The sequence below is a fragment of the Lygodium microphyllum genome, chromosome 3 (assembly GCF_053477565.2).
Source record: "Lygodium microphyllum isolate KBCC chromosome 3, Lygodium_microphyllum_v1.1.10, whole genome shotgun sequence".
NCBI classification, from domain to species: Eukaryota; Viridiplantae; Streptophyta; class Polypodiopsida; order Schizaeales; family Lygodiaceae; genus Lygodium; species Lygodium microphyllum.
In genome coordinates this window covers 39857900-39929988 of record NC_141137.1, presented here as the reverse complement: position 1 = coordinate 39929988, position 72089 = coordinate 39857900, and positions in this window count along the sequence as shown.

Sequence of the window (72089 nt, the reverse complement as noted above, 5' to 3'; positions counted from 1 at the left end):
TGTAAGTTCAAAATATTTTTTGTAAATAAAATCAAAGCAAGTAATTTTCTTTCAACATACATTCGTGCTTGGCCATGAACACCGCTGAGAGAGTTCATAAAGATAATTTCTCTAGTAAGACAATTAATATAGATGAGACTCCAATGCCCTCTAAAAATTCAAAATAGAGGTGAGCAGAAGGGTGAAAGCAATGAATATAAATTTTCCTCTACAGAAAAGAAAAATACATTTCTACATAAGGGGAAAAGATGTGGTAATTTGTCACACTATCGAAAGTATGAAAGAATGGTGAAATATTAGACCCAGATCTTGCAAATAGTTCCACAGAGAGAAGTGGATCAACAATATATATGGTTCTACAGATATCGAGAGTGAGAGAGGAGATCAATGCCCTACAGTCAATAGCAAAAGCTATTCAATAGAAATTACATCTAAAATATACTTGAACCTATAAGCCTTACCTTACGCAAATATATATATATATATATAAGCCTTACCTTATGCAACAAAAAACAACGAAGTCAGATAGTTGGGCATCCCTTTTCTCCAACATGGGCTTGTCCTTGGGAGATATACTAAGGTATTCCTCCTCAGGTTCCGTAGAAACATTCACAAGTATCTGGCCATACACTTTGCCCATCCTCTCCTTGTTGACGGGAGTAAGTGATGTGGCTTTCCTCTTGTAAACTTCATCTTCAGTTTCCAACACCTCTTGATTTTTTTCACTCAAGAAAGACTCCTGCTGGGTGGCACCCCTTGTAAAGTAAAGGTGAGTTACATCCTCAACCTTTAGCTTTTTCCCTTTCCTGGACAATTTCGGGGGAATGTTAAGGATTTCAAGGGCTTTTTGATCGTTGGAAGGCAAGGGCCTCAACACTTTATCGAACCTATACCTGATTCTGCTGATGATACTGAAATCCTTATTCATAAGGGTAATTCTATGAGCATGGGCAACAGCAATATAAGCATCGTTCATGAAATCAATAACAAAATCCTCTACGGCCTCTTATAGAGCAAGAATGGCTGAGAGTTGCCACTTCTTATTTAGACCAGAGACAGTTGCTACTTGAGACAATCTATCAGAGATCTCTTTAACGACTCTTATAAAAGTAGCCTTTTGAATGACATGCTTTGTAGCTCTCTGGGCTTTTCTAATCTCACTCAAACACCTATGCATATAGAAGAACCGGGACTTCCTCTTTCGCTTTTGTGGCTTGGGAGGTTCAGTGGCTTTAGCAGATGTAGGCTCAGGTGCAATTGGAGGGGATGAATCCTTCACAGGGCAAGTCTCACCCTTTGCTTCTTCAACTTCAAGAGAAGAAACATTCACTCCACTGAAATTCTTTAACTCCATGGAAGATGTTAGGCCAACACCTGGTGTAGGGGGGATTTCTATGGTAAAATGCTCTGGGGCCTCTGATGGCCTAGCTTCAGCAATATTTGAAGAGGGCTCCTCCTCAGATTCATCAAATTGTAACTTTCTTCTACCCCCACTGTCCTTCCTATCCACATACACTCTTCTTGCAGTTTGCTTTTTCCTTGCCATACAAAGAAGCAAATAGAAGAACCAGAAGGAGAAAAAGTAATATAGTAAATTTCTCAAAATGCAACAGGCCTTATACGGCGCAAGAAGGGATGAGAAGAGAAATGCCGATATGGCGCGATATGAAGAATACAAAGAGTATGCAAGCGCGCCCTCGCTCCGTATTGGAGAGGACAAGAAGAGAAATGCCAATATGGTGTGATATGAGGAATACGAAGACTATGGAAGCACACCCTTGCTCCGTATTGGAGAGGACAATCACGTCGTATCGAAGACGAGAGGAGAAATGCCGATATGGCACGATATGAAGAACACGAAGACTATGGAAACACGACCTCGCTCCGTATTGGAGAGGACAGACGGCCGATATGGCGCGAGAGGGAGGTTACAAAAACTACGGAAGGACATCCTCGCTCCGTATCGGCACACCGACACCGACGCAAAGAAATCAGCAAAGAGGCACACTCATTCTGAAGTAAGGACGATAACCGATACGACGCAAGAGAATAGAAATGCAGTAGATGCAACACTTGGATCACACCGTATCGGCAAGCAAGGCGGCAGAGCTCGAGAAATGTAAAGTGTACACGTAGGCAAAATAACCCCTTATATACCCTCGTCAATCATGACACGTGTTAGACACGTGTCTGACAATGATTGTGCCACGTGTTCGCGCATATCATGCATATGCTACGTGTCCACTACCGTCCACGTGTTTGCCATGTGTTTGTCTACCACGTGTTGGCCAACGGCTACTGCCACGTATCGAAGCCCAACGCATAGTACCAGGTGGCATTATTGTGTACCTACATAAGCGGGTGTCCCTAATCTATACGGCTTTTTTCGGTTTCTTTGTGGACCTCTATCTCTTCTCCTGATATGGCGTGAGAGCGAGTGTTTGTCTTCCGCACTTTCATCTGTTCGCGTCGTTTTGGGTGTTCTGAAGAGTCTTCCTTCGGCGTGCCTCCTAAGCTGATAGTGCCCGAGGTCATGTGATCACTGATTCTGGCTCTCTCTTCTCGCGTCGTTACGGTTGCGGTCCTTTGGTAAAGTTGCTTGTTCAAATCACCGATACGGTGTGAGGAGGAATATCCGTGTCAAGCATTTGAGTCTTATCACGCCATATCAGCACAAGTTGGAAACATGTCTAAACCCACAGAATTTCTAGGCTCCAAGGTTTTGCCAGGAACTGGTAAAAGAAGAAGGCTTTCAAAAGGCTCAAGGGCATCAACATGTAATGAGCCTGTGCATTTTGTTTCTTCTCCATGCTCTGCCACCAGTGTGAGAATGCCAAGCACATCTCCAGGGAAGCGAAAGTCGGTAATCAGAGGTCTAGGAGTATTAGAGCTTACTGATATCACTCCATCAGAGAGGCTTCTTGATTTTATCCTTCAGAATGGAATAGATCTCTCTTTCTATGGAGTTGTGAAGAATGTCTTTAATCTTGATTGGGACCTTGAGAGTGTTTTGAAATCTTGCAAAAAATATATTTTGGAGGACTTTTTGGAGTTTGAAAATCTTGCAGGTCCTTCTATTGAAGTTGGCACAAATGAATATGTCCATGTTCCCATTGGGTCAACACGAAATGAAAAGTCAGTGTTTATTAAGAAGTGTAGTGCCCACTCTCTGGACAGGTTTTATGCAAGAGACATATTGTGCTCCACTCATTCCAAAAACTGCAAGATGATGAGAAAATCTGCTGCTTTTATTGTTTTCACCCTTGTCAAATATCCTGTGAAAGCTGATGAGCAACAGTTGGAAGGAGCAAAGTCTGCCAGCTTTTGCATGTTAGATGATCTGGCAAATGAAAAGGAAACAGAGGAGGTTGTAGATGCATATTTTGAGGCTTCTATTGCTGAGAATTTGGATGTTGCTCACTTCAAAGCTGAGACTATCGTTGAGGAGAGCCAAGGAGATACAAACCCTCCAACTGATGAGAGTTCTCACCATACTATTCCTTCTCTACCATCTATACCTTTCAAGGACAAGGAGTACATTTTACTGTCAGATATTCAAAAACTTTTCAATCTCAGGGAAGATTATTGTCTAGCAATTATTGCAGAGGCTTCTGATGCTACAAATGGGATAATTGACACAAAGAATGAATCAAAGGAAGAGATACTCAAACTTGATAAAGAAACTCTAGACGATAAGTTTATTGATGCTGGTGAGGCCCTCTCTCTTTGTTTTGAAAATGCCAAAGAAGCTGAGAAAGAGTTGAGTATTACTGATGAGGACTTCGATCGCATTCAAAGCCAACTTGGGATTTCCAATTTTGGAAGAGAGGAGTCTGAATATGTTAAAGAATTGATTAACACCAATGAGACATCATCATCAATAAATTTATGGAATCCAGTTAAATTGGAGTACGATGAAAATCAAGTGGTAAGATAATTTTGAATTTGCTTTTACACATTGGTAGGTTTGCATTTCACACTCATTCAGTATGGGTTTTATTTGCAGTTGGAGATTGCTGATACAGATAACTTCTTGGGACGCGGCAAAGGATCGAGACCTGGTGGTAGTACATTGAAAGACATTGCACTCGGCCACTACTTGGCTAGGATTGACCTTGGTTCCTTTTTAGTACTTCATAGTAGTTTCTCAGAGGATGCAGCATGGCCCATACTTTGTATTAAAGCTCTTACAAGGCTTCTAGGTTTCTCAAGATTACAATATAATGCCCACAAAGTAATGCTTTTGGAAAAGACTGCAGCAATTAGGATTTTTGGCTACGGTCCAAGTTACTCTGCTTCTAGAGCAGGATACTTTTTGGCGTTCACATCCTATGCCTTGGCTGCAAACCGAACTGATGTAAAATCTATAGCTGGCTACAAGAGAAAAAAAATTCTATGTTATAGAGGAAAGATTCCTGAGGAGGAAGAGAATGTGAGAGTTTTGGAAAACTAGCTTTCTATATATTCTTTCTTATATATAAAAGTGCGATTGCTCATGTGTCATTGCTGTCTTTTATCTGCATTCTTTGAAGTTGTCGTCGAAAAAACCAATTGAATAGCTCCTCCAAAGCATTGCTTTTTGTAACTCCTCCCCCATGCCTTGTGCTTCGAAAATAACTTATGTGTGCTTGATAGTGGGATTTTTCCATGCCTTGGTTACTATAAGTTGCTAAGGGGCCATGCTCCTCCACAAAGTAAGATCCATGAATATGAAGAATATGCTGCAATACAAAGTAACACTAATTTTATACCAATTGAAAAACCTGTCAAAATAAGCCCATATTAAAGAATTGTTACTTTACCAGATAAGAAGTGATATCTTTTTCTCCCCATGCCTCTTTTATCGCATGAACAAGATTTGTGATTGATCTTTTGAACTCTTCCGCATATGTATATGTTGTCTTATGTTGCCTGAGGAGTTTCAGAAAAACATCAAGGTGTATCCAGACCTCCATTCTAAGAAACGCAAGCCTCGGCATGCTTGCAACATTTGTTGTGATCTCACATAGCTCTCTCCAACACTCCCAAGCCACATTCACCTGCTTTCCTGAATGGTTTCCTAAGAATCGTCTAGCTTTTGAGCCTCCCATAGAGACATCGGCCAAGATATCTCTTGTTTTTCCTAAAAATATTGGATCCTTTCTCAAGTGAACTTGGCCCCCATGAAATCCCATTTTCGATAGTAATGCCTCGCATTCATCAATACACTCATCTGATAAAGATAATGGCTTAATGGAATATGCGTAGTCAAGATGCAACCTGAGAAGCTTATCGATTATTCTAATCTCTGCATGCAAAGTACAATTATGAACATTCTTAAGAGAGATTGAAAGAATGGGATCCCAGATGTCTTCTATGTTTTTAAATTTACTCAAATCTATAGAGTCTCTATTTGGGGCTCTTCTTACTGGTCGCAAACTACTCCAATCTTTGGATCCAATACTTTCCATGCAATAAATGCAAGGATATTTTGCATTTGCACCATTACATATTCCAAGCATACATTTGATAGTTTTTAAATCAGCACTCATATGCCATTCCACATTAAATTTACCAACCCCATCAACAACCAACATTTCGCCTTCACTTTGAGACTTAATGATATTTGGAATACCTGTATGGTTGAACAACCATTTCAACATTTGATGATTTTCAATTGGTACCTGGGCTGCACCAATCCACCAAATCTCCATCTCGGATTGGATCTTATGCAATGGAGCTTGGCCCTCACCATTGCTATGGTCCAATGCCATGTTCATGAGGCAAATGCTAATTCTTTCCATCTTCTGTCCCTTTTGACTCTGTGCTTCATCCAACTTCAAGGCAAACTTTAGAACACCATAACTTTCTTCTACTGTGATTTTATACATGTGAACCATTGCAATTTGCACCTTTTTTAGATCAACCCATATATTGTTAAATGCATTGTAATAAAAAATTGCATTTTTTTTTGTTTTTCATAGGACATAGAACTTTTGATGTGAATGTAATCTCCAAAAACGTGTAATCTTGCGATTCATGGCAATTCTTGCAGTCAAAACTGCAAGGGCTCGAGGCAATCCAAATATAGTTACCCTATTGTGTTTAAGATTTTTAAATCATAATCGAGAGATAGCACGATAACCTTTTCGACTTATACCCACAGTATCACATGTCTCTACAATTTCATTTGCTTTCACCGTGCCTTTTAAGTCCTTCACTAACTCTTTGAGAGTTGGACCTCTCAAATCCGCATTTTCGGGTGACTTAAGAATCCTCAAAATATCTTTCTTATTCATGGTTTCCTTCAAAAGTTTGATTCTTTCCTCATTCTCTCGGATATTGATGCCTAATATGTTAGAGACATATTTCTTTGTAAGATTTAGTCTCCTTTTCTTTGCTCTCTCACACAAGTTGGTTATATTTTTTAATGGTCTCTTCCTCTCTCTAAATCCTACTGGAGTTTCTCTCAAGCATGTTAGCTTATCCTGCAATGACTTGTTAACATTTTTCAAAATATCAATCTGACTTGTCAACTCTTAAATATTTGTTTGTGTAGTTTCTAGTGCTTTTTTCATTTCGTGCATTTGAGCTATATATGTGTAAGATGCAGAGTATAACCTCATACAGTAGCCAAGCATCCCATTGTAACCTTCTCCAGTATATCTTATATAGTCATGGACATTGAAAAAAGGAGGTGGTTTACCTGTAGAAGGATCCCTAGGATAAATATTTCCGTCCACCCACAAATCTATATGCTTCATTCCTTATGTTCGCAACCTATTGGCTTCAATCTCATCTATCAATACTCGATGATGTATACTTCTCCAAGATGTGTAAATCCGATCTAGCTAAATAGTTAGCTTGTATTTACATGTGCTTGTGCCTGTGTTATTTGAAGTAGTATTGCTAAACATTCTAGCAAATGAACCGAGTAAGAATCTCACAGCGATAGGAAGCAAGTGCAACAAAAAGAATGGCAAAAGAGAATAGTGTGTAGAAAGAAAACGCAGGAGCAAACAAATGCGAAGTTCGTACGAAAATCTCGAAAATACAAAATCTATTGAGTTCCAAGTCAAAAACGGCCGAAAAGGTGACCCCTGACCTGGATTAAAAGATGAGGGCAATTAATGACCGACCTCTTCAATGAACCAAATATTCTCTCATTAATCACATCTAGACAACCAAATTTAGAGGTTTTATTCTTCCTAAACCTCAACTAATTAGCAACTTAATCATTTTCTTACAAGTGCCATTTTTGAAGCATTTTTGGCCCTAATGCATTTGATGTATTCCTTGCCAGATTGAGTTCGTGGGAGTGGCCCTATTGCATCAATCCCCCATTTCTCAAATGGGCCATATGTAGTTATGGGATTTTGTTCCTCATGCACTAGCTTCCTTGGTCCGGCCTTTTGGCAACAGCCTTTTGGCAAGCATCACAAGTGCGGCACCAATGTTGTACATCTCGATGCACACTAGGCCACACAAAACCGGCTTCGAGAATCTTCCTGTTGGTTATTTCTTGAGCAAAATGTCTCCACAAACCCCCTCATAGCAACTCTTTATCACATCCATAATCTCCTTTGCTGTTGGCACCCTTCTAAGCACTGCATCCTTTCCTTTGCAATACAACACATCATTTATCAAGTGGTATTTAGTGGCCTTAGTAGCCAACCACCTTTTCTTACTCTTACTCATATGTGTAGGTGTCTCACCATGCTCAAGAAAATAAAGCATATATTGTAGTTGAAACTTACCCTAAAATAAGGGAAGCTTTACTGCAATGATGCCCACCATTACTTATTTCAAATTTTCAGCTCTGCTAGAGCATCTATGTCGCCATTTGTGTGCCTTGGCACAAAATAGATTTGGGATTTCTGTAGCTTCCTCGTGAGAGTTTTAGCTTCTCTCATTTTTACTGCTAAGTTATCATTTTTACAAGCCGAGATTCCTTTCATTTGCTTAACAATTAGCATAGAATCCCCAAAAACATTAAGTCGAGTGACACCATGTGAGAGACATCACCTCAAACCTAAAAGAAAGGCTTGATATTCTACCTCATTATTAGAATGGGCATCCTCCAAGCTGATACCTTCTCCATAAAGTTTGTCACCTTGGGACTAAGCACCACTATTCATGCTGCCGCTCTGTCTTTAATATGCTTGTAGGCCTCATCGAAGTAGAGGGCATGGGCAGTCTCCACCCGCGGTGGGTCCTCAAGAGGAGGTGTCTCCTCTTTTACCTTTCCCTTCTCTTTTTCCTTCTTTTGATGACATCTATGGGTCAACAAATTAGCTAGGCAGGCCTAAGTAGAGTCCTTTACCTTGAAAGTGTAGTCAAACTCTTAGAGTTGTATCACCCACTTAGCGATTCTGGTTGAAACATCCATGTATTATAAGGCATAGGGAAAATGCTCTTCTATCATGATCATTGTGAACGACCTAGGGAGAAGATAAGGACAAAACTTTCTTATAGAAAACATTAGAGACAAAACCATCACCTCCACCATCTTGTACCCTCATTCTGATGTTGTCATTACTCTGCTAGAAAAGTAAACCGGCCTCATCATGCCAGTTTTAGCATCCTTTTGTATTAGTGTTGCCCGTAGAGCATCTTTTCCAAAACTTGGGTTGACAAAAAACTCTTAATCCCAGCAAGGCTGTAAAATTATGGGAAGGATGCTGAGAGCCTTTTTCACCTCCTAAAAGCAACTTTTTCTTTTGCCACTCCACAAGAGCTCCTTAGAGTGGGTCAACTGTTGCAATGGAAATACTACTTGGGAGAGGAGATGAATAAACCGCTCCATATATCACACCTTCTTAATGAAAGAGATTAGTTGCTTCACAGAAGATGGTGACGGCACTACCAATAGGAACTTAATTTTGTTTGGATCCACTCTTACAACATGCCCTAGCAAAGTTACACTGCTTTTGCCAATGCAACACTTCTCATGGTTTAACTGCCCCCCCATTTGTGCGAGGCGGTTGAAAGCTTCATCCACCTTTCCTAGATGTAGAGCCTAAGAGCTATAAATACAAAAATCATCAATAAAGACCCTAATGGACTTACCAAAATATGGTTGGAAGACATAATTCATGAATCGTTGGAAGGTAGTTGGGGCATTTGTTAATCCAAATGGCATTACTTTGTAAGCAAAACACCCCCAAGGCATGATGAAGGTGGTCTTCTGTTGATCCTCCTCAGTTATTCGGATCTGGAAATAACCTGAATACCCATCACAAACAGTGTATCTCTCATGGCCGGCCACCTCGTTGAGTATTTCATCTTGAAAGGGAAGAGGAAAGTGATCTCTCTTTGTTGTAGCATTTAGCAGCTTGTAGTATACACAAATCCTCCATTTGCCATTCTTCTTGGGTGTTACAACTATAGGTGAAACCCACTCTGAGTCCCCTATGAAACCTACCTTCAAAAGTTGTTACACCTCACTAAGTAGAGCGTTTTTTTTAAACTACTCCCAACCGTCGTAGTCGCTGCACCACTAGCCTTTCTCCCTCTTTTAGATTAATGTGATGTTGCAATGTTGTCAAACCTATGATGTATTCATAATTAGAAATAAAAAGTGCAAAGTGTTTTATCACCACTTCCATGTAGACTGCCCTCTCCTCAGCTGATAGATCCTTAGCCAACATTCTTTCTAGCCCCTTCTTCTCGACCTTTGGAAGCTACTGTGGAATTTTACTACTAGAAGGCCCTTTTAATGTAATCCCCATCACTTCTAGAGAGCTTTCTTCCTCCTCATTAGAAGACTCTCCCTCTACGTAGATGACCAATAACTCCATTCATCAGCGGTGGTCTCTAATACAAGATCCTCCTGTCGATCGTCCTTCATGTTGTAGATAGTGCTCTTCCATTTTTTCTACAGCCCCTTCTATGGCCTTAGCTCTAAAGCCCCTGTCTCCCAATCTTGCCTGGATTTCATTCCCAATAGCCATGGTCGCTCGAGAATGAGTGGATAGCCATCTCCCTTCACTGGCATCACATACATGTCCAACTCCAATTGCACTCCACACACCTTTAGCTTGACTTTTTTTATAACTCCCAAATAATTTACTACTACATTGTTAGCCATTTTGGCCCCAAATTTAGTAGTTTCATTTACCTCTAATCCCAAAAAAATGCATCAACTTTTTCGTCATGACACAAATCTCTGCATCTCCATCCACATATGTCTTTGATACTCTCTACCCATTGATTTCAGCTTCCACTAGAGGCACAATATATTTTGTCTTTCTAGCCTGGATTGCATTCATATGTCTATTCTTCATGGGTCTAATGCTTACCATCTTTGACCATTGTCGTCGCACTGTTGGAGATAGATGTAGTAATTGTGGCCATGAAAGTTTTAGCCCTTAATCCCTCACATCAGCAAGCAAATCATAAGCTCTAGTACCTTTACCCATGGAAAAATCATATGGCTCAATGTGTCGGCGTGAGCGAGCCCTTCTCTTTTTACTACCATGTGTCTTTGCAGCCTTTCAAGACTCTACCTTCTCTTCTATATTTTCAACTTCCTTTGGTGGTGTAGGCTCCATCCTCTCAATACTACGGGCTTTCTTCACCATCATTGCTTCAACCTCTGCTACTTTGGCCTTCCCTTTGACATCACTCTCATCCAAACTAATCATCCTAACATCACGATTCTCTAGTGGCTAGACAGGCAAGGGCGGCATCTCTGTAAGTGGTCGAGGATGCTGGAGAACTTGAATTGGTGGTGGAGGACCTGGATTCGATGGAACAAGCCTCTCCCTAGGTGGTGTCACTTGTTGTCCCCTCCTTCTTGGTTGGAACCCCTTTCTTGGTTGGAATCCATTTCCTGGCAAGCGTCTCGAGTGAGGGCAAAAGTACATACCATGGCCAGTCTCCCCACAATTATTGCAAACATACTCTCTTTCTTGTCTCCTTGGACCTTGATTGCCTTCATTTGCGAGGGGAGGGGGCCGTACTCCTTGCACCAAATTCAATGAAAGTCTTTCAAGTTAATTAGTAATGCACTGTAGGAGCTCTTGATGTGGCATCTCTGGTTCGAGTGGGGCCTCTGCTATTTCTCTAGGCCTTGGCATGGTTGGTAAAACATGCATGGGCTCAACTCCCCCCTTCAACTGGGCTTGATACTTCAATTTCCTATATTTCTCCCTAGCATAAGTGACTGATTCTTCATAGGATGTGGGAAACTTGCCTTTGATCTTCTCCCTTAGTAAAGGGTGGAGTCCGGCTAGAAAACAATCTTTCTTAAGGAAATCAGGTACTCTCTCTCCCTCTGCTAAGGAGGCTCTCCATTTATCCCACAATTTTATAAACATGCCTTCATATGCTTGGTACTCCCTTGGTAAGGTTTGGTGAAGATCTAGGAGTTGTCTCCAAATATCTTTAGAAGGCTCTGTATCTTGGTACTCATGCATGAATGCAGTCTTGAGATGCTCCTAGTTATCCCTTGTAGCCTTCAGGAGAGCTTAATACTACACTCGAGCATCACCCTTTAGAACTAAAGAGAAGGCCCATACTTTGGTTGCTTGATTGTCCCGACTTGTGACTAGGAATGCCATTTCTAATTCATCTAGAAAGTCTAGATCTTTCTCCCCTTTGTGCCCAAAAAAACTTGGAAAAGTCATGATAGGAATATGTTGATCTAGATCAATACAAAATAAAGATGAATATGTCTAGGCCCAAGTCACATCTTATTCAGGGTAGAATAAATGGATTCATAGATGCATTAATCTTAGAAAGACGACGAGGGCCCAATAAGCCCCTTATGATATTTTGAAACTTGAGCTTTGTGCTAACTATTATATACACGGTTTGCCTAGCAAGTGGACGGATAGGTCCATACAAATCCCTATGGTTCATGGGATACAGTTAGAGTAGAATGAATATGTGCATATTAAAGGAGATGTTATAATCCAAAATAGGAAATATTATGGGATTAGGGGACAAGAAGATCTCTCTCAATCTCTCAGCTCCAAAATAGAAGACCAATCTTTGCTAAAAATGTATATTTCTACTAATGCACATATCCACCCGAATGTTTTGAATCAATCGAAGGTCATAGAAAGTAGGAGTATGCATTTATGCATTAACTATAAATTTCCACTATAAGCTTTCATGAAGTGTGTTGTTGAAGCTCTAGCCTCTTAGATCCCACCATTTGAGAGATGTGAAGGATTTTCTCACCACTGATTAGTGTAGCTTTGGTGTGACCATCATCAGTCTTGTAAAGTTTATATGCTTTGATAGCTATCTTCTCAATTACTTTGAGTCTTCTTGCTAGTAGTAGTTGAAGCACATCACCATATGTAGCCTCTCACCAATACCGCACACCATTGATGTGTAACTCCCCCTCCAAAAACTTGTTAATTCTGAATTTGAAAGTGCCTTCGCCACTTGAAGACGAGGCTAGTCAGGGAGTGTCTTTACACTAGATACCAAGCACTCAACACAATGCATTGACCTAGAGACTTGATGAGATTAAGATTTCTCTTGAAGCAAAGAAGGGTGTGTATAATTAACTTGCTTTACCCGCATACGTGTTGTTTGCCAATAAAGATTCTTCTTCTCTTGAGCTTATTTTGAAGACCATAGTGGTACTCTTGAGCAATGAATCCCTTGAATAGGGTTTGATGAAGATTCCTCCTTAATGATCCCTTGACAAACACTTGTTGAAAAAGATGACAACTCCTTAGATGTTTCTTCCTTCATAGAAATTGTAGAGCGTAGCTTGAGAACTCTTCAATGGGGGCACAAAAAATGAGGGCTGAAATGAAGAATGGGTTACCTCTTACCCATCCAACCTTCAATCCTCACTAAGAGAATTAAAGAGGAGCACCACTTATCCAAAGGGAGGATAGGCTAGGACATCCCTCAGAGAGATAGACTAGCATGAGGGTATTCTAGAGTGCTCTCATGTGTTTGTCATTATCTTTATCCTTCTCTACATCTCCATGGGCTCCTTATATAGCCTCCATGAGGGATTAGATTAAGCTAATATTCTTGATTAACATAATCCTAGATTATGTATGGCATCTTTGAAAATATGAAGAATAGTAGATGGAACAAGTTCTCACCTTGGTCATCATGCAAGAAGCCAAGGGTGGTGGTAGAAAAAATAGAGAAAGGGAGCTAGATTACAAGAGGTGGGTGTCCAAAGCACATTATTATAATATATTTACAAGAAGGATAGAATGCAAAGTTGATGTGGTGAAAGAGAGAAGAAAATTGCATGTAGCCAGTACTCTGCACCTTCGTAACTTCAAATTGGTGAAGAATCTGAAAAAAGTTTATTCTCCAACTTTGTAGAGACCAAGTTGAAACCAATCGGGCCACGTGAAAATTTTCTAGAAATTCCCTTTCCCTTGGGAGTTATTGAGATTATAAAAAAAGGCTTCCAAAAGTTGCTTTAACTTTAGTTCCTTATATATATATAAATACATATAAGCATGTGAAAGAAGGGGTCCATGCTTGTAAGCTTTTATGTAAGATCCAAATGACACCATTATGTGGATATTGACTTGTGTAATAGGGTGAGGTGTCCTCTAATGATGGTGATAGATTCCAAATCTTAGTGATACAGGCGGAACCCACATGTCATTGGAGGCTAGTCCTTTGAAAAATCTATGCACTCACTCAGCTCCTAGGTGTAATCCATTTCCATCTTCACTAAGATAACCATCCCTTTTACCCTTTACATTCACATCCCTCCTAAGAACTTGTTCCCCCCATTTGCTAGAGTTATCATAATCGAGAAGAAATGTAGCATACCTAGTGCTTGAAGAGTAAATCCAAAGTGATATGGTAAGGCTCTTGATAGGGGTTTTGGCCGAATTTTGTGGTAGAAATCTAGTTTGTAAAAAACCCGGATCAACTGCCATATCCTCTAATCCAATCTCCTTTCCATAAGGAATGATCTAACTACTAAGCTCGTCTATCCATATTGATCTAATCATTCAAGGTCAAGGAATAAAAAAGAATTTGTGGATCCTATGGGCTAGCAACTCATGTTAAATTATTATGTGCCCAAGTGATGCTGCTAAACATAAACAAGCATAGCATCAGTAACTTACTAGGAGCCATGTCAAGAAACTCTCACAGTTTATCTCACAACACTATTCTCCATAGATGATGATTAGAAGAATAGGTAACATGATTTGAAAGGCCTCTCGTTATCTTTCTCGAGATCCACTCTTACAAGACAATTCCTTGAACATATTATTAAAAATGTTAATACTTGCCCTTCGGTGACCCTAAAATACCCTGGAAACTTTGTGATAAGTATGCAAACACATGAGCCTACTAAATTAGGATACTAATTCAATCCTCACTTAACTGTACTGCAAAAATATTGGACCGTATTGTTTAACTTTGTGGAACCATAGCTTTGGCTTAGCAATACCTTGGCAACCTAAAAGTAGGAGATTATCATATTCACACCCTCGCTACCATGTTGCTCCTTGGCAAACTTCTCTAGCTCCACTTTCTATTTCTTCTTAACCACCCCAAAGTAGTTGCATCCCCCTCCCTCTATTCTATGCACTGCATGATCCCTAAGAGCCTGCACTTGCCAGGATCACAAAAATAGCACTCCAATAATAACATAAGCACCACAATTTATTGTTTCACTAGAGTAAGAACCAAGAGAAAGGTCAATTCAACTTGTGATGATCCCATGAACACTTTAGACCTCTAATAAACCATGCATAAGATATGCTCAGGACATCCAAATGCAGCAAACGGGAGCATACATCATCACTTCCTACTTCCTCTTTCACTTATTGGTACTGCGAATCATCATAACTTTTTGGACATGTATTGTCCCCTTTAAAACCACTTGCTGCTCTGATATCCTTAAAAATGCCATTGTCCACACAAGTATCTTCATCCTGGCAACTTGAAGGCCATCCTTTGCCGCAAGCCATGGCTGATATGCTTCAATAGGACCATTAAGAAGTAATCATGATGCAGAAAGATAAAGAACCATCAATCGTCATAGTGATTCATGTTTCCTGCCAAGACTCTCTTGCCGCCAAAGTGGACTTGCATGAAAATGCTTTTTTGAAACAATTATTATTGCTCCTCCCAAGTGGGTTTCCATTGGGAGGTGACTAGGATCATATATATCTATGTCATTCAATTCGAGATCCATCATTGCAAATAATTTTTCAAAGGTGCCAAACATGGAATTCAACCCTACTAGAAAAAGTACTTTTAGATAAGTTTTGAGTTAAATCAAATGGCATTGACATGGTTTTTTCAGCGTAGCTAGTGATGAAGAGGGTTAATATTCACACATTCAATATGGGCGGACTTGGTACAATTTAGGAATAATATCATCCTATGGAGGTAAGTTAGTGACAGAAGAGCTTGTGCCAATAATAGTTGTAGCTAGTTTAGAGGATTGAGATGTTGAGATGCCTAGGGAACGGTGGAGATGACGTGGTAAGTAGACTAGAACATATAGGTGAACCCTTTTTCTAATTAGAGGTGGTACATGAAGGCTCTATGGGGGTCTAGATAGTAAACATAGTGTAGGAAACTGGTTTGATTGGTCCATGTTATGTTGTTGGAATTGTTGCTATTAATAGTTGGTGTGAGGATGTGATGATGCATGTAGCCATGGAAAAATTTGGTGATGATATTTTGAGATGGTCTTCATAATACCATTGTGCTTCTAGAAGGGCCTTTGGAACATGCTGAGTTGTTATGCATGCATTACTACAGTGTTGGCATCATCATAAACAAGTGTGTTTTTGTTTTCATTTCTTAGCATACAGCGTGTAGAGGTGTCCAAGGAAGTTTTGGATTTCCACTTCCACTATGTGGTGGAGTTGACATGTGAATTTTTATGGGCTTGATTGTTCAAGAGTTGCACTAAGAGCATGATGGTTTAAGATTATTAGTTGGGCTATAATGTAGGGGTGATCTGAGTAGGCTTAGATTGTGCCTCTTTGGAACTAAAGATTGCAATTACTCATGTATCTAGTAACTATAGATGAATGTGATTATCAACATAGTTAACATTGCAATAAGTTAAAATCTTGCACAATTGTCCCAAAATAATCTTAATGCCATTCTCCTTGGAGTTTGGAAGAACCTAGAAAAGGAGTAGGAGGTTCTTAGTCTCAATGATGACTATTGATTTACAACCACCTAATAAGCAGTAATGCCATTCATGGTTGCAACTGCAACTAGCCTAGGTTTTTTCAATAGTAGGAAGTGTGTTATATTCCAACCCCTCATCAATGATTTTATTAGCCATGAAATCTATAAGGCATATGAAAAGGTAAGTTGCTAGAATAAGAGACTCATGTTCCATTTCTAAGCTGCTAATAGTAACAAATCAAACATTTATAACTAGAGTTGATGGATTCGATCAAGAGTATAATATAAGATTGTGTTGTTGTTATTGCTCAAAATCTTCATAAAAGGTTTATTCTATATGTAGCAAAGGACTATCATCATTCACCATGGACGGTTCACGTGAAGGATGTCCATGTGGATAGTATTTATTTATTCTATTGCCATTAAAATGGTTGATGTGGACTAGCCATCTAGGATTTCTAACTCAATATTCCCTACCTTGCTGATTACAAATATGCGGAAAGGTGTGAGGCCTCAAAGTTTCAACTCTAGCCCAAAATCAGTGGAACTTCTCTCAATCCATGAAGTTGGACTAAAAATGGAGACTGCATTTGCTATGCAACTTCATTGCCATGTAGCTAAAAAGCGGTACTACAAGCTTATGTGTCAGAATCGAGGAGCGAGAGAGAGGAAGAGACCTTGTTTCCTGCACGTGTTGCATAAGATTAGATTTATTGCATTGGGTTTATTTCCAACACCCTTGACTTGAGCCAATACTCTTGTTACCTTGGGGTAGTTCCCACTTAAATCTTGATTGCTTCTAGTAATCCAAGTCACATGCCTCTATCTTACAAAAATTTTTAGGGACTTAGACCCTAAGAGCCTGAATATAGTTTCCTTACTTTAGTGTTGTTATACCTCAATAATAATCAAGAACCATACATAATGACTAACCCAGGATACAAAGTGACTAGCCCACAATACATAGTGACTGACCAAGCATTTTTTAACTCAATCTTGCCCTCCAACATCCGCAATCTAACAATCTCATTATGAGTTTTTAAACCCTTGTCACCTACTCCTATGGCAGCACATGCTTCCAAAAGGCATAGCTAATTGTGACAATGGCCTCTTCACCATGCCCATGGTCAACATATCCACCCATGAATGCCTTCCAGGAGAATGCATTTGCAACTACCAGCTTATCAATTAGTTGTTCTTCTTCTGCAAAAAAGTTGCATCTGCCATACATACCAACCATCACACTACTCATAGATAGCTCCTTATCAAACCCACTCTAAAAAACTTCACCATGCACACATCATCCTTTATCTAGGCATGTGAAATGCCACAAGACTTCAAGTAAAGGACAAAAGATACATCATCCACAAACACATCTTGCTCTTGCATCTCCTCAAAACATTATAAAGCATTTTCATCCTCATGATTATCACAATATGCCTTCATCAGATCAATCCGTGATACAACATCTCCTGTCAGCATGTTGTTGAAAACACATGACCTTTTGCAACAGAACCATACCTCCCATACATGTCTAGCAACACATTTCCTATTGTAGGATCATTTCCTAAGCCTGAGTTCTTGATCTCAGTATGTATTTCCTAGCCTACTCTCTTAATGTCCCCAAGGTCCCAGAAGCTTTGAAATACATGACAAATGTGATAGCATCTGTAGCTATGCTTTGCAACTACATCATTTTGTAACATCTCAATGCTTCTTCACAAGGCCCATGTTCTACATACCCAGTGAGCATGGCATTCCATGTGACCACATTTGGAACTCGTAAATTGTCAAACATCAACTGTGCTTCTACAAGGGAGTATCATTTGTACTATATGTCCATAGAATTACTAGCCACATAGAAATCCCCTTCCAAGCCCCTCAAAATAATATTCTCATAGTGAGAAGCCTTTGAAGGATTAAACAGTGATGGTATATAGCCTGGGTGTGCTACAATTGTCATTATAATCAAAATGATAGAAACATCGTAGCCAATTTTCAGAGTGATTTGCTATTTATACTACAATAGAAAAGCTTATCAATGAAGGCATATAGTCCAAGTTTGTTGAAATCTTACCTTGCTTGGTATAATCAGTGAAGGTATTCAATGCTAGATGTGGGGGCACAATGTTCAATGCAGGACATGGGGGCACATTGGGTGGATGGGGCATGCTGGAGGTTGACGAGGCATGTCATTCACATAGGCTTTATTGTAGAGTAGCTGAGGAAGACCACATATAGGACTACACATAGTAGGGAGGGCATCAGAAAATGATCCAAATATGATTTATTGGAAGGCCTTAAGAAAATGACATGGTGAATACCGAGTCAGTGTAAAGACCACCATTGCAACACATCAAATGTAATGCATGATTAGGTTGGAGACAAAGACTTTATGAAAAAAGAAAAAAATAAAGAAAGAAGAGAGGTGTGTGTGTGTGTGTGTGTGTGTGTGTGATTTTAATTCATGTTTATTAATTTTGAGAGAGGGAGTGTATGGGTTGATTATTGTTATAGAGAGAGGGGGTATTTGTTATGAATCATGATGAAGCAAGATGATATTATGGCACCCATGTAGTGGGTTGTGGATAAATACACGCATGGGCCCCCCTATGAATGCCGTTGTTTACAGGCCCATGTTGACTTTGAGATGGAAAAAGGTAATGACACATCTTATTAAAGCATTGTAGAGCTTCATCACCGTGACCATTTTGCACATTTCCTGCAATCAGTGTAGTCCAAGAGAATCCATCAAGAACAACATGTTTGTCAAGCACTTGTTGTGCTTTTGCAAGAGCACCGCATTTAGCATACATAGTTATTAAAGTGCTTGCAACATAGGGGCTTCTTTCAAGTAACCCCCATTTGCAAACATCCTCATGTTGCCTTGTGCCCTTGAATAGATCCTTTTTCTTTGCACAAGCCTTCATCAGTCCCACAACATGAGCAATCTCCTTTGGAAAGACAACTCCTTCTCCTCTTGAGGCTCCCCTTAGCTCAATTTAAGTGTGGTCATTGATTTAATTTTTTAGACCTCTTCAAAAACCCAGGTTGGATTGTACACCGGCAATCCAACCACAAGGCGTCTACTGTCACTTTGTGATTAGAAATTATAGACCTTGCACTGGCCGGTGGTTAAAGTGGGGCGAAAGAAAAAGCCATGTCTCTATGAGAGGTCACAAGATTTCATGTTTTGCACATGTGGAATAGGTCATGACTCATAATAAAATGTATTGGGGAAAATTAACATTGCCGTTGTGATTGTCCCACCATTTTGAGAGGGATCTTTGAGCTCGATGTTGTCAACTTTGGGCTGGTGTTGTTGGAGCTTATCATTGGGTAGTGGCTTATCGATGAATCTTTGTTAAGATTCCTCCAAACATTGGAGAAGTGCAGATGAGCACCTAATTTTCATGTTGCATGCTATCTTGGTTTTTCATGCTCAATATAGCCTTAGGGCAACCATCGCAACTTGCAAGGATTGGTAGCTCACTTCTCCACCTTTGTCGAGATTTAAAATTTTCCTCACACACACACACGCACACACATCCTCTGTGTGTGTGTGTGTGTGTGTGTGTGTGTGTGTGTGTGTGTGTGTGTGCGTGCACACACGTGCAAGTTTAATATACACACTTTCTTAGATCTATCTTTCTCTTTCTCTTTCTTCCCTTGCATTTTTTGCACTACCTAAACATTAATTTAGAAAACATGTATTTATATTCCTTGATTCCTAGAATTATCTCTCATATCTATCTATCTATCTATCTATCTATATCTCTCCCCTTGCATTTCCTACTTTTGAGCACTAATTTAGACAAAGTGTGTTTATGTTCGTTGACTCATAAACCTAGACATATGTAAGTGCATAAACTTGCATAAGAACATTTAGAGAGAGACCTTCATCTTGGATGTGTCTAGAGCATCTTGCTACTGGAGCTCGGTCTTGGCTTGACCTTAGATTCTTGAAGCTTACTTGAGCTATTTATTGGCTTGCCAAAGTTGTATCTTGGGATGTACTTGATGTCTTACATGCTTATGGATGCTACATATACGGATGCTCTACTGCCTACATGTTCGGGATGTACTATTGATGTATTGTCTTGGACTTATGTCATTGGCACTGTGTCTTGCCTTGGCTTGAGCTCTTGAGCTCGTACATACGGCTTTTGTGCCAGTAGGAGTATTCTTGAATGCTTATTAGACATTGAGCAGGTGGTACTTTTATAAATTGAGCCGTTACATGCTATTGAGCAGTTACAGACACTTGAGACTTTGGGACTTCTTACCTTTTGGGATCATACATCATATGTCTTGGTTCACTGTATGCTTATGAGCTAAGTCTTAGTTTTGGATCCGTATCTTTGTGAACTAACACCTACTTGTGTCAAGTTTTGGTAATGGCAGGAACACTTTGCCCCGTTGCCTAGGGGGTGTGCCTACCCACTGGCAAATGTTTGTATGACATACTTGGGTGTTGGATTCATGCTTATCGACCATCATATGCTTATGCTATGCCCGCATGATGCCGGCTTTGGTCTTGGCAGTATTTGATCGCCTTGGGATCCGATTTTGGCATTGTTAGCTCTCTTTTACTGAAATCTGAAATTTATTACAGCAAGCATATATGTATGGAGGACTGACATGGATTTTTCATTCTGAAACACTCTAAAATGATGTACTGGACAACAACTTTGTTCCACTTTCTTCGCCATTTTTCCTCGATTTTGGTGATTTTTTTGTTATTTTCTGTAGTAAACAGCAAGCAGTTTTGAACTGTCTACAGTCTTCCAGCCTGCATTATGGTGAGTTCATCCGCTGATCATGCTATTTTCAACATCATTAAGCTTGATGGTACAAATTACTCTTATTAAAAGAGCCAGATTTGGCAGGTGTTGGTGCAGAAATCACATATCAAACCTTTGAGGTTAAGTGGGCATTTGCCTACAACTATGCCAGATGAGAAATGGCTTGAGCTTGATGAGTTATGCAAGTCCACTATTGTATTTGCTCTCACAAAACAGGTTCATTATAATGTCTTTGAGGAAGAACAGAGTGCATGGTAGTTGTGGGAAAAGATCAAAAACCTCTATGACAAGAGAAGTCCAGAGAGTCAGATGTATTGGCTGAAGCAGCTTATGGATTTGCGCATGAAGGAGAATGTGACTATGTCTACTCACTTGAGCCAGTTTCATGCTATACTCAAGAACTTGACTTCGCAGGACATCACTTTTGCAGAGAATGTCACTCCTCTTTTCTTGCTTGGTACTCTTAATGAGTCATGGGATGTATTCCGCATTATGTGCCTCTACTGCTATCTTGAAATTATCTGATGTTGAGAGTGCTCTTCTTGTAGGAAGAGGTTAATTGTAAGAATTTGGATGCCTCTCGTGTGTCTCATGCTATGACAGTTAGAGGTAGAAATGATGGATATGGAAAGCATGCCAATGGTAGTGGCCGTGGACGGGATTCTCAGAAATCTCGGTCCAAGTCTCGTGGGAAGTCACATAGCAAATCCCGTGGCAGGAATGCAGATGTTACTTGTCACCATTGTGGGAAAAAGGGCCATATTAGGCCACAATGCCATGAATTGCGCAATGAAAGGCACAAAGATAAGGGGAAAGACAAAGTGCAGGATAAGTCTTCTAATCACAACATAGTACCTGCAAAGTCTAGTGTTAAAATTGAAGCGATCAATGTTATGCAGCCTGAGAATGTTGATGATGATGATTATATCCTAGCAGCTTCTTCTAGTGCTTCGCAGATGACAGAGATACACTCTATGTATGCATGGTGTTGGCTCTTGGACTCAGGTGTGTCCTTTCATGTGACACCTTGCCAAGAGTGGTTTCATTCATACAGTACTGTTTCAGGTTCTCTGTGCTTGGGTGATGACAGCTCTCTTGATATTGTGGGCATTAGTGATGTTAGGATGCAGTTTCCTTCTGGAAGCAGTTTTGTTATGCAGGATGTACGTCATGTACCTTCTTTGACACACAGTCTCATGTCAGCTGGACAGCTTGATGATGCAGGATATCATGTATGTTTTGGAGACTCTGCATGGAAGATCACTCGTGGTAGACTTGTGATTGCGAGAGGTGTCAAGGCTAGCAGTCTCTACCCCTTGATTGTATCAGCTTCTTCCCTTGATCATGTTTTGTATGTGGGTTCTATCCCACATGTATCTGTTTGGCATGCTCGTTTGGGCCATATGTCTTTGAAGGGAATGAAAATGCTTTCTGGTTTGCAGTAATTACTGTCCCTTGATTATGCATGTTTTGATTCATGTGAGCATTGTCTTTATGGCAGACAGACTAGGTCTACGCATAAGAAGTCTGGTAGGCCACGCATGAGTGAGCCCTTGGCATTGGTACATTCGAATGTCTGTGGGCCCATGCCTTGTCAGTCTATGGGTGGTGCAAAGTATTTTGTTACGTTCATAGATGATTTTTCACGGAAAGTTTGGGCTTATCCCATTATACTGAAATCTGATGTCTTGGCTGTGTTTCAGAGATGGCTTGCATTGGTTGAGAACCAGTCTAGGTATAGGCTAAAATGCCTAAGGACAGATAATGGGGGTGAGTATGTCTTACGTGCTTTTGAGCAGTTATGTGATGAGAGGGATATTAAGCATCAATTGACCGCCCCCTACACCCCCCCCCAGAATGGTTTGGCTGAGCAGATGAATAGAACCATCTAGGAGCGTGTACGCAGTATGCTTAGCCATGCAGGCCTACCACAGAGCTTTTGGGCTCAGGCATTTAGTGCATTTGTGCATGTCATAAACAAATCACCGTCTAGTGGTTTGGATTTCTAGGTTGTAGAGGAGGTATGGACTAGAAAACCTCCCTCTTATGCGCATCTCCGTGTCTTTAGATGTGAGGCATTTTGCCATGTGACCAAGGACAAGAGAAGTAAGCTGGATCCCAAGAGTGTTAAATGCATTTTCCTTGGTTATGGGGATGTAGATGAGATGCATTACCGTCTCTGGGATCCGCAAGAGCGGAAAGTCATCCGCAGTCATGACGCAATATTCCATGAAGACAAAATGCATAGGCAACCTAAGAGAATTTTTGAGATCCACATGGTCATATTTCAACAGGAGTTGAGAGCTCCCGCATAGCCAGTCGGACAGCCTACAGCTACAGCAGATGCTCATGGTCAGGGTATTAGACAGGCAGCTGGGCAGGCAGCAGAGCCTGCCGTGAGATAGTCTACTAGAGACAGACGTCCACTTGATAGGTTTCAGCTCTCGATGCATTATGTCTTGGTTACAGATACAGGAGAGCCTTTCACCTATGATGAGGCTATGCGCAGGGGTGACAATCACTCTTGGGAGAGGGCTATGCAGTTTGAGATAGACTCCCTGCATAAGAATGACCCTTGGGATTTGGTTTCCTTGCCTACGGGCAAGAAGGCTTTGCTATGCAAGTGGGTGTACAAGCTAAAAAGTACCCCTAGACACCCCAAGACGGCATACAAGGCTAGATTGGTAGCAAAGGGTTTTAAGCAGGAGCATGGTGTGGACTTTGACAAGGTCTTTTCTCTTGTGGTTAAGATGACCACCTGGCGCTGTCATATTGCTGCGCATTCGAGGTGTGTAAACCACCCAAAAGTTGTGCATGGGATTCGGTACTTTGTACATATTTAGTTGTTGTGATTACATTTATTCTTGGTGTATGAGTATTGATGCTCACATAAAGGGCTTCACTTTAGAAGTTTTTGTTAATATCACACTTATTAGTATCTATGGTAAATGTGGCTTCTAGCCCTTGGTGGGCAACTCTCTTGTGGATATGTATGGGAAATTTGGCTCCCTTGCGGAAGTGCATCATGTTTTCAACAACTTACCCATTCGTGATGCAGTCTCTTGCCTCAGCTTTATGTTGGAAACAAACTGGTAGACATGTATGGCAGAAGTGGCTTACTTGCTGAAGCACACCGTGTCTTTGACATGCTGCCAGTTCATGATGTAATCTCATGGAATGCATACATTTCAGGATACGCTGAACTTGGAGCTTGGGGGATTTCTTGAAATCTTTGTAGGATCACTGTCTGCAGGACTCATTGTTGGTGATATTGCAAATATATCAAATATTGAAGAAAGTTTCCCTTTATTTCTGATGTACAGGACAGTGGTGAAGGTTCGACATCATCCAGCTGCCAAGCACAGTCTTATTGGAGGATTCAGAGGGTCTAATAAAGGAAAAAGCAAAGCCATGGATGGCTATTTTAAAAGGAGGCTTTGCCATGGATGGCTATTTTTGAAAAAGGAGGCTTTTTGGGGGGAAAAACCTTGGAGATTCAGATACGCAGGTTTTTACTGGTTTTTATGAACTTCAGGAAAAAAAAGCTCTGCAATTGGGGAATAAGGGAGTACGGTGGCGGAAGCAGTCGATTTTGGGGGTGGACATTGTGATCCCAACAGTGCGCGAGCCTTGTCTAAAACCGGTCTGGAGGAAGAACCGAAACGTCACGCTGAGGGACTTTGTGTCCGTTGAAGAACGGTGCTGGTACTCACCGCATCCGCAGAATCCCGATTGGACGACCCTGCACCAGGAGACCAGCATTAGCTGCCACACCCTGTCTGCACTCGCTTCCATGAAGATTGAGCAGCGGTGTGTTGAGAAGTTCCAGCAGAACATTGCCAAGGGAAGAGAGGTCATGGAGCATGTATGCGCATACTTGGAGGCCGAAGCCAATGGGTTTGGAGTGCGGATCTGACTGTAAAGATATTTCAAAAGGCTCAAAAATAGTTGTGGTTTGGCTTCTCAAGTGATGGAGCAGAACCACGATTTCAAAGCACATACTCCACTGAGTGGAAATAATTGATTTAGAAGCTGTGAAAAATTGCTCTAATGAGCACTGCGTCTATCCCACTCCCTGTGCAAAATCCGAAACGCTAACGCTGCCTTGCTTGTCTCGCCTTTTGCCTTCTTCGCTGAGAAATTTTGTAGAGGAGGAACGCTTGATCGATGACTTCAGAAGTTTGATTTGTTTGGAGGACGTTGTGGAGAAATGAGTATGGAAAATAGCTCACCACATTTCCTGTTATTGCCTCCCACACATCCATGATTACAGCTCCAGACGAGCAAGTCTCGATCAAAGAATTTGTGATTTGGTGGTTTCCCTGATGGCTCACACTCGACTACTTCAGATGGAGAAAATCGGCAAATGACCCAAGCTACCTGAACTTTGCAAAGTAGATATATGACTACTAAAAGGACAGGGAAGGAATGCTTTGAAGGCATGCAATCATTTGTTTTCCATGGAGAGCTTTATGTTCCTGACTGCACTACCTTGATCAGTGCCACAAAAATTGTCCTTTTGAAATCAAAGCGTTAATATGCTGTGATGAGAATTTGTGGCAATAATAGCAGTCATGAATCAGGATAGAAGGAAGAATCAGATGGTGCCAAACTAAAGAGGCAACTTCGGAAGTACGTCTTCCTCGTTTACTAAAACACTATCGCTGCCTTGCTTGTCTCCCCTTTCGCCTTCTTTGCAGAGAAATGTATGTGCCATTCCATGTCATACCTGAAAACTCAGAACTGGCCTGACTAATGTAAATGGTAGGGTCATTCACCAGCAAAGTAGAGGAACATTGGAGGCCTCTTGAAGACGTGGTTGCTTTGGCATATTGTTTGCTGAACATGATTAATCCTGTAGCAGCTCAGGAGATGAGAGATAAGGATTTCCCTATTGCCGGAGAATTCTATCCTTCATTGATGATATGTTTCTGAATTACTGTGGCTGTCATTTGAAGATGATTCCAGCATTCATTTCAGTTCAGAGAACCTCAATATTACTAGAAATCCACTTTGACAAGATGTGTATGCAGTCACAAAGCTAGAAGAAGCATGCTATTTTGTCCTTTTAGAATCATGAACTGATTTCTATTGTTCGACTGGCAAAAATCTGTGACACTTCTTCAACCTATTTACAAGCCAACACTGCTCCTGAAAAATTTAAACTTGTCTGAATGAAAAAGAAGAGCCAACCTTCTATACTATTTATTTTTACAAGGATGTCATCAGTTCTATATGATACAATCAACCTTGATTCCATTGATCTTTTTCTGAACTGCAATGTGGACATTTATAACAGAAGACAGCAGTAATTAAGAATAATTCAGCTTGATTGATCTTTTATCCTGAAAATCATCAAGGTCTTCTAAAGACGCGACTTTGCTTTCATAAATCCTTCGACATCTTTGGTGAACCCGACGTGAAAGCATCGCAGAAATTTCAGGATGGGAGACACTTCAGCCTCTATTTCAGCTTCTTCTACAATTCCAGCTACCTCTACTTCAGCTCCATCTATGACTACTGCGTCAAGTACTTCAACAGAGGATCTAAAACAGATTTTGCAGAATATGTCCATATATATGCAGCTCCAAAATCAGCAAACACAAATGTATATGCAGCAGCAACAACAATTGCATCAACAGCAGTTGTCTCAGCAAAGGCAACTCTACTCGGAGCAGGAGAATGCAAACAGCGCGACTAAGGCTATTGAAGCAGTTGAGAGTGAGAAGAAGCTATTTGACGGGCGTAATGTTTCAGCATATTTGAAGACATATGAGATCAAGATGGGGGTTTTTGGAGTTCCTGTTGGACTTATGAGTAAGTACTTCCTTCGTCTTGTCACACCTGCTTTGAGGACAAAGGTGACTGATTTATTTATTCAAAATACACATTGGCAAGATTTTAAGAAGGCTCTAAAAGAAGAATACTTCCTTGAGGACTTTGGTATGGCTACTCGGCGGTCATTCCGAGAGTGGGTCTACATGCCAAACAAGGGTCTTGCTGCTTCGGAGTTGATTCGAGAATTCAAAGAGAGGTATAGTCAGCTTGATGTCATTGAACAAAGAGCATTGGATGTTGAAAAAGTTGAGCTTTTCTTGCAAGCTGCAGATCCTGCTCTTCAAGATAAATTGGGTGAGCTTCTTGAAGATCGCACGAAGCCTATGGGTCTTAAAACTGATTGGCAGGATGCTCAGGATGCAGTCTCGACTTTGACCAAGAGGAGGATATGGAAGACTCGCCTACAGAATGGTTCCATGACACTTACACCATCATCTGCTCCTATGCCTACTTCTATCCCTGTTATTTCTTCTCCTCCTCAGCCAGTTTCTTGGCCTATGCCAGTGCCTACTATTTCTACTCCACCTATTCCTCCTGTTCCACGACCGATGCCTACACCTTCTGCTCCTAAACCATCCGCTCCATCGGTGCCTACCTCTATTGATGACATAATCAAAGGTATCACAGATTTGACACTTGAGTCAGTCAAAGCGGAGTTGGTGGGTAAGTTGAAAGAGCAGTTTGCTTCGACTGTGCCTACTACTTCTTCCAGTGCTCCTACTGCACCTAGGAGTGCTCCTAGTGCTCCTAGGAGAGATCGGAGATGTATTTGGTGTGATAGTACGGAGCATCAGCATTGCAGGGATTGTGACTCTTTCCAGGATGCAAGGAGGCAGAATTTGGTATATTGGGGGCAAGATGGTAAGATTTGGTTGACTGAGACAGGAGCTCCACTTGCTACCAACTTTGGTAAAGGTGGAATGAAGAAGTTAGTGGAGGACATGGCTGCGCGTACTTCTTATGTGACGGCTAGAGGTGATGCTTCTGCATATGGAGTACAGATTGAGAAGGGATCAGAGACTCAGTCCGCACTATGGACTTATGCTATGGAGTCTGCAAACAAGGGGAAAATTCAGCAAACTGTTTTGACTAGCGCAGGCTCTAGCATCAGATCAGAGACAGGTTGGGACTCGCCTGTTGACAGGTATTCTATTTATGCTTATTTGGCTAAATCTCATGGTGCAGATGTATTTGTTGAGGAGAAGCGTAAGAGGGATGAAGATAATTCAAGTGCAGCTAAGAAGACTAGAGGGGGTGAGTTTGTTACTCCACCTACTGCAGGACCGTCTTCAAGACCAGGGCCAGATCGACAGATGGAGGATGCTCAAAAGAGGGAAAAGAGGCAAGAGCCTAGAGAGAGAAAGCAACCAGGATTCAGATTGATGTCCGATATTGAGACATCTACAGACATGAAGAAAATCTTTAATGATAAGATACTTGGCAGTGAGGTGACTTTCACTATTTCTGAGATTTTGGGCATCTCAAAAAGAGAGTTTCAGGATCAGTTTCAGGAGGTCCTGAAGAGGAAAAGATATGCATTGGCTACCACTGATACACAGGGAGTTTTGATTGGAGAGTTGGATGAGGATGATGATGAGGTTATGGTTGATAATGCTTCTGTTTTGCCACATGTAGAGAAGAGGGTTCAACCTATGCATTATGCTGAAATTGATGAGCCTGTTTTGATACCGCGTAGTCACTTTTCGCGGAGCCATTGGGCTAGGGCAACTATAGAAACGATGGTAAAGGTTGGAGAAAAACAGGTGCCTTATGTTGCATTGGTTGATCATGGTTCAGAGATTAATCTCATTGTTCATGGAGTTTATGAGAGTAACAGATGGCCTGTGGATGTAGAGCATGGGTGGCGTATGAGAGCCGCCAATAACACTGCAGGTGATTTATATGCTGCTTGCCCTAGTGTCAGGGTTTCTATTGGTGATGTAGAGGAGGATTTTCATTTCTTTGTGCAGGATTCATGCTCTTATCCCATAATTCTTGGACAGCCATTCATTACAGAGATGCACATGGAGACAAAGGTCATGGATGATGGATCTGCTTATGCACGGATTCGCAGTAAAGATGGTATGAGAGCAGTTCAGTTTATGACTGTATGTGTGAACCATGTTAGAAACAGGGATACTCTCAGAGATGCACCCTTACCCACTGTGAGGGATTCGGATTTTCATTAGGTACCGCCGTTTCGCGAGACGACGGTGATACAGAGGAGAGGAGATTGGAGTTCTCGCCTCCTAGCAACAGTGTTTTCTCCTCCGGTTATGTTGGGATTTCAGCAAATAGTTCGATGAGCTATCAGAAGACTTTTAGATTGTCTAGAGCTGCCAGGCAGTATATATGCAGGAAGGAGAAAATTTTGAAAAATGCAGGAATTTTAGAGGATGATGAGCACATAGATGGTATGTATGACAGTGTGATTTGTGCAGATACAATGGCAGAGATGGGAGATATGCTGATAACTGATATGCTGAATTGTCATGGTAATGTATTAGTGCAGTCCCTGGACATGTTTCATGAAATTGCAGATTTTATGTCACAGATTGAGTCAGAGGCTGAGGTAACTCAGTGAAGAGTGTTGAGTGCTGAAGAAATTCAGCAAACAGAGTTTCCAGCTGGTTATGATCAGCTTTCAGAGAGACAGAGGGCTGAAAATTTTCAGCCAACAGAGTTTACTGCTGAAATATTTCAGCATTCAGAGTTTGGGGCTGTTTCTATGCAGTCCATAGAGCAGAGGGCTGAGAATATTCAGCCATTAGAGTGCAGAATTGTTGATTTACAGCAAGGTTTATGTAATGCAGAAGAGCATAATGAAGCCAGGGTTGACACGAAATACAAAACTGTGGATAAGAAGGTGAAACCGGTTGCTGTACCGCTTCCACCTGACAGTGATCAGCAAATAGAGAGGGCTGCTAAACAGCAAATTTTGAGGAATCCGGAGCATATTGGTCATAAATTTTCAGCAGAGACACTTGCTGAATTGAAAATTAGAAATGGTGATTTCTTGTTACCCATGGAGAAGCAATGCTTTCAGGAGATGCTTGAGCGTCATGGAAGGGGATTTGCTTTTGTCCCACATGAGATTGGATGTGTGAATCCTGATATTGTTGCTCCTATGGTTATTTTTACTATTCCTCATATTCCATGGAATCTCCGACCTATTCCAGTGCCTAAAGCACACTTGCCAAAGCTGATTGATTTATTGAATGAGAAAAACAGGATGGGAATCCTTGAGCCTTCATCTGCACCATACTCAAACAGGTGGTTTACAGTTCCAAAGAAGAATGGTACTCTTCGATTTATTCAGGACATGCAGCCAGTGAACAGAGTTACTATCAGGAATGTTGGTATAGGTCCAGTTGTGGATGAGTTTGCAGAGGCATTTGCTGGACGTGCCATCTATTCTTTGGGTGATTTGTATTCAGGATATGATCAGTTTCAGCTGGCTTTGGAAAGCAAGGACATAACCACCATGAGAACTCCTATTGGGCTTGTCAGGATGTGTACCTTGCCTCAAGGTGCCACTAATTCTGTTGCGCATATGATGAATGCCATGCATAAGGTCCTTCGTGATTACATACCTCAGCTTACTATGCCTTTCTTGGATGATGTGCCCATTAAGGGGTGTGCAGATGAAGAGAAGAATGAGAGCCTAAATGAGCAGGGATGCAGATACTTTGTGGCTGATCATATTTCAGCATGTGAGAAGATTTTGGCCAGGTTAGAAGAAGTGAACTTGACACTTTCAGGGTAAAAATCTGTTTTTGGAGTGAATGAGGTTGTCATTGTTGGGCATATGTGTGGATATTATGGCAGAAAACCCTCACCTGATAAGGTGAATGCTATAGGCAAGATTGCAGAGTATTGTTCTACTACTTCAGAGGTACGGAGATTCATTGGTGCTTGTGTGTTTTATATGATTTGGATACCTCATTTTGCACACATAGCAGATTGTTTGTATCAGCTGCTTCGAAAGGGGCAGAAATTTTATTGGGATGAGAGTCACACTAAAGCCATGCGGAAATTGAAGAAGTTATTGCAGAATGCTCCTACTCTCAGGAAAGCGGATTATAATTGTGATAGGCCTATTGTATTGACAGTTGACACTAGTCCAATTGGCATAGATTGGGCTGTGGGTCAAGATGATGCAGATGGAAATAGGTATGCTATTCGGTTTGGGGCGAAAGTCCTAAACGAGAGACAGAGGAGATATCCGCAAATCAAGAGGGAGTTACTGGGGATTGTCACGGCTCTCAAATGTGACAAGGAGTACTTTATTGGAGCTTCAGTTGTGGTAGAGACAGATTGCTTGCCATTGATTGGTATGATCACGAGTTGCTCTACTCCGGATATAGCTATGTTGAGATGGATTGCATACATCAAGTCATTAAATCCGGAATTTAAACACATAGCAGGGAAGGATAATCCAGTGGCTGATATGTTATCTAGAGCCAGGTATGATGATGAGGAGACTCTACTTGCAGAAGAGGATGATGCAGAAATTTCAGCCACTATGGTTGATCATGTTTGTCATGTTTATGATATTGTGGCTTTCATAGAAAAACTCTATGTTGGAGATTGGTTGCAGATTGGCAGGTACCTTAGTACACTAAGCAAAAGAGATGAATGGACAGATGAAGAGTTTAAGAAGATCAGAAGAAAAGTCTATGGTTATTTTCTCAAGGACGGATTTCTTTGGAAGCATCCGAAGAAAAGAGGCGGATTACCTTTGCGGGTTGTCTGCGATAGAGAGACACATTTACAGGTGATGAGGGAGTTTCATGAGAGTCCTTGGGCTGGTCATAGAGGAGTATGGGCTACTTATGAGAAAATCAAGGAGAAATATTGGTGGAAAGGCATGTATAGAGATGTTTCTCACTTTGTTGAGACTTGCAAAGACTGCCAGATGTATTCAGTAGTGCGTCATAGGGATGAGCTTCATCCGACCTATCCGCTATGCATTCATTATAAGTGGGTAGTTGATTTGGTTACCATGCCTATGGGTCTATGGCAGATGAGGTACATTGTTTTGGCTAGAGAGGATCTTACCAATTATGTTGAGGGCAGATCTTTGAGAACGAAGACCACTAGTGCAGTGTGTAAGTTCTTATTGGAGGAAATTTTCTGCAGGTATGGTTGTGTGGGTAAGATCACTGCGGATCGTGGTGAATTGGATGCAGATGAAGCTAGGGAGTTTTTCTCTCAGCTAGGAATCAAATTGGCTCTAACCACAGCATATAATCCAGAGGGAAATGGAAAGAGTGAAAGAGGGCATCCACCGATAGTGAAAGCATTAGCCAAAGCATGAAAAGGACGGATTGGAGAATGGCCAAGACTTCTACCTTTTGCTTTATGGGCTGATCGTACGACTCATAGTGTTACCACAGGATATATGCCTGCAGAGTTGATGTATGGTCAGAAACCTGTTATGCCGATTGAGACTTGTGCTTTGACTTGGTCAGTTTTACCTTGGCAGGAGGATTTGACGAGAGAGGAGCTCTTAGCTCTTCGGATTCGACAGTTGGAGAGGAGACCTGAGGATATTCAGCTAGCTATTGACAGGTTGAAGGTTGCTAGACTGAGAAATAAGGACAGGTTTGACAGCAGGCATCGCTTGCGACCAAGAGCAATAGAAGAGGGAGATTGGGTATTGGTCTTTGATAGCAGCCTTGAAAATCAGCATACTGCACTTCGGAAGATGGTGAAAAGATGGTTTGGGCCATACATAGTCAGACATGTCTTTGATAATGCAACATATGAGCTGACTGAATTGGATGGGACAGTGCTTAGAGTGCCTATTGCTGGAAAAAGAATCAAGATTTTCAAGAAAAGAGATGATGAGGATTATGCATTGGAAGAATTTTCAAGAGAAGAGCAACGACAAGAAACTCCAATGGAAGAGACAGATGATATGGCTGATAATCTTGTTGATCTACCGGAAATGCATAACGAAGAGATTGATTTGTTTGTGGATCTTGATGATAATGATCATGGGTAGTTGGCCCATCCGGAGGATGCGCAGGATTAGAGGGGGTGGATGTCGTATTGCTGCACATTCGAGGTGTGTAAACCACCCAAAAGTTGTGCATGGGATTTGGTACTTTGTACATATTTAGTTGTTGTGATTACATTTATTCTCAGCGTATGAGTATTGATGCTCACATGAAGGGCTTCACTTCAGAAGTTTTTGTTAATAGCACACTTATTAGTATCTATGGTAAATGTGGCTTGTAGCCCTTGGTGGGCAACTCTCTTGTGGATATGTATGGGAAATTTGGCTCCCTTGCGGAAGTGCATCATGTTTTCAACAACTTACCCATTCGTGATGCAGTCTCTTGCCTCAGCTTTATGTTGGAAACAAACTGGTAGACATGTATGGCAGAAGTGGCTTACTTGCTGAAGCACACCGTGTCTATGACATGCTGCCAGTTCATGATGTAATCTCATGGAATGCATACATTTCAGGATACGCTGAACTTGGAGCTTGGGGGATTTCTTGAAATCTTTGTAGGATCACTGTCTGCAGGACTCATTGTTGGTGATATTGCAAATATATCAAATATTGAAGAAAGTTTCCCTTTATTTCTGATGTACAGGACAGTGGTGAAGGTTCGACATCATCCAGCTGCCAAGCACAGTCTTATTGGAGGATTCAGAGGGTCTAATAAAGGAAAAAGCAAAGCCATGGATGGCTATTTTAAAAGGAGGCTTTGCCACGGATAGCTATTTTTGAAAAAGGAGGCTTTTTGGGGGGAAAAACCTTGGAGATTCAGACACGCAGGTTTTTACTGGTTTTTATGAACTTCAGGAAAAAAAAGCTCTGCAATTGGAGAATAAGGGAGTACGGTGGTGGAAGCAGTCGATTTTGGGGGTGGACATTGTGATCCCAACAGTGCGCGAGCCTTGTCTAAAACCGGTCTGGAGGAAGAACCGAAACGTCACGCTGAGGGACTTTGTGTCCGTTGAAGAACGGTGCTGGTACTCACCGCATCCGCAGAATCCCGATTGGACGACACTGCACCAGGAGACCAGCATTAGCTGCCACACCCTGTCTACACTCGCTTCCATGAAGATTGAGCAGCAGTGTGTTGAGAAGTTCCAACAGAACAGTGCCAAGGGAAGAGAGGTCATGGAGCATGTATGTGCATACTTGGAGGCCGAAGCCAATGGGTTTGGAGTGCGGATCTGACTGTAAAGATATTTCAAAAGGCTCAAAAATAGTTGTGGTTTGGCTTCTCAAGTGATGGAGCAGAACCACGATTTCAAAGCACATACTCCACTGAGTGGAAATAATTGATTTAGAAGCTGTGAAAAATTGCTCTAATGAGCACTGCGTCTATCCCACTCCCTGTGCAAAATCCGAAACGCTAACGCTGCCTTGCTTGTCTCCCCTTTTGCCTTCTTCGCTGAGAAATTTTGTAGAGGAGGAACGCTTGATCGATGACTTCAGAAGTTCGATTTGTTTGGAGGACATTGTGGAGAAATGAGTATGGAAAATAGCTCACCACATTTCCTGTTATTGCCTCCCACACATCCACGATTACAGCTCCAGACGAGCAAGTCTCGATCAAAGAATTTGTGATTTGGTGGTTTCCCTGATGGCTCACACTCGACTACTTCAGATGGAGAAAATCGGCAAACGACCCAAGCTACGTGAACTTTCCAAAGTAGATATATGACTACTAAAAGGACAGGGAAGGAATGCTTTGAAGGCATGCAATCATTTGTTTTCCATGGAGAGCTTTATGTTCCTGACTGCACTACCTTGATCAGTGCCACAAAAATTGTCCTTTTGAAATCAAAGCGTTAATATACTGTGGTGAGAATTTGTGGCAATAATAGCAGTCATGAATCAGGATAGAAGGAAGAATCAGATGGTGCCAAACTAAAGAGGCAACTTCGGAAGTACGTCTTCCTCGTTTACATGGGGACTTGCATGATGAGATTTATATGGAGCAACCTAAGGGCTTTGCAGAACCTAGCAGGCAGCACCTAGTTTGCAAATTGAAGAAAAGTCTTTATGGCTTGAAACAAGCACCTAGGGAGTGGTATCTTAAGTTTGATGCCTTTATGCAGTCACAGGGCTACAGCCGGAGTGCTATGGATCCGTGTCTTTACACGAAGAAATCCCGTGATGTTTCTTTATTGATTTTGGTACTCTATGTGGATGATATGCTGATAGGAGGGAAAGCTCATGATGAGCGAGATGTTCTTAAGGCTCAGCTCAAGAAGAGCTTTGAGATGAAAGATCTGGGACAGGCCACTCACATACTTGGTATGCGCATTAGACGCCACACGCATCAGGGACTCCTCTACTTGTCACAAAGGGAGTACATTCATAAAGTCCTTGAGCGCTTCCACATGCAGGACATAAAGCCTATTGGCTATCCATTGCCTTCTTATGTGAAGGTATCATAGGTTGATTGTCCGCAGACAAATGAGCAGATGGCCAAGATTCCCTATGCATCCGCAATGGGCAGTCTTATGTATGCCATGATAACCACTCGTCCAGATATTGCCTTTGCAGTTGGTGTTGTGGCACACCATATGGCTACACCTAGCAAGAAGCATTGGGATGCTGTGAAGGGTATCATGAGGTACCTGAAGGGCACTGTAGATATGTGCATATGCTATGGCAGCCAGGATACATGAGTCGTGGGTTACACTCACTCTGATTATACAGGACATGCAGATAGCAGGAAGTCCACTTCCGGCTATGTATTCACCTATGTTGGAGGTGTTGTTTCTTGGATGTCCAGGGTGTAGAAATACACGGCCCTTTCTACTAAAGAGGCCGAGTATGTTGCAGCCACGGAGGCTTGCAAGGAGGCCATTTGGTTGGGTTGTTTAGTTGTTGACCTTGGTATTGATGCTATCCATACACTGCATTTGGATTCTATGAGTGCTATTCAGTTAGCCAAGAATCCGGTCTTCCATGCGAAGACGGAACACATTGAGGTGAGGTATCACTTCATACGTGGGGTCGTTGAGGACAAGTCTGTTGATCTTGTTAAGATCTCGACTAACCAAAATCTTGCAGATCTGCTCACGAAAAGCCTCACTATAGAGCGTTTTGCCTTCCTCAGGAGGTTGATGGGCGTGGGATGAGATGATGTCTTTCCTCATCTTGTCGTACATGTGTACATGTTGTACTGTCTTTTTTCTTTTTCTTTTCACTCCTCATTGGGGCAGATTCGCCTTTAAGTGGGAGGTTGTTGGGGGTAAAGCCGCCTCTGCCTAGCCGCCCGTGTATTACTACACTAACAATCACTGCCACTGCACATTGCAGGTGGCGGGCGCCCGTCACCATCACTTTATTCTTTATTCTTTTAGTGATAGTTTGAATAAAGGAAGGCCCGATCACACATTGTGACTGTTGGAGTTCCCATTTCTAGTCTCTCCCTTTCTTGCTCTTGCTCTCCCGCCATAGCTCTCGAATCCAACCTTCGATCAGTCGCTCTCTTTCAGTCAAGAGGCCTCTCATCATAATAGTAGATTAAACTAGCGTTCAATGGTGATCGTCCAAGGATGTAGTCTCATAACTCTCTTGGTGTCATTTTAGGGGGCCGAGATGAGACTTTACCCTATGGATAGAGTAGTTGATTTATTTAGCTCCCCTTTGTCTTTACTCTCAATGAACCAAGTGTAACGCTAGTTCACTTTAGCTTGGAATATGTTGACATAAGGAAATATCATTATTTGATGCTAGAAATTTTAAATGAGACGTAGATCTCAGTTAGGACCCTAGAGGTCTACCATTGTGAGAATGAGACAAAGCTTCTTCTAAGAGGTAGACTCAAGCGATAAAAGGTCATGAAGTCCACCATGGAAATCTCAAATGATGCTACCTAGAGGCTATGATGGACTATTAAAACGTGCCATTAGGGTTATGTAAGGTAGGCACATTATAGTAATGATTTCATTTTCTTTTCTTTATCTCACTCTCACATGTTAAATATGAAGTATTGCCATATAGATCATAAGAAGAAGCCAAGCCATGTGAACATATTTAATGGAGGTCCTACATGAAAGCCAATGACTTTGTTTAACTATCAATAAACAGCTTTTTTATTATATAGGGCTTTGTAGGAGAGCATATAAGTGCATTATAGACTGTGCTTTGAAAATGCCATCCATTCACCAAGCATAATTAGTGAAACTAGGAGAGAACTACCTTTGTTGTATTGCAAGATGCCTCAAGGTTGTATCCAAGGTTTGAACTCACACACCCATGTACACACACCCACACACTCAAACCAGTTAGGCTATGACCTATTAGCTCAATGGTAGCTTGTTAGACAGAAAATTAATTTTAGTTGAGGACGAGGGCATAGTCCAGCTAGTGAAAGCTCCGGAATACTTCCTCAAAAAGACTATCCTCGCGAAAAGTTCTGAGGTCAAACTAAGAACTAATTTTGGTTGGTCTATTCATCGCATTTCTTTTTATTACAATTGGGTGCGAATAACAGATATACTTATATAATTTGATCGGTAATAAGTTTAGAGAGAGAGAGAGACAGAGACAGAGAAAGAGAGAGAGCCATCCGTCGGCAAGTCAAATTAGAGAGAAGGTTAAGTCGTGAACAATTTAAAGAATGGTCGTGAGACTGATCTTGTGCTGTGTGCGCGCTACTGTGTATTGCGCAACTCCAGCTTGATGATTAGTATCAGCTGCTATTACATATTCCATGGCGACTCAGTGAGACAGATCAGACAAAGTCGGTCCTTGACACCCCCCGTAAACGCAAGCTTAATGCTTGGAGACATTGGGCGCACCAGCTGAGGAGGCTAGTCATACCCTGACTGCTGCTTTTGCAGGCGGCGGTACGTCGAGAGCTGTGCTGAGCCGGCCTCCCACGAGCCCACATGTTGTGATCATCGATATCAATAAATATACTGAACAAGACGAGGAAGACAAGGGAGGAGGCGAAGCAGAAGAAGAAGGAGGCAGCAATCAGGAAGCCGAAGGAAGCGCCGCAGCCGCCCATCATCATCATCGTCGAGGACGCCATGACCCGCAGGCTGACTGTTGGACTGCATTGATTAGTCGCAGCGCCAGCCACCGGCCACTGTGCCGGCTTAAAACTGTCGCTCCCTGACTTACAAGGAGCTTTACACTGTCGCTCTGTGACTTACAAGTAGCTCTGTGTGTGTGTGTGTAAGATTGGTGCAGGTAATGTGGGGTGTTACATCATTATCCACAGCCTTCTTGTGGTATATAGAGTGGAGAGTACCTTAGACGTGCTTGACTCGATCAATCGGTCATTGGACGTGCTTTTCCCCGATTGTAGCCGGCCATGTGTCAAGGCCCCTTGTTGCGCATGCGCACGTTTGAATTTAGACCAAATTGTCGTGCGCATCTTTGAATGTGGACGGGCACGCCTTGACTCGTAATGCACTTTTAGCTTGACTTTGGACTAATAATGCTCCTTTTACCTTGCGGGCGGCTAAGCTTTGGTTTTGAAGGGTAGTCTCATATTGATAGTCCTGGTCTTTACACAAGGACCATGGCTTTCAATTTCATACCTTTGTTAAGGAATCGTGGATTTTGAGGATGTTGCAAAACTCTAGAGACTTTCTAAATTAACTAATTAAAACATATAAAATATAGTTTTCATTCATTTTTGTTTTACGAGAGAGAGAGAGAGAGAGAGAGAGAGAGAGAGAGAGAGAGGAAACAATGACTCAAAAAGGGCATTGTAAAGGAATTGATTAAGGAAAGTTTTTTTTATAAATCTTGAACATTAAGAGAGCTTTGATGAAATAATGATGGAAAATGAGGTTTTGAGCAAAACTATGGGTTGCATTTGCCTAAACGAAGAAAAGTAGAAGCTCAAGATTTGTTTATTTATATAATCTCTATATATTATATATCATATAATTTAGAGATCTCCCAAGGCTATGACCAAATCTACATGGCATCTATAAGATGATCCCAAACCTAGGTCTCCTAAATTAAAATAACAAATAAAAATTAAAAAAGTAAGAAATTGCTATTTCTAGATAAATGTGAATGCACTCCTACACAAGGCACTTTTAATCATTCCCTATATAGAAATTTTATGAAATGTACGAAATTGGATGATATTTCCTATATACACATTCATATATTCCCTACATATAACTAGGGAATGAAATTCCCCACATCTACTAGTAGGGAATTACACATCAAAACAAAGATTTTTCTACATTCTTTCAAAATTCCCCATATAAGAGAATAGGATCATGTGTTTCCCACTTCTAATAGTAGGGAATTATAGATCACTTTAGTGAATTCCTATGTTCTTTGAAAATTCCCTATATAAGAGAATGTAAGAATATCACTCCCCACTTTTGATACTAGGAAATTACATATACATATAAAGAATTGCCTGCATTCTCTCAAAACTCCTCGAATAGAAGAATATAAGAAATTGAAGCATTGGTCTAGGTATTTAAGATCTAGCACTTTAAAAAAAGTATAAATTTGTTAGAGTACTTATGGAGATAAACCTTTGATTGTCTAAGAGCCATCTACCCCAAGTACATGCATATAGACATGTGTACATCCATGCACCATTACACATGCCCTCTCCACTCCTAGTTAAATAGTCGTATCTAGATGTAAATATGGACTTGTTTTTTATTTGCATAAAATATTAGAAACTAGCTAGAAATTGTGCATATTGTAAAATGGATAGCCTCAACCTAGTTAGCTACTCAATCCTATGCCAAACATGACTCTATTCTGTGTATTTCATGCCCATCTAATGCAACAATGCTTCTTCCTTTTGGTTTAGTATTTTGTTCTGATAATTTGAAAATTTCTCCTCCTTACTCCAAAAGTTTATTTCAATGGGGTAGCAAGCAATGTGAAGGTAAAATATGACTAACTAATAACTAATTGCTAGCCAACATTTGAGTAGCTCAATACATATAAACACTAGTAGATATGATAGTTTGATTAGCAAGAGGGGACAATTTGTTGTCTCTGATATGGATGTTATTGAATTATCCATGAACATTTAACAAGGATTAGTTGTACATTAGCAATAAATTGAATTATTCATGAGCTTTTAACAAGGATTACTACTATTAAAAGCATTAAGGAAGCTAAGAGTATCTTGTCTACCACTACTTAGTTGCCTCAAAAACTTAGAGGGAAGGCACAAAACATGTTTAGTCTCTTTCCCCTCTTTCCTAGGATCTAATCCATATGCCCAACCCTAGAGAGCACTCTAGGTACCAAATAACTTACCTCGCCTTGATTATCTTACAACTCAATTGAGGAATCCAAGGTATCTTCCAAACCTAGATAGAGAATATACCTGTTAAGCTTACTATTTTTTATGCCTTAGAATTGCTCATAAGTGTTAGCCTCAAATTAGCCATATTAGCTAAAATTAGATTCGACTTATTATTGACAAAAAGCTGGATGCGCACTTGGGAGTTATTAGTAGAGGGAGACCATGGATTATAGTCCTCTCTACACTTTGATATCCACCATCTTAGCTAGTGGATCACCAAATTTGGTGAAGAGCATAGGTGCAAGTAGACATCCTTGTTTCACTAATCTACTTAAACCAAAAAAGGTGGGATAGGTATTTGTTGACCCCCACTTTTGTGGCTACATTGTTGAAGAGTACATTCACCATATGGTAAGGTTGTCTCCCCATTCCTAGTCTAGCTATGACTGAAGTGAAAAATTCCCACGAAACCCTATTGTAGACCTTGTCTAAATCCATGTTGATGATCCCTAAGTCTCCCCCACTTTCTATTGCATATTCGATGGTAGCCACCATTAAATTGAGGATTTTGTGATGCATTAATTCCCTTCCATAGAGGAGTTCATATTGAGAATTATGTAGCATATTTGGTAGTATGAACTTCACTCTTCATTATATCACTTTGCAATGATTTTGTAGATTACATTAATAATAAAAGGGCATCCTAATTAACCGATGTGAATAGACAACAAAAAAGTATTTCTAAGCTAATGATGGTAGAGAACAAAAGGTGATTTATTTAATCATAAGGAGAAATATTTTTGTGAGGCACTAGTTGTTGACGTTTACATCAATAAGGTCCATCATGATTACCTTTGAGTTGTAAGGCTAGTTATAATAGCCATTTACCAACACAAGGCTTCGTGTTTCATAATAGTAGAAATACCCATATGGTGAAACATTTAGTTTTCTAATAGACGTCAAGTGTAGATTTAAACTCTTAGCTCATACCTTAGTATTGTATAAAGTCTTAGTATTATTTAGTGACAAGTAGTACTTCAAAAAATACAAACTACTTGACATAAAGAACAAGCATTTGCAAGCAAGAAAAATCTAGATGTTGCAAACACTCTTTCTAAGCATCAAATAAAAAAGGAAGGGCAATGCTCTTGCACATGATACTATGCCTTTGTTTTGGTAGAGAAGTTCTAACCATGTTTCCATCATTTAGACTCCAAATGAGTAATTGGAAAGCAAGCTTTAACTTGCACATGATAATACGCCTTTGTTTTGGTAGAGAACTTCTGCCCATGTCCCTATCATTTAGACTCAAAATGAGTTGAAAAGAAAACTTTAACTTACAACATAAGTAATGAGAGATTTTTCTATATCAAGTTGATCAATCTAGTGATTGTTAATCAAATAAATAAATTTATTGTTTCAAAACCAACGATGGCTACCCTTTTTTTCATGGCTGTTCTTCACATGTTTTGATGCTTGCTTAGAAGAAAAGGTGAAAATAATTTGTTGCTCATTAAAGGAATAACAACAAGACTTCATGTGTTATCACTTAAAACATGGAATAGGATTTTCTTGATGTGTCTGTCACGACTGTCATGTCTGTCGTGCCCACAATCAACACTTGGATGTAGCCATCTAGTCATCATTGTAGCACTAATTTGGGGGTAGCTAAGAATAAGAGAAAACTTCCACGAAGCATCTATGATCACTAGAAGATGAATCATTTTAGGGAGACACAATCATCCCAAGGTATTGGCCACCACCATGACATGGAGCAAAGAGAAATGGAAGGGAGAGTCGAGGGCCCCTAAGCCTTCACACTTCCTCCTTAAATAGGTTTTTGGTTTCCCACACATTTGTATCCTTTTTAGAAAGATTTAAAGGCTTTTCTTCCCATAATATTGATCACATAAAGCTTGAAAGCTTTGTCGTCATAAACTAAAAAGCGTTTAAGGATTTAGACATAAAGCTTCGAATAAGCTTTTCGTGTTTTTTTGCAACCCTGCATTTGCTTCGTCAAATGTAATCTGATGCCACCGTCAATGGGCCGCTATGTCTGCCTACACAGGCATGTCCTTGGTCTCCTTCTTCACCATCGCAGACACGTATATCGTACTTAATGGGTTCTGAATTTATGATTAAGACCGATCAGCAAAGTATTAGACATTTACTTAGCCAACCTCAAATATCTGACCGACATATCAAATGGGCATCCTTTATTCAAAGTTTTCATCCTATCATTCAATATCAACCCGGTAAAGAAAATGTAGTGGCTGATGCATTAAGTAGAAGACCTGCCATTCATAATATTTCTGTTATATCTTTTGATTCTTTGATTGCTATGAAATATACTTATCATCAGGATATTACTTTTCATGCTGATTGGAATAAATTAGTTCAAAATAACTTGATTCCTATTGATTCACTATCTTATAATGATGGATTTATGTTTTATGAAAAGAGATTATGTGTTACAGTTCCATTCAGATCTTTTGTTTTGAATGAGATTCATTGTCCTCCATATCAAGGTCATAGAGGTATCATATCTACTTTACGTACATTAACTGAAGATTTTTATTGGCCGCATATGGACACTGATGTATCTAACTTTGTTTCTGAATATTCGATTTGTCAAAGAATTAAGAGACATCACGATAAACAGTATGGATTACTTATGCCTTTGTCTATTCCGTCAAGACCATAGGAACAAATTTCTATGGATTTTATTATTGGTTTACCTAATACTAAATCTAACCATGATATGATTTGGATAGTAGTAGATAGGTTTAGTAAACAAGCATATTTCATTCCATGTAAGAAAACTTTAACAACATCACAGGCAGCACGATTGTTTTTTAAAACTGTTTTTACTAACCATGGATTACCAAAAGTTATTATTTCTGATCGTGATTCTAGATTTTGTAACAACTTTTGGATTACTTTGTTTGCTAACCTAGGCACAAAAATTGATTTCTCATATGCATTTCATCCTGAAACTAATGGACAAACAGAAGCTACTAATAGTACTATTCTAGATATTTTACGTGCTTACACTATTTCTAAACCACAAACATGGGATACACGTTTGTATTTATTGCAGTTTGCATATAACAATGCACCACACACATCTACAAAGAAAGCACCGTTTGAAGTGATTTATGGTTATAGATTGTCTGCACCTGTTGCATCTTTGTTAAATAGAATTCAGAGTGCTGATGATATTGCTAGTATGCACAATACTATTTTTGATGAGGTTAAAGACATGATTGCCAAAGCCCAGCAATCATATACCAAACAAGCCAATAAGAAAAGACAAGCAATGAATTTCAAAGTTGATGACTATGTTTGGTTGAGAATAGAAAAACGTAGACTACAAAGTGTAGATAGACACCCAGTTGTGAAATTAGCCCCTAGATTCTATGGACCATTTAGGATCATTCATAAAATTAATGACAATGCATTCAAGTTAGAATTACCACCTCACTGGAAAATTCACAACACATTTCACATTAGTTTATTACGACCCTTTAGAGGCTAATTACATGTACACCCTGTTTATGAAAACCCACCTTTGTTAGAGGAAGAGACTGAAATACTTGAACGTGAAGCTATCATAGATACTGATTTTATGACCACTAGAACTGGCCGAAGATATTCGAGATATCTAGTTAAATTTAAGAACCATCCTGTAGAGGAAGCACAATGGATGCACGCTAGAGTCTTAAATGCTTTTCCCACTCTGTTAGCTCCACATTGAGCTAATAGCAATTGAGGTCAATTGCTATCCCACCCCGGGGGTATGATGCTCGGAGGCATATTTCATGGTGGATTCCATGCCAGGTGGATTCCGTGAGGTTTTACGGTGGATTCCGTAAACTTTGATGACCGGGGCTCATACACAAAGTGGATTCTTTGTGCGAGAAGTTGATGGGGATGCCTGTCCTTTTCAGACGTTTCATTAATTTAGTGTGTACATGGGCGATTCCATAGCGGGTGATTCCGCAAAATGCATATTAAATTAATAAACGTTTATGAGTTTAGAGTGCACACTCGTAATAAATTAAGGTTAGGATTGATTTCTAACCAGTTGATTTATTTATGTAGCTGAAGACTGCTAGGTATTCACTTTTGTCGGTTTAATTGTATTATTTTACTAACGATTGTGAATGCTTCAGTTGATGTGTAGAGATAGCAGCAGTGGTGGAGGAAAGCATTGGAGGATAGCGAGTGTTCGATTTATCACTTATATTTTGATGGGCGCATACCTTAGGCATGGCGCCTATATTTTGTCGCACCTATTTATTGAGGCATTGGATATTTATTATTATTTTGTATGCACATGGGCGCACGATTATGTTATTTATACTTGGACATTGTATTGGGCATGCCAGACTCTTTGGGCACCGCCCTTTAGCTTTATTCCTATTTTGTGCTAAAGCAAACTCAAAAGCTAAAAGCTTGCTATTTTGTAATTTGGCCTATTATTTGAGCTTGAAGATGATTAATACATAAAATACATGCTTTGTGGAGCGCTCACACAAGGCATGAGGGGAGATTGCACCCAATTGGTCTCTTGTTCATGTCGTTCATGCTTTTTACCTTGAGTTTTGTGCAAAAAGTAGAGTTCTATTGTTCCTGGGGACCTTCCGGCATTCACTACGTGAGCATACAGCATCCGATCTGCGCACCAATGTTTGATGGGATTGATGTTTTCTTATGTCCATCATTTGCAATGGGTTTTGATTAGCAATGATTCAATCTTATCTTCAATAGATCAGCTTATGGGTAAATTGGCCCTGTTTTGTATTGCTTCTATTCATACAGTTTTCTAGATATTTTTTGCTAAAAGGGATTCATGCAAGTATTTTCGTTAAAAGGGATTCATGCAAGTGTTTTTTTATACATGCAGGTATTATACAAGGTTTAGGTGAAGCATATAATTCTCGATCGAGTATTTTGATGTGGTGAGTGTTTCCTTTGTGTTGGATGATATGGATCTGTTGGAAGTCGATGGTTCAAAAATCCTCTGCTTTATTGGTCCTATGTGTCCATTTGGATCTCTATGCCAATTGGCAATGATCTATGAAACTCTTGTATCATATCATCCATATAACACATAATGTGTTGAGTCTTAGAATATCTCAGGTATCAATCCAATGTGCCTATTAAGATTTGCATGCTATGTGGCTGTTATCCTTGTAACAACTACTCTACAATACCCACATTTCATACAATGTATTGAGTCAAATTAGACTCCTCTTCATTATAATAAAATTTATTTTGAAAAAATTCTCTGAGTATTCTTGTAATATTCTTTTCATTATATTTCATGTAAATGGTATGATTAAAGTGATGCCTTGAAATTAAATCTATACTTTGTGTTGATGTATATATCCACATGCGTTTGGATATCGATGTTTATGTCTGTTTACAAAAGTGTAAACATCTCTTAATTTTTGTTCATTTGTATGGCATATTGGTGATTATTGGACAAGCTTAAAATGTTTATTATTTAGGGATTAATACATACTTCTTTACATCTAATGCATAGGTTATAATGCTTGAGAGAAGAACAAGAATTTTCTTGATAGAAGTATGTAACAAAAAAGAAGAAGAAGGGAATTGGATCACTGATATGTATCATTGCTCTTCTTGGGTACATATGTGTCCAAGTATGAAGGGAGCTTTCAGGATGAATACATCTACAATTGCAGATGTATCAAAGAACTGGAAGGGTAAAATTTTAGCTCTCAGATAAAAGAATGTTGATTCTCACCTTTAACAGAGGCGTTTGTACAACATGTATTCATGCAAAAACAAATATATATTGCACCCACTATGCCCTTTCAACGAAACATTGCAAACAGTAAGTATTTGCAACTCATTGAGAATGAGAAATTTCATGATACCTATGTAACAACTTGTCTCGTATTTACAGAAGTATACCCTTCGAATTGCTGTGAGAGGTAAAATGTTGAGAGTTTCACTAGTTCTTTTAAGTGTTACCACCTTAAATTTGGTAGATTGCTCTTTGAGGAGCGTATAGCTAAGTAGCTCGCAGAGAACCTCGTTTTTTTCTATGACTCCAAGTACATATTGCCCAAGGGGATTCAAGAATATGAAACCCTTGAGTCTATGCACATATCAAATCTCAATAGCATAGAATGGCCATTGTGTAGTAGTGACAATTTGAACATGTGTAGCACAAAAATTTCAGCAGACATATTGAATTCTATGAAGCCAAGCATCGGCTCAAAAAATGTACATCTAAGCTGGTTCATACCGATTGCAATTTTTGCACACATGTTCAAGGAATGTAAGGGTTTGAGACGTACCAAAAGCACGTACGTCATAAAAAATACATCACAGGATTATGTAACAAGGATTCTAGGAAAAACTTGGACATAAAAAATAACTCACAGTCCTGACACAATGGAGTATCGAGTCACAACAAGGGACATGGCTTTCAAGTAGAATTTTTCTCTCTCAGTTGACTATTATCTTACTTTGGATGAATGGGCTAACTTTCCTTTCCAATTACAGGTACTTTGTCGCACGATAGACTTTATGCCTAGTGTTCAAGTATCATAGATGGAAGATGATCAAGGGTAAATGGTTGTGCCTTGATGAAGACATGTGTGAAAGTGCAGCTGTGGATGTTAGTGCCATTTGTGAGGGCCACGAGCCCCAAGTGTTGCAAATGGAGGATGATTGCCCTTGAGTATAATGCGCCAGGAAATTACAATGTTAATACAGAATCCACCTGTTAGCTTCTATTTTAAACTAGATGGTAGGAAAATTCAAAGCTGAGCTGAGGATACTGTTACTAGCGGAAAGTGTGTGGCCCCACATATTTTAGAAATTGTAGAGTCTTCTTAAAAATCCCAACACCACAAGTTGTAATATCCAACATCTATAAATTTTCGGATTTTTTTGGTCAATAGAATCATACACTTGTTATACACTTTCCACATCAACACATTTACATATGTATGTAAACTTTACAAATACGTAAGTAAAGCCATAACTAAATATCACATGCGAACAACCCTTAATGGTTTAAAACTTAAGATTTTTAAGGTAAAACTAGTTTAGTTCTTGTTTCATTATTTCATTTCACACTTTCTCTCTTCATCTCTTTATATCCACCACATCCCTCCTACTTGCTACAATGGATGCTCACGCACACTTTGATGAGTGGATCCACGAGACTATCTTTGCTAACCAAGGTGATGAGATATTCCAGGTTTTCTCTAAGAACTTCAACCTTGAAAGCATGCTCTCATCGCTGGATCCCCCCTTCAAGTTTTGGAAGACTTTGTGACCACCATTTCTACATACACATACTCCATCGAGGGATTTGACATGACTTGGGTGCCTCTGAAACAGCTCATGGTATTTGAGGCAAGGAAGAATCACCAAAAAGTGGTGAATAGGTGTCTGGCCTATATGGATCCTTTGCACAGAGTATACACTGTTCCCATGGGAAGAGCACTAGGTACATCACCTTTGAATCTCATGGAGTGTGATTGGTACACAGATCGGATGTCGTAAGCGCGCATAGTGAGCATCAGAAGGTCCCCAAGAACAAAAGAACTCTACTTTTTGCACACAAATTAATGTAGAAAGCTTGCACGACATGACCAACTAGGTACAATCTCCCCCCATGCCCTATGTGAACGCTCCACAAAGCATGTATTTCATATATTAATCATCTTCAAGCTCAAATAATAGCCTAAATTACAAAATAGCACACTTTAGCTTTTGAGTTTGCTTTTGTGTCAATAGAGAATTAAAGCTAATGGACGCCCAAGAAGTCACGCATACCCAAAAACAATGTCCAAATACAAATATCTAAATCGTGCGCCCATGCGCATACAAAAATAATAAATAAATATCAAGCGCTTTGATAAATAAGCGCAACAAAGTATAGGCGCCATGCCTAAGGTATGCGCCCATCAAAATATTGACGATAACTTTGAATACACGCTATCCTCCAATGCTTTCCACTGCCACCACTGCTATCTCTACACATCAACTAAAGCATTCACAATCGTTAGTAAAATAATACAATTAAACCAACAAAAGTGAATACATAGTAGTCTTCAGCTACATAGATAAATTAATTGGTTAGAAATCAATCCTAACCTTAATTTATCATGAGTGCGCACTCTAAACTCATAAACGTTTATTAATTTAAATATGTATTTTGCGGAATCACCCGCTATGGAATCACCCATGTACACACTAAATTAACAAAACGCCCGAAAAGGATAGACGTCCCCATCGACTTCTCGCACAAAGAATCCACTTTGTGTATGAGCCCCGGTAATAAAATCTTATGGAATCCATCGTAAAACCTCACGGAATCCACCGTGGAAAATGCCTCCTAGCATCATACCCCCGGGGTGGGATAGCAATTGTCCTCAATTGCTATAAGCTCAATGTGGAGCTAACAGCGTGGGGAAAGCATTTAAGTCTCGAGCGTGCATCCATTGGGCCTCTTCAACAGGATGGTTTTTAAACTTGACCAAATATCTAGAATATCTACGGCCAGTTCTAGTGGTCATAAAGTCAGTATCTATAATAGCTTCAGGCTCAAGAATTTCAGTCTCATCATCTAACAAAAGAGGATTTTCATAGACAGGGTGTACATGTAATTGGCCTCTAAAGGATCATAATAAACTAATATGAAAGGTGTTGTGAATTTTCCAATGTGGTGATAGTTCCAATTTAAATGCATTGTCATTGATTTTGTGTATGATCTTGAATGGTCCATAGAATCTAGGTGCTAATTTCACAACTGGATGTTTATCTACACTTTGTAATCTACGTTTTTCTATTCGTAACCAAACATAATCATCAACTTTAAAATTCATGGCTTGTCTTTTCTTATTTGCTTGTTTTGTATAGGATTGCTGGGATTTGACAATCATATATTTAACTTCATCAAAAACAGTAGCGTGCATGTTAGCAATATCATCAACAGTCTGAATTTTATTTGATAATGATGCAACAGGTGTAGGCAATCTATATCCACAAATAACTTCAAATGGTGCTTTCTTTGTAGCTGTATGTGGTGTATTGCTATATGCAAACTGAAGTAAATGTAGATATGTATCCCATGTGTGTGGTTTTGAAATAGTGTAAGCACGTAAAAGATCTAAAATAGTACTGTTAGTAGCTTCTGTTTGACCATTTGTTTCAGGATAAAATGCAGATGAAAAATCAATCTTTGTTCTTAAGTTAGCAAACAAAGTAATCCAAAAATTATTACAGAATCTAGAATCACGATAAAAAATAATAACTTTTGGTAAACCGTGATTAGTAAGCACAGTTTTCAAAAACAATTGAGCAGCTCCAGATGCAGTTAAAGTTTTCTTACATGGAATGAAATATGCTTGTTTGCTAAACCTGTCCACAAAAATCCAAATCATATCATGGTTAGCTTTAGTGTTAGGTAAACCAGTGATAAAATCCATTGAAATATGTTCCCATGTCGTGATGGAATAGATAGTGGCATTAGTAAACCATATTGTTTACCATGGTGTCTTTTCACTCGTTGACAAGCTAGACATTCAGAAACAAAGTTAGATACATCAGTATCCATATGTGGCCAATAAAAATCTTCAGTCAATGTACGCAAAGTAGATATAGTACCTCTATGATCTTGATATGGAGGACAATGAATCTCATTCAAAACAAAAGATCTAAATGGAACTATCACACATAATCTCTTTTCATAAAACATGAATCCATTATTGTAAGACAGTGAATCAATATGAATCCAATTATTTGCAGCTAATTTATTCCAATTAGTATGAAAAGTAAGATCCTGATGATAAGTATCTTTCATAGGGATAAGGGAATCAAATGATATCATAGAAATATTATGAATTGTTAGTCTTCTACTTAAAGCGTCGGCTACTACATTCTCTTTTCCTGGTTGATATTGTATAAGGGGATGAAAACTTTGAATGAAAGCTGCCCATTTAATATGTTGGTCAGATATTTGGGGTTGACTAAGGAGATGTCTAATGCTTTGTTGGTCAGTTTTAATCATAAATTCAGATCCCATTAAGTAATGTTTCCATTGACCTAAGGCTTGTACTACAGCTAGCAATTCTTTATCATAGGTAGAATATTTAAGTTCAGATGGTTTCAATTTATAGCTAGAATAGGCTATGGGATGGTTATCTTGCATAAGGACGGCTCCTATTCCAGATCCACTAGCATCAGTAACTACTAAAAAGAATGGTCTATTGAAATCAGGTAGTTGTAATACATGAGCATGGGTTAATGTATGTTTCAATAAATCAAAAGATTTTTGTTGATTATCAGACCAGTGATAAACAATACCCTTCTTTAAAATTTTAGTCAAAGGTAATGTAAGTAATGAGAAATTTCACACAAACTTTCTGTAGAAACTAGCAAGACCTAGAAAAGAACATAACTCATGCACATTTTTGGGTATGGGCCAATTTAAATTTCTTCTTTTTAGGATCAACCTTAATACCTTCTGATGAAACAATGTGTCCTAGATATTCAATTTATGTCTGAAAGAACTCACTCTTTTTTGGATTAGCATACAATTGATTATCTTTTAACAATTTGAAAACTAAAGACAGATGTTCATAATGCTCATTCTCATTTTTACTGAATACTAATATATCATCAAAGAATACTATAACACAATGCTGATATTTCAGAAATATGTGATCCATCATGCGACTAAATGTAGCTGGTGCGTTAGTTAAACCAAAAGGCATCACTAGAAATTCATAGTGTCCAAATTGTGTTCTGAATACAGTTTTGAATATATCAGATTTATCCAATCTTACTTGATGATAACCAGATTTAAGATCTATCTTAGTGAATATGGCAGATTCTTGTAGTTTATCCATAAGATCATCTACCCTAGGAATCGGATATTTATTCTTAACAGTAATTTTATTCAGGGCACGATAATCAATGCACATGCGATAAGTATTATTCTTCTTTTTCACTAATAAAACAGGTGTGCCAAATGGAGAACTACTAGGTCTAATTAATCCTCTGTTAAGCAATTCTTCTATTTGATTTTGAATTTCTTTCTGTTCAATTTAGTTATGCCTATATGGTGCTTTACACGGTGGTTGTGTACCAGGAATTAAATCTATTTTGTGGTCTTTAGGACGTGAAGGTGGTAGTCCAGGTGGTAAATTATCAGCAAAACAATCTTTAAATTGAGAAAGAAATTGTGTATGCCTAGGATGCATTTGTTTTTCTTTAGCTTGAAGTTCATTTACCCATATTAAATAAGATTTGCTACTTTTGCGTAATGCACGTTTAGCTTGAGTATGAGTAAGCAGTGGAAAATTATTAGAAGCATGCATACCATGCAATGTGATTTTTTTTCCTTGAAAATCAATTTTAATTGAATGCGTAGAATAATCTATGTCAGGATTATACTGATGATGCCAAGGCATACCTAAGATAATATCACTAAACTGCAAAGATACAACTAGGAAATTTTGTTCGTTCAATGTATTCACCAATTTTAATTTCTAAATTATGCACCTCTTGTGTTCCATTATATCTTGTTCCTGGGAATGCTGCTTTAATGCGATAATTTGTAGAAGTAGTTTGTAATTTCAATTCTTTCACTAACTTTGCAAAAATAAAATCATGTGTGCTACCATCATCATGCAAAATAATCTTTTTTTTTCCATGCACAAAACATTTAATTGTTAACAAAGAATGTGGAGTTGGCATACCTGGCAAAGTATCCGAAGTAGTAGCAATGTCGTCATCATCTTCCGTAAAGTCAGGCATTTCCTCACGTTCTTCTTCTTCCATTGCTCCAAGATAATTGATATGGACATGTGGCTTTTTGGTTTGGCGATTGGCTGCTAGATGTCCAGGTTGATGGCATTTGTAACAAACTATGGGTTTGGCTTTAGATACATTGTTGGTAATGGTAGGAAGTTTAAGAATATTGGAATTTGGCTGTGAGGATGGCTTAAGGTTTGGATCGGTATTTGATGACAAAGCAGGTGGTCGTATCCAAGACTTACGGAATGAAAATGGAAGAAAACGACTTTGATTGAATCTTCTAAAATTTGAATTGAATTGTTTGGAACCATAGTTACCATTAGTTTGAAATTGTTGTGGACACTTGTCTCTTCCGCGAATCTTGTCTTTAGTGTCATGAGCCAAGAAAATTGCATCTTCAAGGGTTGTAGGCTTGAACATATTGGCTTCAGCATAGTAATGTCTAAGTAAGCCAGACATAAACTTACATTTGTGAGTCACTTTAGGTACATCTTCGAGCATGCGTAGTTGCAGTAGGGCATTCCAAAAACGTTTAGTGTATTGGGAAATAGGTTCACGATCTCTTTGCTGTAGAAGATCCCATTGCTTAATGGCTTTTTCATGGAATTGAGGAGGAAGGAAATTCTGCAAAAACTTCTTTTGGAAACTCTCCCAGGTAGTGGGACAATCAATGCTCTTGCAAACCATAGTCCACCATAAAGATGCTCCATCGACTAAATGATTAGTGATACATTTAATTTTGTCTTTCTCACCATATGTCTCTTCATGAAAGTAATCATCAAACTGACTGATAAATGCAAGTATAGCCTTTCCATCTCGAGATCCATTGAAAGTACGAAATTTGAAATTTCTTTTACTTATCTTTGTTTCTTTGCGGATGGATTGGGCTTCAAGTGTCGCATCGATGGTACGTCATATAAGATCTTCGGGTTGCGGTCCATCTTTGTTGGTGGTAGATCATTGCAAATTGGCCAATTGAACTTGCAAAGCTTGCCGGGCTCTTTGTTCTTCATCAAGCTGCATCATAATCAAATCCAATTTTTGTTCCATCGTTGGTTCGGGTAAATCACCTTCAACCCACCATAAGATCGTCCATATTTTGTTTCGTCATCTTGTAAAATCCAAAAGACCTCACACTCTCGAAATCTGATTAGCGGGATGAGTGTAGCTCAAAGTCGGGTATACAAGGCTTATAATTTTTTTTTGGCTTTTATGGTCTTTGTCTTTTGCGATTGCGGGATTCGTTGTCTTCGTAGAAACTGCGTATGAACTACGTATGACCTTCTGCGTTTGCTGAAACTGGTTTAGCAAGTCTGCAAATAGGAACAGGGTCTTCCAGAGAGCAATAAAGGGTTTCTGTGCTTCTGCGTGTGAACAGCCTTTATGGGAGTTATTGAGTAAGTCTGTAGTGACTTCTATGACTTGCAGAACTTGGAGAAGTAAGTAAGCTTGGAGGACTTAGGAATTTTAAAGCTTATGTGATTAATCTTAAGAAATCTGACTGTCAACAAATTCGATTTTAGGAGGGGGGCCGTTTTTTGTCGCACACTCAAACGTGAAGATGCCGGGTTACCAGTCGAAAAAAAATTGGGCCCTTAAGCTTTTTAATAAGCTTATTAAGCTTTAAGATAAAGATTTTGAACTTTTGAGATATGGAGCTTACTGTCAATCTAGTTGAAAAAAAAAATGACTTGTAGAAGGAGATGTCTACGTGGTCCTCCGCCTCCTCAGGCCGGTCCTTCACGATCAAAGAGTGCAGAAGGGGGTTCTTGACCGCCAGAAACACACTGGTATTGACCATTCGCGATGAAACTGACTGTAGAGCTCAATTGTTCCAGGAGCTCCGCCTAAGCGCAAGATGGTAAGCGATTGGAAGCTCTCGATCTCAGCTTCGCTCTGATACCACTAGTGCAAAGATCGGATGTCGTAAGCCCGCGTAGTGAGCGTCAGAAGGTTCCCAAGAATAAAATAACTCTACTTTTTGCACACAAATCAATGTAGAAAGCTTGCACGACATGAACAAGAGACCAATTGGGTGCAATCTCCCCCCATGCCTTGTGTGAGCACTCCACAAAGCATGTATTTCATATATTAATCATCTTCAAGCTCAAATAATAGCCCAAATTACAAAATAACACGCTTTAACTTTTGAGTTTGCTTTTGTGCCAATAGAGAATTAAAGCTAATGGACGCCCAAGAAGTCAGGCATACCCAAATACAATGTCCAAATACAAATATCTAAATCGTGTGCCCATGGCATACAAAAATAATAAATAAATATCAAGCGCTTTGATAAATAAGCACGACAAAATATAGGCGCCATGCCTAAGGTATGCGCCCATCAAAATATTGACGATAACTTTGAATACACACTATCCTCCAATGCTTTCCACTGCCACCACTGCTATCTCTACACATCAACTAAAGCATTCACAATCGTTAGTAAAATAATACAATTAAACCAAAAAAAGTGAATACCTAGCAGTCTTCAGCTACATAAATAAATTAATTGGTTAGAAATCAATCCTATTCTTAATTTATCACGAGTGCCCACTCTAAACTCATAAATGTTTATTAATTTAAATATGTATTTTACGGAATCACCCATGTACACACTAAATTAACAAAACACCCGAAAAGGATAGGTGTCCCCATCGACTTCTCGCACAAAGAATCCACTTTGTGTATGATCCCCGGTAATAAAATCTTATGGAATCCACTATAAAACCTCACAGAATCCACCGCAGCATAGAATCCACCGTGGAATATGCCTCTTGGCATCAGTGATTTGCGCATTGGCAATTTACACATACACTCCACAGGTTGTTTCTATCACATACATGGGAGAAGAACCGATTGAAGAGCTCATAAATATTGAAGAGGAACATCGAGTGGTGGCAGAGCAAGGGTTGGCTTTCATGGTGCCATCTTCTTCAGAATAGCCACAAGTCGACAAACCCAACCTTGCCTCATTGACACTCAAGTAGATGGTGTACAATACTTGCTTCTATCAGATGTATTGCAATACTTGGAAATGAAGGAAGAAGAGTTGTTTTCTATCCTAGACAGGGATAAATGGAAGACCTAATCAATTATGATTGCATGGATGTGCATCCGACAATGGCAGATATTGGAAGATATGATGGCACAAGCTTAGATACTTTGAGTGCCATCATAGCAACACATGAGCATATTACCTTGGTTGAAGAAGATTACCTTGTGCCAGATGCTGAATTTGAAGCACTATAGCATGATTTGTTCGAAAAAAGATCCCAGCTTCTTACCAAGGAGTTTGTAGATCCCTGTGCCCAAAGAGGTGCCTCCTTGACACACGAGAAAATGAAGATACAAGATTATATGGAGAAGGTGAGATTTCTAACTACCATATATTTTTATGCAATGAAACTTGACGGTGTCGGAGGGGTTTTTGTCGAAAGGTCGAATCCACCGGGGATGAGAAGAGTAGAAGGAAGTAGAGATAGGAGATGGAAGAGAAGATAGAGAATACCCAAGTGGTAAACACTACAAAGACAAATCACAATGAATAGAATCAATATGTATTGAAAAAACCTGGAATCTTCGCACTACTCAGAAGCAATCTCTAGATATTAGATCTCCTAGAGCTTCTTCGTAAAACAGAACGTGCATAAAAATTACATCTCCTTCTCTACTACTCGAAAACCAAATCTGATGGCTCCGAAAGGGGGGTAAAGCTCCAAGATGCTTAATCACGGATGTCCCAGATCACTCCTTCTTCTTTCAGTTCAATCTACAGTTTTCAGCATGTTTTCAGTGATCGCGACACGGCAATTTTGTCAATATGTCCCTCTTGTGAAAATCCTCTAATTGCTTGAAAAAGCAACTAGCTTTTTGCATGCCATCCTAATCTAGAAGCTTTTTTCTAACTTTTTTGGATTTTTACAATAAAAAATATCGAAAATAGGCTAAAATTATCCAAAAATCTACTCAGATCACATTGACTCTCTAGATCAATAAAGAAGTCAGATGATGATGCATTCCATACTTTTTCACACTCTGTCTTCATAACATCACGACAACGGTAGGGTGTGTTGGGTCCCTCAGAGGCCATCAATGAAATCTTGGCCAAAAAGTGGCCCCAGCCAGACTTCGGACAGGGTAGCTGTAGGCATCATTTTTTTCCAAGATTTCACCGGTGGACTCCAGGGGACCCGATGCACCCTATCGTCAAGTTTCATCGCTTTTTAATAACTCTAGGTTAGTCACTAAATATATTCTTTGATTTGACTTTGTCATTCAAGACATACTGTATATAGATGAGTTTGCAGCAAGGCAAGGAGGAGCTTGACATGTAGATCGATGGAAGGATTCAGCTATGAAGGAGTGTTGAGTGTTGAAATGACTTGTTTTTTGGCTGATTTTTGTTGTTTTTGAGAGCTGAATGGTTGATTTTATGGGATGATTGATTGGTTTGGAAGTAGTTTGAGAGTGTTTTGGATGATATTGATTGTGTTTTGGAAGTTCATGATGTTTGTTGGTGGTTCTGTGATGTTCTGATAGGTTCTGATTGGTTCTGTATACCTTCTGTTTTGTTCTGTTTTGCTCTGTTTTGCTCTGTTTTGTTCTGATTGTCTTCTATAAAGAGGGAAGGAGTATTGATTGATGAAGAATGAGATATTGTGAAAGCTTATTGAATGGTTTGTGAGAGTTTGGAATGGTTTGAGAATGAGTTATGTAGTTTTGATGACCTTCTGTAACCTTCTGTAGGTCTTCTGTAGAGCTTCTGTCTCTGTTCTGTTCTGTACTGTAGCTGTTCTGGTACTGTTCTGTAGACTGTTCTGTATGCTTCTGTAAGTGTTCTGTGGAATGTATGTGTGACTTTGGGAAATTTTTCTAGCCTTGGAAAGAGGTGAATACAAGTGCAAAAGAGCTGGAAGAAGTGGAAGAAGTAGCTACCAAAGACTCAAGTGAAGACTAGAGTGAAGTGACAGTAGTGAGCTATGAAAGGACACTGTAGTGGCTCTGGTGACTCTTCATATCAGACATACCTCTTGGGAGGGGTATCCACGACCTAAGAGTGATTATTGAGAGTGATTTTTTGAGAGATTGTAGTGAGGATATGATGTATTATTGATGGAGAGAGAGAGAGAGAGAGTCAGAGATAGCCAATTCTACTCAAACAGAGTGATTGTGAAGGAGACATTGAGAGACAAGACTATGAAGATATTGAAGATGAATACTATGTGATGTATTTCCATTCAAAGATGGTGTATTTCTTTACTTTCTTTGTTCTATTGATGGATTTTATGAAGATGTTGAAGAATATGGTTGATTCTATTAAAAAACCGTGGGAGATCTACATGATGCTGCATGAAGATCTGTTGTGCCTGGTGTTCTTTTCTTCATTGTGATCATATGAAACATGATAAACAAGCTTGTTGATGTTACAAGATAGATTTTCTTGCAAGAGAATTCCCTTTTCCTTGGTGTTCCTCTCAGGGCTCCATGTTTTTGGTGCGCAGCCGGGGAAACTTGCCATCAACAAGCACCAAAAGAGGCTGAAAATGAAGGAAATGGCATTGCCAAGAAGAGAAGAATTCAATGGATGTTTGTAAAGTTCCTTCTTCCACTAAAGAGTTGGAATTTCTCATAATCAAAGCCACTTTCCACAAGAAATTCATCCCACAATGGCGGAAACACATCACCATCATGATGCATGCTCTATGTGGTGGACAGTTTCCTCTTCCTGTTGAAGCAGCAGCAACTTGCATCTTGGTGGCAAACTGTTTGGGAACAAACTGAAGAGCAGAAACAGAGAGAATGACCATCCATGGAAGATTTGACATTCATTGAGAAGTTTCCAGACAACATCAAGTGGGAGATTGTGAAGAAGCTTCAGGAGTCTTGGTCTGTAGAGGTTCACAAAGATAAGAAGGAAAAGAGTTGGAATTTGTTTGTAGATGCTCAACAGCAAGATACATGGGATGCTTGGTACACTGATAATCTTCTGTTTGTTCAATTAGCAACCCACTGGAAGTTGGTAGACAGAGTGTTTTTCACAACATACACTGTTGAAACCATCAGAAGTTGGCATTACTATGATGATGGCACCACCACAATGCTCAGACGTATGCATTTTGACACCTTCAGATCCGAATACCTTCCTCTGTGCAGTGGCATGAAAGCAGAATTCAGGGACGTTGAAAAGAAAGAAGTAGAAGAAATGTTGGCAAGAGAGTCCTCCAGAGACTGAAGTCTTCTGTTAACCCTTTGTGGAGCACTAACAACATAGTGGAGCCACACCCCTGATGAATGACGCAATAAAGAGGCAAGCATTAGAACGAGTCCAGAGGTATGTGAGAAGAGAGAAAGCAAGAATCAAAGCCGAGGGCAAGCTCGCAGCAGAAGCCGCCTTTGACGCCCTTGCGGAACTCTTTACAGAAGTCCCAATGGCACATCAAGCCCTTCCTCCTCCTACTGGAGGTCCACTTCCAAGCCAGATCCGTCCTGGAAATATTGATGACAGGCCAGCGAATGTAGTTCCATTGCCAGTTTTTAAGGGAGAGTACAATGAAGACCCCGATCTTCATGTAGCAGAGTTTATGGTAGCGTGTGTGGCTAACAATGCCAGAACCCCTGAGCATTGGTTAGCGATATTCCCCGCCACTTTCAAGGGCGCGGCGTTTCAGTGGTATGAGAGACAAGCAGCAGGAACTTTTGGCACATGGGACGACCTGAAGTTGGCCTTCCTCACTAAATTCAGGCGTGAAGGTTTTGAAGAGCGGATGAGAGAGGAATTTATGAACCTAAGTCAGTCCTCTGGAGAAAGAGTGGAAGCTTATGTCTCAAGAATGGAATCCATCCTGAAGAGATGGACTAACCATAATCTAGATGATGGCATTCAGAAGGGGGTGTTTCTCAGAGGATTACAACCAGAAGTCAGTAAGTTTGTGGAGCTACAAAGACCAGCCACCCTGCAAGCTGCAACAGAAGGTGCAAGACTGTACGATGAAGTGGAAGCTAGATTGGCGATGAATACAGGAAGAGGAGTCCTACCTCCCCTGATGCCAGGAATGATGTATCCACCAAATGCAGTCCCAGGGACTGTTCCCTACCCCTACCAACAGATGCCCCCGGTATCACAGTACAGTGCACCAAATCCACAGTGGCCACAATCCATGCCTCAAATGATGGTTCAACCACAACATCAATGGTCCCAACCAATTTCCTCAATGCCAAATCAGCAGCAACAGTGGAACCCTACCAACTGGAGCCAACAGCCAACAATTCAAACAGGAGCACTGAATCAGAACCAGAACAGAGACCCCTCTGTACCATCCCAACCAGTTTATGCAGTGATTACAGAGACTCCTCAAAACCCTCCTGCCAGTGCCTCAGGAGGAGAAAGCTTGAAGGACTACTTATCCAACTCAGTTGCAAACATAAAAAAGGAGTTGATGGATGTGATTACAGAGCAACTACAGACGTTGAAAGTGAATACCGCTAGCATATCCAACGTTGCAGGAGCACGAAGAGATGTGATGCGGTCAAATACTTGGTGTGGTAAGTGTCGTCAAGCAGGCCATTTAGCCACTGAATGTACATGAAAACCAACTATCCCTGGAGCCTTCTATTCCTACTGTTTGCGGAAGAACCATACAGAGGACATTTGCTCTCTGAAGGAGATGCATGATAGGAGAAGGAAGGAAGAAGACGCAAGATTCAACTTGCTGAAATCCAAAATGACAACACAAGATATTGGACCCAAGCCTAGAGAGTTTGGTCCTAATTTCGGACCCAGAAGATTTCCCTCTCAAAGTTACAGAGGAAGACAGTCTGGCAGTGGTCAGAGATCAGAAGTGGAGTGTTACAGATGCGGAGAAAAGGGACACATCTCACCAAATTGTCCAAATGCCAGAAGGTCAGTGGATTACAAGCCCTTATGCAATCGATGCAAAGGAGAAGGCCACACTGCAAAAGACTGTCCAAGCCCAGCCCCAGTGAAAAATAGTGCTGCTGATAGTCCGTCCAAGGCCCAAGAGCCTACCTCCAATTTAGTGGAATTGGCAGTTGCTGCCATCACGCGTGCAAAGCAGAAGGAACCACCTATCCAGAAAGAAAATAACCCTCCTGCCAGAACAGTGAAGTTCAATCTTCCACCAGAAGAACAGAACAGAACAGAGCCTAACAGTGCTGTACAGAGCACTATAGTGCCACAGAGAGTTACAGAGACAGGACCAGAGGTCCAGGATACAGAAGAGGAGGAAGTGCCACAAGTGGCAGAAGAAGTTCCTGTAATTCCTCTGTTGGAAGAAAGAGGGAAAATGAAAATGGGTGTTGCCCCATTCCCTAACCGGTTAGAGAAGCCAGTGGATCCTATTAAGAATACGATCTGGTCAGAGATCTAGATACCTTTAAACCAAACCTTACATTCCAACAATTATTGATGTTGTCTCCTAGTTGCCGGAAAAGGTTCAAAAGTATACTGACAAGAAGACGTGGTTTAAGGATTGCTCCCTCAATAGCAACAAAGTCCAACAAGGCTCCAGAGCCTGTAAAAGAAGTGGATGTGGCTAATGCTTTCCTAGATCCGGGTACTCCAGAGACTGGCGTATGGATAGAAGGTTGCTTTATTTCAAATGCACTGATTGATGGTGGTTTATTAGTGAACATTATGACGGATGTTACAATGAAGGATCTAGGCTTACAAGGTGTGCAACCAACCCAATGGCTCATCAGACTGGCGGATCAGAGTAGAATCAAGTCTTTGGGCATTCTCCCATATGTGAAGACTACAGTGGCTGGAAAGGATTATTGGCTAATCTATTTGGTGGTGAAGCCAAATTCTTATGGTACATCCTATCCTCTGTTACTGGGCAGACCATGGCTTTTTGAAGCTCGAGCACGGACGGATTGGTTCAAAGGAACCTTGACCTTGGGTAGAGGACCCAACAAAGTGGTGCTGAAACTGTATGGTTCTCAAAAAGGACATGGATCCACCTCCTTGGAATTATCTTCTGACTCCCCTAATGAGGCTACAGATGGAACATCAGCAGACGAAGATGCTGTCAAACAGATCCTTCCTAAGAAAACAGTGGCACATTCCTTAATAGTGGATACTGTAAGCCGACTTCCAAAAGATGCAAAGCCATTATCAATGGGTGAATACTTCCTGCCTGAACCAGGAATGACTTCTGAAATCACTTATGATAGTGAGATAGAAGCATGGATGTACTGCTCTCCCTGTTACATGGCCATAGCAGAAACAGAGACAGAGACAGGAGAGGAAACAGAGAATCTGTTCTTCTGTTACAAAGCTCCTACAGAAGCAGAAGCAGAGACAGAAACAGAAACAGAAGCAGAAGCAGAGACAGAAACAGAAGCAGAAGTAGAGACAGAAACTGAAGCAGAAACAGAAGCAGAGACAGAGACAGAAGAGGATGGATATGATATGGACGAAGAAGATTATGAAAGTGAGTCAGAAGAATTTATCCCACCTACAGAGGATACATTTGAAGAAGAAGTTCCAGAAGCATCAGAAGCAGATGAGCTCATGCTATGCGACAGTACGGTGATGGTACCATTTGGTCTGGTAAATGGATCTTCTCATATGCAAAACCTTTATAAGGGATGGATTAAGAATAACAAGCCGTCTTTCAGCAGTGGCTCATGCCGTCCTAACCCATCCTTGCCAAAGAAAGATGATGATGATGCACCGTGCCAACAAGCACCAGTCCCACAAACCCAACAGGCATCAGAGGGTCCCTGTTATGTGACGTTCCTGTATGTGTCATCTTCGAAAGATGAGTCTTCAAGCCAAGAGGTAATTCGTTTTAAAACCAAACCCGAAACAGCTCTAATCCCATTTCAACATCTCAAGGAGCAACCTAAGTCTCCACCAAAAGAAGAAGTTGGTTCTAGTGGGACATCAGAAGAGGACATCACTCCCTTGAAGGAGTCGGATCTGTATTCAGAAGCAGTCCATGGAACCTTCATCCGTGAAGTAGAAGGTGAAAGGCAGATAACCTTTGTGGATGCAGAAGGCATTGAACGCCACTTGAAGGTGGGTAGTAGTCTCCCAGAAGAGGAGTTGTCAACCTTGCACAACTTGTTGAAAGAAAATTTGGACATGTTTGCATGGTCCTACAAAGACCTAAAGGGGATTGATCCCACAATATGTCAACATCATATTGACTTGGAGCTTGATGCCAAGCCAGTACGACAACGACAGAGGCAAATGAACCCAAATTATTCCACATTGGTGAAAGCGGAGCTGCTGAAGCTTCTAGAAGTCGAGTTCATTTATCCAGTGGCAAATAGTGAATGGGTTTCACCCATCGTGGTTGTACCCAAGAAGAATGGAAAATTGCGAATATGTGTGGATTTCCGAAAGCTTAATTCCAAGACAAAGAAGGATCACTTTCCTATCCCTTTCACAGACCAACTGTTGGACACAGTGGCAGGACATGAGCTTTATTCTCTTCTGGATGGATTCAGCGGATATAACCAAGTCCAAATCGCAGAAGAAGACCAGTCCAAAACAACCTTCACCACAGAATCGGGGACCTACGCTTACCGAGTGATGCCATTTGGGCTCTGCAATGCCCCTGCTACTTTCTAGCGAGTCATGATGGCCGCATTTCAAAATCATCTGCACGACTTTATTGAGGTATATCTAGATGACTTCTGTGTCTATAGTTTGATCCGTGAACACTGGGAACACTTGGAACAATGTTTTGATCGATGCCGGGAGTTTGGGATTTCCCTCAACCCCGACAAATGCATCTTTGGGGTCTCTTCTGGAGTCCTGTTGGGCCACATTGTCTCTGCACAAGGGATATCAACAGACCCTGCAAAGATTGAAAAGATCGCAGCTTTGACAGCACCCTCCAACCTCAAACAGTTGAGGGGATTCTTAGGTCATGTGGGTTACTACAGAAGGTTTATAGCCCACTTTGCAACAAAGGCAACCGCTTTGCACAAGCTCTTGAGGAAAGATGCAGAGTTTACTTGGACGGAAGAATGTGACAAAGCCTTCCACACTCTGAAGCAGTGTCTAATTGAGGCACCCATTCTGCAACCTCCTGATTGGACGAAAGAGTTCCATGTACACACTGATGCATCAATTGAAGGTTTAGGTGCTGTCCTCTGCCAAAAGGGCTCCTCGAAGTTAGATCAACCGATCTATTACGCAAGCTGAAAAGTCACTGATAGGGAACGGAACTATACAGTGACAGAGTTGGAGTGCTTGGCAATGGTGTTTGCCCTAGAGAAGTTTCGCCATTACCTCCTATCTACCCACTTTAAATTTTATGTGGATCATGAGGCCTTGTCCTTCTTAATGAACAAAGCAGATGTGAAAGGACGAATGATGAGATGGCTCCTTTTATTCCAAGAGTTCGATTTTGAGGTGATTACTAAGCTTGGTCGTTCCCATGTTCTGGTTGATCATCTGTCGCGTATCCCACAAACTGCAGACGAGGAGCAAGATGATCCAGACCTCCCTGATGCTTCCCTATTCTTGGTAGAAACTGTAACTCCCTGGTATACAGACATTGCCAATCTGCTGGCAACCCAACAGTACCCTCTTGGTATCTCTTGTCGGGAAAGGAAGAAGCTCATGCTAGAATCAGCCCCCTACACCCTGCTAGGCGGTGCACTGTACAAGAAAGGCAAAGATGAAGTGCTCAGAAGATGTGTTGCAGGAGATGAGATTGGGATTGTTCTGAAGGCTTGCCACGATGAGCCATGTGGAGGTCACTTTGCAGGAGAAGCTACAGCCAGGAAGGCTCTGCTAGCAGGATATTGGTGGCCTACAATTCACAAAGATTCCTATGATTACTGTAAAAGATGTGATGCTTGTCAAAGAATGGGGAAACCCACGAAGACAAGTGCCATGCCATTGCAACCTATCCTTCCCTTAAAGCCGTTTGAGAAGTGGGGCATTGACTTCGTAGGTCCGATCGACCCTCCCACTAGAAGGAAACAGAACAGATACATCCTCGTATGTACGGATTATGTCACAAAGTGGTGTGAAGCTAAAGCCCTAAAGCGGGACGATGGTAACAGCGTGGCCCTGTTCATGTACGAGAATATCATCACCCGTTTTGGCAGTCCCTTAGAGCTGGTAAGTGATAGAGGCACTCATTTTCTCAACAAAGTCATGGAAGAGTTGACAGAGTTGTATAAGATTCGCCATCGCAAGTCCACTCCTTATTACCCCAGAGCCAACGGCCAAGTCGAAGTCACGAATCGCATCCTCTGCTCGATTCTGACAAGAACAATTGCCGCACATCGTCGTGATTGGGACGATTGACTTACAGAGGCCCTTTGGGCGTACAGAACCTCCCATAAAGCAGCAACAGGACAGACACCTTTCCAGTTGGTGTATGGTATAGAAGCAGTTTTTCCTGTTGAACTGGAACTACCCTCTTTGAGAGTGGCTATCAAAGAGCGTTTGGGGGATGATGATTCACTGCAACGTCGTCTCCTGCACTTGGAATGTTTGGACGAAATTCGTAGGATGGCTCTACAGTGCATGGAAGCCACGCAAGCTCGACGTAAGACTTACCATGACAGTTTCATCAAGCACAAGGAGTTCAAAGAAGGTGATTTGGTCCTAGCCTATGATTCACGCTTTGGCAAGTTTCCTGGCAAGCTTCAACAGTGGTGGATAGGCCCCTATAAGGTACTTGCCGTCAACCCTAATGGCTCTGTCCAAGTGCAGACCGTTGATGCCTCTGATGATCCCTTTCTGATCAATGGATATCGCCTGAAGAAGTACTTCCCTCCTTGGGGATCTTGACAATTACGGACACTTGATCTTTTTCCTCGTTGGCGCGGCATTGTACTTCTTATGATGCTACTTCTGATAGTTGTTCTTCAGTCACTCCTCATGAAGTGGACGCAACCCTCTGTCCCCTCAACTCCACCCTCCAGCCTTGATCTCTTATCCTCTATTTTCCACCAGCGACAGTGGCAAGGTTGGTCTTGATACATGGTCTTTTTGCCATTCCCTTGCTCAATTTGAAAAAAAAAAAAGGAGAAAAAAAAACAAAACATATCGGTTATGGGAGAAAATGACTTAGGTCCCTGTCATGCCGACCTATTCTTCGAGAAAAGGTGGAAACACCCTCGGGAATAGGGGAAAACAAGAAAAAGAAAAAAAAAACAAACAAACAAATCTGTTATGAGAGAAAAGGAAGCAATTCCCTGTCATAGCAGGCCTCGTTCCAAGAAAAGGTGGTAAACACCCTTGGGCGAGAAGCTGGCTGTGGAAAAGGTGGTAACACCCAGCAATCTAGAAAGTGGATTCATTAATTGATATTCCCAGGATCCAATTCCGAAGTTGCCTCCCTTGGTACGCTGTGTCCTGGGTCTCTCTGCAAAGTGTCTAACTGTCCTCTAGAAGACGACATGTTCCTGTCCAACATAACGTTCGATTTAATGGCTACCTCCCTGGGTACGCCTCTTCAACAACTCATGATGCGATCTTCATCGACAAACAATCGAGTGATGTGAGCTTTCATCCTAACCGGATGGGGAGGTGAGTATGGGTTGCCCTCTGTAACTATCAACAGAGAGTGAGACAGAGGGTGGGACGAGAGACCAGTCTTTTCCCTTCAAATCAAATGAGAGGTGAGAAGTGTGAATGAAGTGTTGCACGCACGAGATGGGCCTCTCAATGCACAAAGCACAATTTGTTTCTGTGCACTGTACCATAAGGCTCCCTTGCCTTCCTTCTTGCACCGTATGCCAGCACAAGGCGGGATGCACAGTTGCACCATCAAATGCGCACAAGGCATACAATCTTTGCACAAGTGACTGTGAGGATTACATCAATGGGTTTCAGGAAAAGGCTGCCCTCTTGTATCTCTCAACAGAGCATGAGATAGAGGGTGGGATGAGTGTGACTGGAGTTTCTTCAATCAAATATCGAGAGGTGAGATTGAGGGACGTTACGACACTTGGAGTCAGGTATGTTCCCGTTTCCCTATGCACCCACGGGATGGGTCTTTGCTGTCATCACAAGACACGCCACCCTATTCTGTACACTGCACTGTAAGGCTCCCTTGCCTTCCTTCTTGCACTTCTGCCAGCCGGGTTGGACGCACTACTGCACCATCAACTGTGCACCCTGGCATACTCCTTCTGCACCATTCCCTCCTTGTCGATTCCTCAACCGGGTATGCGATATGGGTTTCAATCCTTTTTTCTCAAGTGATATTAGTCATGGGGCGAGTGACTGTTCTTTCATTTCAATTGAGTGATTGTGAGTTGAGTGTAGTATCCCTCATCATCGATGAATTTCTTGTGATTCCTTCCATCAGCTACCTCCCTGGGTGCTGCCGCGTGGTCCCTTCCATGACGGACGTGTGCCAAGAAGATGCCTTGGTTCCTCTAGCGCTGACAACCACACTGGACGTACCATCGACACTCAACCTTGATTCTTGACGAAATGGGCCAAGTTTTTCTAACCCTACACCTTCTGTTTCTTCGTGACAGTCATGTTTTAAGTGTGGGGACGTTAGTGGATGGTCTGTGGTGTGGTCCTAGGTCCCTGTTGCTCGGTTAACCCTATCCGTTAAGGTCTTAAGTGTGGGGACGTGTCCCTGCGCGTCTACATTGCATACCCTTCTGCATATGCCTTAACCTATTCATGCATGTATGCCATGACTTGCTTTTACCCTACGGGGCTCCCTTTCCACCCCCCGGTTATGTTCCACCCACCCTTGGGGCTGTTCCCCTGCAGTTTTTCTTCATTCCCTGATTTTGAGGTCCTTCCATGTGAATGCACCCTACGTTCACCGAAGTCCAAATCCAACCTTATAGCCCTGTTCCTCCCTTTGAATTTACCATTTTTCCTTTTTACCTACCCTTATTCCGGTGCACGGTTTTTGAGTTATTAATTTTTGAAGAATTTTGCGCAATTTAGCCAGTTTTCCATGTGAATGCGCTTTTCTTGCTTCGAAACCATGCTCTCACGTCCTAGCCTTGACCACCACTTTTCCCCTGACATTTTTCCTTTTTATTCCACATCCTTCCGATACACAGTTTGTCCGTTATTAATTTTCCGGGTTTTTTACGACCTTTTTCGTGCGTATTTTTGACATTTTTCCATGTGAACCTGCCCTGTTTGAATCGGAATTCCAATTTGATTTGACAGCCGTGTCCCCTGTTCCTTCCCCCACCTTTTTCCTTTTTTCTCCACCCTCTTTCGACTTCTGGATTTTTTATTATAAATTTTTAAATGTGTTTTCGGGAGTATTTTTGAAGTTTTTCGCATGTGAACCCCTCCTATTTCCATCGAAACTGCGTTTTAATGTGATAACCCTGTGCCACTCCTTCCTACAGACATTTTTCCTTCTTACTGCATCTTATTCCGATGAATGGTTTGCCCGATATTAATTTCCGATCCCATTTTCGGGTTTATTTTTTGGGTTTTCCCATGAGAACACGTCTTATCTCCGTCGAAATTATGTTTTGATGTGATAGGATTGTCGGGCACATCTTTCTGCACAGTTTTCCTTTTTTTTGCACCTCGTTCCGATGCACGGATTTTTTTATATTAATTTTTAATTGAGTTTTTTGGTTCTTTTTTGTGTTTTTTGCACGTGACCGCCCTTTACCCCTCCTGGAACTTTCGTCATATATTTTCCCTGTTTTTCCCCTGTCGTCCTGCCCACTTTTTGTTTTTACACTATTTCGTTTTGACGTCCGGATTGGGAGTTATTAATTTTTCTTTATTTTTACGTGTATTCGCGCGCCCGTTTTGCGCGTGAATGCGCCCTTTTTCGATTTTACGCATCCCCACGCGCCCCAGTCGTGTCCGCATAACCCGTACCGTCATCCCAGCGTCGTTTCAATCCCATCATGGCAAATTTTTTTACCCCGCCCCGCGCATGTGCGCGGGATGGGGGTATGCACCCTTGTCCCTACCCTACCCTGCCCTTGTCCCTACCCAACCACCCAGCCCGCCCATTGCCCCTGCCCACCCCTTCCCCCCAACCGCCCGACCCCTTCCCTCCCACCCTCTCCATCTCCCTCATCTCCCTCTTCCTCCTCCCCTCTTCTCCTTCTCTGCCGTCGCCATCCTCCATCCTCTTCTCCCCCTTCCTCCTCTTCTTCTTCCTCTCTCCTCCTTCCTCCCCTCTCCTTCCCCTCCTTCCTCTCCCTCCAGCCAGCCGCCTAAAGCTCCGCCGCCTGCAGCCCGTCTCCTCCCGCACCCGGCCGCCTCCATCGTCGTCCGCCTGCGTGCCAGCCGCCTCCGTCGCTTGCAGACGCCTGCGCTCCGCCCTGACAGCCCCCCTGGTCGCCTGCGTTCGCGCCTCCCACGCCCTGGACGCCTGCGACCGCCCTGACAGCCCCCCTGGTCGCCTGCGTTCGCGCCTCCCACGCCCTGGACGTCTGCGACCGCCCTGACAGCCCCCCTGGTCGCCGCCGTTTGCGCCCTCCCACGTCGCTGGACTGCCAGTCGCCGCCCGGCCGCCTCCCAGTGCCTCTGCGTGCCACTGCCCGACGCCGCCATCCACCTCCCCTTCCTCCTCCTTTTCCTCTTCCACCTCCTCCCTTAGGTTAGTCACTAACCTAATTCGTGTTAACTAACCTAATTAGTGTTCACTAACTTAATTAGTGTTTACTAACCCTAACCCTAGTTAACTAACCTAACCCCACCCCCTAACCACCTAACTCTAGTTAGTTTACTAACTCTAACCCTAGTTCACTAACCTAACCCCACCCCCTAACCACCTAACCCTAGTTAGTTTACTAACCCTAACCCTAGTTCACTAACCTAACCCCACCCCCTAACCACCTAACCCTAGTTAACTAACCTAACCCCACCCCCTAACCACCTAACCCTAGTTAGTTTACTAACCCTAACCCTAGTTAACTAACCTAACCCCACCCCCTAACCACCTAACCCTAGTTAGTTTACTAACCCTAACCCTAGTTCACTAACCCTAAACCCCCACCCTAGTTTACTAACCCTAGTTAGGTTACTCTAACCCTAAGTTAGTTACACTAACCCTACCCTAGTTAAACTAACTCTAGCCTAGTTACACTAACCCTCCTTAGGTTAGTCCCCACAGACCTAACTTAGTTTCCTACCCTGACTAACCTACCCTGACTTATCTAACCTGACTTGACTTAGTTAGACTAACATGACTTACCCACACTAACTAGACTTAACTGACTTATTTCTAATTGACTTATCTGATTAACATGATTTATGTGATTTAATTCATTTCTAAATTAATTTTTCCATTAAAAAAATTCAGAAAAACTTCTAAAAATTCCTTTTGCTTTTTGCCAATTTTTGGGAGTTTGTCCGCTGGCCATTACCTACCCTATAATTTCTGAAAATTAAATATTTCCTAATTAATCCCCTCAATTGCCAATAAATGTAGAAAAATCATTTAACAATAGTACGAAATTCTAAAAAATTCCCCTCACCTCCCTTGCTTATTTTCCATTTATTCAATCATAAATAATCACAACTTAACACAAAAAAAAACAACAAACAAATAAATAACATAAAATAAAAAAATAACAAAAAATAAACATAAATAACCAACACCACCCCAATCCACACATCCGCTAAGGTGTTGTGTTTCTTGTTTCATCAGTGATCTTTACTTTTCCTTTACTGGATTCACTTCTTTTGGGCGACTCTCCTGTGCGCATTCCTACATTACATACACACCCCTTCCAGGTATTTATTTTATGTATTTTATTTATTTTCATTTCCCCCTTAATCACCAATTAATTATTAAAATGAACTCTTTAATTCACCCACAGTTTCCACGCGCATTCGCGCTACACACACATTTTTTTTAATTAAAATAAACCAGTCGTTCACTTAGCACGCGCTACGTGCGCTACAGAGGCACTTTTAATTTTTTAAATAAAATAAACCAGCCGTCACATGAGCACGCGCTGGCAAAAAAGCGCTCCACATCACCTTAATTTGTAATCAATGAATTGCATTTAGAGACCCAGTCGGGTATCAAAGTCCGAGAATCGCATTAAAGCACCGTTTTAACCTAATAATGGGTAATTTAATTTATAATAAGGAACCGCCGTTTTCTTGCTAAGGTTTATCACCTAATAAAAATTCACCCATTCTTACTAATTTATTAACATCAACCCTTCATTAAATTAATTCCCCCCTCACTGCACTTACTTCCCCTTTTTAATGAACCGTTTCGTGGGCTGGGTATGCGCAGTCATTCGCGTTGTTTTCCATGGTCCAGTCTTGGTTTATCACAGATATAGTCTTGATATGTGTCGGATATGGTATTGTTTTGGTTTCCTATCTTTGTTACGGTTAAGGGTACGGTATGCAGTTTTTTTTCTTTTATTGCCTGATACGGCATTCTGGGTGTTTGTCTGCTGCATCGCATGAAGCTTTCGGTCGCATTTGTCTCAAGGTCATGTCGAATTTTTTCTAGGATGTGGTTTGCTTGGGGTTAGTTGGTCGAGTCACGTTTTCTTGTTTGGTTATTCTCTTATCCTTGGTTTTTGTCTGTTGCTTTGCAGGCATTCTCCTTGATTGTCTGTGTTTGTGGTGTGTGTGTATCCATCTGAATGGCGCCTTCTCATGCTCCTCCCCCTATCCAGTACGTCCCATTAGTTAGTAGGGATTACTCTTCCCTACTTACTTTTGAGCCTCTCATGAAGGCGGGACTTGTTGCTTTTGTGGCCACTCCTTTTCCATTGCTTCCAGAGGATCCGTCGTTATGTGATGAGTTCCTGGCCTCTTACAGCAAGAAGACAGGACTAGTCCAAGGAATTTCTATGACTTTGACATCTCGAGGCTTAGGGAAGGCTCTGTCTCTTCCCTTCAAAGGTGAACCTTTTGTGACCACTCGTCAGCTCTTCTCTAATGAAGAGATTCTCAAGCTGTTGCAGAAGCAGACAAGGGAACTGCTCGATGTTAAGAAGGTGATAAACTCTTCAGGAGTTTCCTTTTCTATGATCACTGATCCCGTATGGAAGATGATGTGTCAGTTCCTTCAGGACAGATTTATGCCTACCAAAACGCCATCCCACTATTTGTCCAAAGAGCTTTTTACAGCTTCTAGGATGGTGCTGAAAGGAGTTGCTATTGATTGGAGCACTTACCTCCTCACTAAAATGGATCAGCATTTTGTCAAAGTCACCAGAGGTAATGTTACCAATGTCACATATGGATCATATTTGTCTGCCTTCTTGACCTATTCAGGTTTACAGAAGACTATGCCTCCACCTCCTCCATCAGATCCAGTACCTCCTCCTCCACCTTCAGAAGAGTTAGAACCCATTGACATAGAGGATGATGATTCTCCGCCTCCCTTGGTCATACAGCGCAAACGCTTGAAGAGGGTAGCGGATAAAGCTCCTTCTGTACTTCCTTCAGTGCCCATCCCTGCTACCTCTGGCAGTGAACTCCCTGGGTATCTCACTTGTAATAACCTATTCAGAGCACATCGCGAAGGATCCTTGGAGATCTCAGTTCCTTCCCTGAACAGTCTCGTCTCAGGAGATGCCATTCCTTTCCTCTGCAAGGATATTCAAAGTTCCATTGAGTTGTCAGTGACAACCTGTGTTCAACAGCTGTACGCGTCCTTTTATGAAGAACTCATGCAGTCTAAGGACCAGTTGCATAAGGCAACATGTGAGTTAGCTTCTGCTAAGGATACCCTAGCAGATTTATTTAAGCAAATGGAACAGCAAACCCAACTGGTTGCCACCCAAAGCGATGAGATTTCTTCTTTGAAGACCCAGTTACTCGAGGCTCAATCACAGGTTACTAGCCTTTCAGTAGAGAAGGAGAAAATGTCCAGAGAAGCGAAGGACTTCCAAGCTATCTTAGATGACAAGCTTTCAGCTTTACAGATGGCTAATGACAGAGTGGCCAACCAAGCCTCCCAAATCTAATAGTTGCAAGATCAACTCGCAAAGTTCCGCTCTGTTACTCCAAGCCCTCCTGTTCCATTGCTTCTTTCTTTTTCCCAGCAGGACTTGGCTGCCCTTCAGAGACAGGCTACTTTGTGCCCTCTATTCCAAGATAAAGTGGAAAGATTGCAGTCCAGAATGGACTTGTTATGGTCTACCTTTGAGCAGTTTCAGGAACATGTCTTACCAGACCATTCTTTCTTTGTCCACTACCACCTAGAGAAGTTGGTCTTCTATATGAAGCTTTCCACGATGGATTTACCTTTTCCAGAGGCTGGCTGGAGTGGGGCTTGGTCTGCTGAGTGGTTGACAGAGGTAGTCAGAATGGTCTTTGAGGATTCTGTCACACCAGATACTATGTTGATGTCATACATGTATCTCCGAGGAG